This window comes from Pholcus phalangioides, unplaced genomic scaffold (assembly GCF_987345545.1).
Source record: "Pholcus phalangioides strain wild (caught in Gottingen) unplaced genomic scaffold, Ppha-v1.0 ptg000015l_1, whole genome shotgun sequence".
Lineage (NCBI taxonomy): Eukaryota > Metazoa > Arthropoda > Arachnida > Araneae > Pholcidae > Pholcus > Pholcus phalangioides.
The window spans coordinates 93,095,066-93,167,154 of NW_028301608.1; the positions used below are offsets into that span (position 1 = coordinate 93,095,066).

The 72,089-nt window shown below is 36.4% G+C and overlaps 1 protein-coding gene across 1 annotated transcript; it reads right to left on the reverse strand.

Annotated features, from left to right (window-relative positions):
• Nucleotides 1–6,980: 6,980 nt before the first annotated feature.
• Nucleotides 6,981–40,603, reverse strand: LOC149077070 (proton-coupled zinc antiporter SLC30A2-like). Its single transcript, XM_089244803.1, has 10 exons — nucleotides 40,374–40,603; nucleotides 24,684–24,865; nucleotides 22,018–22,174; nucleotides 18,574–18,685; nucleotides 14,609–14,755; nucleotides 12,485–12,638; nucleotides 11,933–12,122; nucleotides 11,002–11,107; nucleotides 9,561–9,695; nucleotides 6,981–7,796 (listed from the first exon to the last, which is right to left on the reverse strand). The coding sequence occupies exons 2-10, from the start codon at nucleotides 24,710–24,712 to the stop codon at nucleotides 7,648–7,650; spliced, it is 1,179 nt and encodes a 392-aa protein (XP_089100929.1). The 5' UTR covers nucleotides 24,713–24,865; nucleotides 40,374–40,603; the 3' UTR covers nucleotides 6,981–7,647.
• Between the last annotated feature and the right edge of the window lie 31,486 nt (nucleotides 40,604–72,089).

Consider the following 72,089-nt stretch of genomic DNA (forward strand, 5'->3'; position numbering starts at 1 on the left):
ACTTCCGGCGGTAGTAATTACATCTTCACTGGTTGTCTCCTTACGCTTTTTTGCCTGTTAGTCTAGCACCGGCGTTCATAATGCTACGGTACCTTTTTAGCTCTATTCATGGTTTAAACAGCGCCTATCACTTTGCAATGCACAGAAGCGGGTGTTTCCAATTCAATTTCTGTGGCCGTAATCTTCTAATATATATGTCGTAAAATCTTCAATCAGTACACTTCCCTCATAGTTAGAAAATTCGATGACAGATGGCAGCAGACTGCACATAACAAGCATTACACAGAAACAACTTTACGTTGGGTTCGCAACACGGGCATGCACATTCCAACATGTACAAATTCGTTGGGAGTTCCGCAGAGGAATATGGACAAGGTGCGTGTGTGGTTTAGTAGTAGGTTAATTGAGCGCTCTGTAACTGAGCCACGTTGATTTGTAAATATGCCGTGGGTCACTTAAGTGATCTGGGAATGCTTCGCGTGTCACTTCCATGCTCTGAAAATGTGCCACGGTGAAGTGCCACAGATCACTTAAGTATACTGAAAATGTGCCATACGATCCACTCAAATGATCTGAAGCTCTGCCGCAAGTCACTCAAGTGGTAGTGTGGATCTGCACCGCGGATCACTTAAGTTATATGATTATTATTTAAATTCGAGAAAGAATCACCGAAAATCATTCCCAATCACTCGGAAAATTTAAAAAGAAAAAAAAGGTAAATATTGACGTTTCCGAACACTGCTAACGTTTCAAGTCAAGATTTCCAAATAAGATCGATCTGCGTCAGAAACCATCTGCAAGCTCAACGGAGAAAAGTCAAATATATTATTCATTTGGCATTTCAACGTGAAGTTAACGGATTCACTCTCTCCTTCGATCTGATTTTAACTCCAAAGGCAAATAACTCCGAACTTGTCAAGTTTTGCTTTCGGGAATTACCGGAAAGAATTCTCCCTTTCCTTTCCACAAAGGGAATCCCGTCCAAGATATTCCTAAGATTAACACCAAGGAGACAGGAAGACGGGATTATATGAGTGCTTAATATATTCCTACGACATTGAGAGAAGATTCGCTTTTCCATCGGAATTTCTGGAGAATTGACGAATTTCGGAGAAATTGCGATAATTGTACGACTCCAATATACGGATTTTTATCGAAATTCGGTTTTCCGGTGTGTGTGCGTATTTGTCATCTCCAACTTAATTTCAGAACTCTCTCAGTATATGTCTATTTATATGTATTTTATTACTTTTTTTTAAATTAAAGTAATGAAAGTTTTCGTATTTATATTCAGTTATAAAATAGCTGAAAATGTGAAATGGAATTTTAGAGATTTTGTTATTTCCGCAATTTTCCTTATGAAAGGAAACATTGATTCTGTGAAGGATTTAAGTGTTATACTTCGCAGTTCTTTTTCGTTCAGCCGACATATTAATTACATCATGTCTAAAGTATCCAGAAGTCTTGATTTTATAATTCGTAATACACTGGTGTACAAAAAGTAAGAACGACACGGTTTTTTTTATGTAACGTCGTGCAAAAAAAAAAACTAAATCGACGCAAATAATACACTGGTGAAATAAATTAAGAGAGTTTGCATATTTTATCGAATTTCATGAAAAGTACTGAACTGAATGTGAAACCACTGCTTCTAGACAAAAATGCAAATCTTGTACGTCAAATACGTAAGCGTACACGTGTGTGTAGGCGGAGCCAGTAGAGAAACAGGCTTTATAAGCGCGCGTAAGTTAAGACGCATTTCGTTCGCTAGCACGCCTCGGCGAATTTCTTGGTGTTATTTTGCAGCAATCGGTTAATTTCAAATTGTAACAGTAAAAATGAGTAACCACCAACGTTTAGATGATGGAATGAGGTGGCGAATTGTGGGGAGGCTAGAAGCAGGCCAATCTCAAGTCCAAATTTGTAGAGAGTTCAATTTAACGCCCAGCGTCGCGTGTAACTTATGGAAACAGTTCCAGGATACCGGATCCATCGAGAGAAAGCCTGGGCAAGGTCGTCCAAGAGCCACGACGGCCAGAGAAGATCGCCATTTGTCGATTATAGCGAGGCGTAACGGGAGTGTGTCACGATTGCATCTTACACACACTCTCTCCCCCTCTCGCCTTCTCATCGAGAAACCACACATCATACATACATACATATTCATACATACATGGGATGCAACACGTGTGCTCTCCTTTCCCTCACCAGGTATTTCTAAGACGCACTTGAGCGCCGAATAAGTACGTATTACATAACACAATCACAACTCTACAGACACACACATTGTGCTTCTGGGCCAATGAAACCCCTTACAGAAATCAGGCGATTGCCTTTGACCAATAGCAGTGGTCTTCACCATCTTGGTTTGGGAACACACGAGGCTTTTGCCAGAGAGGTATTGCTGGAGGTTGGACGACCAACATGTCGCGCTTGAAGAGTCGTGAATTTTCTCTCTCTTCCCTCCTAACCCCGGGTCGAGATCACTCAATGTAGGGGACGCAGGAAAACCTTGCCCGAGATGACGGTGAGTGATTCAAATTATATAAATAATTATTGTGTGTTTAATTTGGTGGAGTGAGAGTGTCCATGTTGAATGTAAATTGTATCGAGTTTAGTGTAATTCACGGTGTCGAAGTATTTTTCTAAGGAATGAATAAAATTAAATGTTAATTTGCTAATTGAAAAGGTTATTATTATCATTTTCGCAATGTCCTGTTTATAATGCCTAGTAATATATAATATGTCGTGCTACGAAACTAGTTCGTTTACATCTCCGGCCGCGTCCGGCGAACTATCTTCAACAAGTGTTACAGCTTCTCAGCTCTCTCGTGACTTGTATGAAGCCACAGGAACCCGTGTATCAAGGGTGACTGTTTCCAAAAGGCTTCATGAGAGAGGGTTGTTTGCAAGAAGACCTGCTGTTTGCGTCCCGCTCACTTCTACGGACAGGAGAATCCGTTTATCACGGTGCAGAGAGCATAGAGATTCGAGTATGGATCAATGGGCGACCGTTCTCTTCACTGATGAGTCCTGGTTCAGCCTAAGCACCGATTCTCGCCGTACGTTCATATGGAGAGAACCAGGGACCCGCTACCTACCCTCCAATGTCCGCGAAATCGACTATTATGGCGGAGGAGGTTTAATGGTCTGGGCAGGCATCATGTTGGATGGCCGCACACCTCTCCATGTCTTTGAAAGAGGCACTGTGACTGGTGTGAGGTATAGGTATGAGGCCTTGGAGCCCTATGTTCGCCTTTTCAGGGGTGCAGTTGGCCCTGAGTTCATTTTAATGGACGATAACGCGAAGCCACATAGAGCTCTTCTACTCGACGATTTTCTAGAGAGTGAGGATATTCGCCGGATGGATTGGCCAGCCAGATCTCCAGACCTTAACCCTATAGAGCATGTCTGGGACGCTCTGGGGAGGGCAATTGTAACTCGCTTAGGATTCCTGTGGCAATTGTAATTGCCACAGGAAATGATAAACTGCCTTATTTCAAGTATGAAATCACGCTGCGAGACCTGTATATCTGTAAGAGGGGACCATACCCCCTATTCACCCATCTATTAACCAATTTTTTTGTTATTCTGCAACCGCTGTTTTATACTTTCCGACTCCAACGAGTGTTACGCACGATCATGCGTGTGTATTAGAATTATTGAATGGTTATTTGTTTTGTATTGTATCAATGTATGTACATATCAAATTTCATTAAAATCGGTACAGTAGTTCTAGAGATAATCGAGCAGGTCTGCAAATTCTCTTAATTTCTTAAACCAGTGTACCATAAGATCCCCAAGACGTAAGAAACATGGGAAAAGTAAACAAAGCTTTCCAAAAATAAATCCGAAGGATAAAAAGGAATTTTATTGAAAAATTAGTTTTGAGCACAATCGGACAGAAGACCGAAACTTCCATGTGTCTGACTAGCAAGGAAAATCCAGCCTTTAGTCTATGTCGGGCACGGCCCAGGGCCTCAAGAGAAGAGGGACCTCACAAAAATGAGATTTGATTGAAATGTTCTAGACTTTACCTGGTAGAGCCTCAATAATACCACTTGGCCGGGGGCCCATGATCCTCTTAAGATGGCCCTGCCTTTAGTAGGGGAAATGATCATCCTTCAGACTGCTACGCAGGATTCACATCGTCTGCCCATGCTGAATACAAGGTTGTCAACGAGCTGTTGAGGCATTGCTATCCATTCCTGTTGTAGCGCCAATCGCAGCTCCGGAATCGTTGCTGGCAGCTGGTGACGTGCTGCCAAGCGTCTGCCTGTAGTGTCCCACACGTGTTCGATTGAATTTGGATCCGGAGGCCTTGACGGTCTATCGATGCGTTAAATATCTGCACTCTCCAACAGCTCTGCGACAGCCATTGTACGATAAAAAGTAGAGTTGTCGTCCATGAAGAGGAACTGAGGACCCATAGACCTCTAAAAAGACGCGCGTGAGGAAAGAGAACCTCAGTACAATAGCGGGCACTAGTGACTGCATGATGACTCCCCAAACGAGAACTTCGCTACCTCCAAAACGGTCCATTTCGATGATGGGTTATTGCGTGTTCCCCGCTTTCTCCATATGTGTATGCTCCCAGAATCGCTGGTCAGACTAAATCTGTTTCATCCGTAAAGAGTACTCGACTTCAATTTTTCAGTTTCGTCCTTAATTTTTGCACACCAGTATAGTAAGCTTTTCCTCAATGTTGAAACTATCTTGTTGCTTTTCAATTCCTATGTTCGTTCTGTTTTTGAAATACTGTAGCATCATTTGGAATCCGTGTTACTTATTTATAAGCTATTGGCAAGAAATTCGGATGATCTTTATGTGATGAATTGGCGATAAATATGGTAACCTTGTCCTAACCTGAACTCACGTTAGAAGAATGGAAAGAAGATTAAGGAAAAAAGTATAAGAAAAGGTAAAAAAAAAACGAAAGGAAAACCGCATAATAGATTACTACAGATAAGAGAGAGTATGGATTTAAGAGAGTATACGAAGTATAAATTTATTTTTTCACCCTTACCCTACCTATTCTCTTTCGCTCTTATGTGGATATAGTAGAAAGATATATCACATGTAAAGCGGGGGAATCATTAATAATTGTATAGAAATAAAAGGAAGGTGAAAAGAACAACTTCGTAGTGTTACAACAAAGCCTCGCAATGATGAGGAGAGAGGAAAGAAAACAGAGACAGCTTGTTTGTTTGAACGCCTCTACAGGCGTTTGGACGAAATATTACGTTCTCGATCATAAAGTGGTTAACCAACAAAGACTTTCAAAACAAGGTTTTAATCAACAATGTCTTCTCAATCAACCAATGCAATCTATAAGATTTATGGCTACTCAAACAACGTTCAGGCTGCTATGGTTTTGTTCAATCATCCGTGATTGGTTTTAAAATAATGCTATAATATCAAAACCGCATATCAGAAAATATTCTAATCAACTTATCACTTCTAATCAAATACAATCAATTCTCTAATTAATAATGGCTCTTAGTACAGTGCTCAAATCATTATCTTTTCAAATAATTTCTTAATAACAACTTCCTTTTCAAAAATGCTCCAGAAGCATCGAATTTCGTGATAATAATTCATTTAACAAAGCTTTTGACGTAATTCTCCACTTCACTGCTGATGGTTAATGAAGATGGAAAATACACTGCTGGCCATCAAAATGCAATACCATAAAGGTAATAGGTGCATGTACGGTTAAGTGGTAGTAGTAAGGTATTCTCATCGTAAATCTTGAATTTACATTATTTAAGCACAAATGCACTGTGTATTTTATTTGAAATGCATATTTTTCATCAAACGTACCTTGAGAATACTTCCAGTAAACAAATCATTTTTTCTCTCTCGTAAATCAATGAAGAGATAACTGAGTTTAGACTAATTTACCTAATAAATAACGTGAAAGCGCGTGATGCGAGAATATACTAGAGTGTATATGTGGAGTATACACGAGGGAGAGAAAACAAAATTAAATCTAAACTGTTTCTCCCTTTCCCTTAAAATTGCCTATTTTTCTTACTTTCTTCTCCAAAATATGCTGTGAATTCAGGGAAAAAAAGTTATGAATATATTTTTTCGGAGATTGTAAATTCTATTTCTACTGTTTATTTATTCAAGTTTGTTTTTGTTATAAAATTATTGTTAAAATAGATTAACTCCGTACGAAACGTATAATCCGATGTTTTACACAAACATTTCCCTTATTTCGAACGAAAACATTCGAATATTAATAAGTTTTATTGAAAATGTTGATGTAAAACAATGGCTTCTTTAACAATACTCTAATCATGAATATGTAATTTTTCCAAACATTACACTGATTAACAATTTCATTTCTATGTTCTGATTTGGGATGATTTTTTTCAGCTATACTCTGATTCTCAGAATGATTTTTTCATTTATGCTCTGATTCCAGATGACTTTTCCTCCCATGTTCCGATTCAGGATGACTTTTTCAACTAAGCTTTGATTCAGGATGATTTTTTTTCCAACTATGCTTTGATTCAAAATAATTTTCAACTTGCTCTGACTCAGGATGACTTTCAAATAATTCTCCAATCAACAATAGCTTTTTGAACAGTGTTCTAACTAACAATGCCTTTTACCAACAAAGACTTTCAAAATAATGTTTTAACCAAGAATGGGTTCTCAATCAAGCAATGCTTCAATGAAAAAATTCATCGCTTCGTAAATCAACCAACTTATACCCATAATCGACGGTTTTGTGCAACCATACGCAATTGATTTTGAAATAATGCAGTAATATCAAAAAGTATTCCAATCAACTAATCACTTCTAATCAAATACAAACAATTCTGTAATTGACGATGTTTTTCTCAAGTCACTGGCCTTTCAAATGATTTCTTGATAATAACTTTTCAGACAATGCTCAAGAAATCACTGAATTTCTTAGCAATGATTCATTCAACAAAGCTTTTGAAGCACTTCTCCAACTACGATGTCGTTTTTAAGAAATGCTTTAATCGACAGTTCTTCAATAATGCTTTAAAAATACATTGTGGTCAAATAATGCATCACACAGACAACACGCACACACATAATCGTCTCCAAACACTAACTTGTGAACAGCGATTTCTCCAAGTAAACAACGCTCTAACAACATTCCATTAAAGATTATTCTCTTATACAATTTCATATGAAAATGTTTTGCGCCGGGCAATGCTGCACATTTATCCCTATTTTCATTGTAATAGTATAAAAGAAAATAAACGTCAAAGAAATCTAACAAACGGTGATTAAATGTCTAGTAAAGGCTAATTTCGCATCACAATATCAATAGATTCAATATGTGAGACATGAGGAAATGTAAAAGGCAACAGCAAAAAAAAAAAAAATTGAAAGATATTAATAAGAGTTTTTATGTGAATATATTATTTTTTAAGTTGTGAATTTCGTGCGTATATCCGAACTAAGTGTCTATTATATTCCAAAATCCATGCAATGCTGATGAACTTTAAAACATTTATTGCACTAATCTATTGCACTAAGAAAGATGAAATTTTTTCATGTTCCACGTCATTATTTTATTGATCTGTTACATAAGTGTACAAATATGTGTCTGACTGCACGATGATAGAACAATGATTTCCGTTACGATACATCCATTATTCAGATAGATGCTTTCTCACAATCACATCTGTTCCGCATCCCGTGTTCCTTGTAATCTTCGATTTGCAATGTGAGGTCAGACACGCCAAAATTTTCTCGTACGACGTTGGAACCTTTCCTCAAAATCTGGAATGGACTTGCATCTTTGGCTGTGAACAATTATGATAATAATTAGGTATTACATTACGATTTTAAGTGAAGTACATGCAAGAAAATTTGCCAAAAAAACATATTTTTCCAATTTTTAAATACTATAACATTTTCTTCGTCAATCTGTGATTAAGTTTTTGTTCTACTTATACAGGGCTGGGAATCGATTAGAATTTAGAACTGGATGGAAAATTAGAATTTAGAATTAGAACTGGTTAATCGAACTTTTTTTAATCGGTTAATCAAATAATAAAATTTTAATTGAATATTTGTCAACGCTAACCATTTATAACAAACGTAGTATTGGTAACTGTTAGGGCTTGGAGATCCGATTACAATTTTTAACTGGTTAATCAAAAAAATTTTTATCGATTAATCGATTTTAAGTCGAATATTTCAAAATGCTAACACTTTATAACAAATTTATTAGGTAACTTTTTTTATTAATTGATGCTAAAAAAAATTAATCATTTCACTCATCCGTTCGCTATATGTGAACAAATACTAGAAGGGATTAAGAAATTAATATTAATTAACTAATTAATATCAAGCTGCACGCTTGAAGCAATGATGAAAATGTTCGTCATTTCCTGGAATTTTTTCACTATGATCCTGCTGTTTTATTAGTCACTGATTTCAGAATTTACTCCTTCTTCCGATATTCATATTACTATTACTTTTCTCCCACAAACGGCTCCCAAATTGTAATTGACGTTTCCGAATTAAAAAAACTGCTGTTCACAGTGGAAACAACAAACTTTGGCCTTCTAAAACTTCCATAAAACCAAATTTAAAACTGAGATTATCACCAGTTTTCGTTGAATCGACTTTTATTTTCCCCCATGTCGAAACTTTTGATCAAAATATTGATTCAAATATTACATAATTTATTTAATTTGAAAATGTTAAAATTTTGATCACTTATTACCTTTTTTTTCTTAAATTAAAAAGCTCCTTATTTGAATTTGTTTTGCATGGAATATAAGTATGCTTAATCTAGTTTTTAGATTATGCATCTATGTAATAAGATTATACGATTGTGCATCTAGATATCATTATATTAAGACAGGCAGACAAAATTTAATTTTTCCTCGTCGCTGCCCAGCCCGAGGGGAGTGCCTGATGACTTACAGACCGCCCTTGCTGGTTATGAAGGGGGTTATAGACAATATGTGCGTGTTTGTGTAGATGTGAAGTGCTCCTAAGATAGAAAGGAAAAAAAAACACACATACAACAAAAGCCACATATATCATATTGCTGTTGTATGAAGCGATATCGTTTGTGCAACTTCAGTTAAGTGTGTATTTTTCGTTAGCGCTCTCTAGGGGCAAAGATTACGATTCACGCATCTAGTCACGGAGAAGTCAATTTCCGTAAGAAGCGGATGTCCATGTGAGACACGGGTCAGCCAGGCAAGTGGTTGTTAAAGGCAGGGGATTTTTGTTTTTTGATGGGGAAGCATGAGATGCCAGGAACGATTCTTTCTCCCCAAAAAGCAGAATTAAATAAAAATTAATATAAAAATTTGTCTCAAACTTTGAACAGCGAAGATTTTTTTCAAATAAATTGAAAAATATATATGAGCAAAAAATAAAATATAAATGATTCACAAAATTTACCAAGTATATTATATTATTGTTTATATTGTTTTATGTTATCAAAATATTAAAAAAATACGAGAACAAATCTGTGACTATACTATTGGGCAAAAAAATGAGTATTTTAACAAGCCAATTTGATAGGAGTAAAATGTATTATTCACCAATGACTAAATGAGCAGAAAGGGCTGTCTTATCCATGCTGAGCGACCATATTCTCAAGTTATGAACTTTTGTCACACCAGGTACCTTTAGCAAGAGATCTGAAACTTTCTTCGTGTCTATGCCAGAGGGCGTTCCTGGAAAAGAAGAGAAATTATTTAGGGCGCTCTCGGATTTCTGTCTTTACATATACATATATTTGCATATTTCGCTATTTTTACGTGATAGAGCATATTTTCAAAATTTTAAGGCATATTTCATGATTTTCGATAAAAAAGTAAATTTTTTCCTCGCTATTCCAATCACACTTCAGACTAGATTTTGCGGTTCCCGCCTCTGCGTTCCTTGCCCCCCGCCCCTCTTGAAATGGTTTTTATTGTCTTTATTATGCAAAACAAATGTAAACTTTTGCTGGGGGTCCCATTCAGCTCGGGGCCCAGGAGCAGTGTCCGATTGCTATAGCCTAGTTACGCCCCTGCTCTCAGGGCTAGGTTCTTTATGTACTAAAAATGGAACGTCATTGCTGATTGACAAAAAATCCTGAAATTCCGGTTTTTCAACCAATCAGCAATAACATTGATTTGGTAGTATAAAAATACTACCCTTTCAACGACACTTGTGTGTGGCTATAAATAGATTAATCATCTGAATAGGTGATGGTAGCTCGTGAGAAAAATTGGTAAATGGGGGAATGTTTTAGCTTTTGTGGGAAATTTTGAGAGTTTTTATCAAATAAAAGAATTATTCATTTGTTTTTGTTTGTTTTTTTTTAATTTTGTGCTCTCTCTTTCTAAAGCTAAATACACTACTTGGCTAGGTATTTTTCCCTATAGGTGACAGCACATTAATTCTGAGTTTGTCGGGAAAAACTTGCTCCAAAGATGAATTTCTGAGGGAAATTTTGGTTCGATGAAGTTAGTTAGTAAAACAAAGAATTTCTTTTCATATAATAAGTAATGGTTCAAACTAGTTTAGACTGCATAAACACTTTTCATTATCATATTATTTTGCTAAAACTAATGGTATTTAAGATAGGAATGAAAAAATTTTAGAACATATTTTTTTCGTTTTATAGGGCATATATAGGATTTTAAGAACATAAATGCATATTTTATAGAGCATTTTTTAGAAATTTTTAGAGTATAAAATTCCTAGCCCCCTAGTAATTACAAAATTCGTCAATTAGAAGCAAACTGCTAGGGGTGGTTGAAAATTTGTATAAGTTTAAAGTTATATTTTGCAAAGAGACGTAGTTTTTCGATCACAGGGAGACAAATTGAATACCCTAATCGAGTATAATATAATTTTATAGTGATAAGATAATAAGAGGTGTTTTTCTTTTCACATTCTTACACTTAAAGTTTTAGTAATACTTGTTTATGGAACGCATTTTCAGTGACACGACGTTCATCGATCATGATGTACAGAACGTTATATACTAACCTTCCATTAAAACGTTCAAAACATCTCTCAGTATAGTTATTGTTGTGATCAGTACGAGTATTGAAAATAAGAATGTGCAGATCGGATCAACAATTGCGTATTCAGGCTGGAAAGTAGAATAAATGATTATTAATGCCGGGCATTTTAAATACGGAGCCTAATAAAATAGTTAATATGTAAACGAATATACTATGCGAATATGCTGTATCGAGCTTGATAATGCTGTCTTGAGATGACAATATTCTATACAGCAGTACACAAGAATAAATTGATTTTCTTATTTTTTGCAATTTTTTTCTTTCTTATCCCTTTCAGACCTGAGCATTTGTTTTTGGAATTTTCAATTTTTTTTGCATTTTTGATACTCAAAGAATGCATTAAAAACATAAATGTCAGCAAATATTTAATTTTTAAATTTTTTTTCTTTAAATTTTAAATTTTTTTGTGAAGAAATAATTCACTTCGTTCACATTTGTTCAGCCTACATGTGATGCAGAGTATATACATCTTCACATACAATTTTTTTCAGAATTTTATTGCAAAATTTTATGTATTGAATCACGCTTTTTCCTGAAGCGCTTTCTCCTGGAAGCCATTTAAAAAATTCCCTGAAAGTCCAACTTTAAGAGCTGGCCTTTGATGAAAGACTCCAAAGTTCATATTCACCATATTCACCATTCTAACTCGAAACTTAACCATCCAAGTCAGGACTTAATGGTTAAAACGTGGGTCTACAGTGAGAAAAAGTAACCCACACATTTGTAGCACCAGGTCTGAAAGGGATAAGCCTCACCACGACGTTGTAGCTGTTGATTAGGTTTTTTTTTCTTCCAAAGTAGTCGAATAGACAAAACTTGGTTTTCAATTTAAATAAATTGATTCAGAATAAGAGCCAGTTATTGAAGATTTTGTCACAAAGAGTCACCCTTACCTTATAATAAATAATAAATGCTGCGGCCAAGACACCAATACTCTGTATCAGGTCTCCAATAACGTGAATGAAAGCTGCTCTAACGTTGATGTTTTGAGTATCTTTTACTGAGTTACCTGCATCAGACAAAATACCTTTCGAATTTTCTTCGACTTTCGGTGCGCATCCAAATTGCAATACGAAACCCATCCTACGAATATCAAAAATATTGTTACCCCGTTAACGTGTATAATCCAATTATTTCATATAATAACTAGTTAAAGTGTGGTGCTGCATATTGTAACACAACACATCCGCACAGTATCAGCAACAACTCGGAGCTGAACAGTTTCATTAAGGAAGAAGTTGAGACACAAGTTTCAGCGCACCTACATCACTTAATAATCAAAGAATGCGATATTAGGCCCGTTTTCCTTAATATTTATCGATATGACAGCGATTAAGCATCATATATCAGGAAAAACTAATGAAATAATTATGATACCAATTTAGTAAATAAGTATTAATGAATGAATTATAGATCAGTTTCACAGAGTTAAGATACAGACTCACACCAGATTGAACGTGACTCCAACAGTAGCCGTTATAAGCATCACAGAGCCATCTACTTCGAAGTTTCTTGTTTGCAGTCTCAACACAGCCAAGTATACGAGAACAGCCGTCACCGCCCATATGAGTAATACGGACGTCAACGCTCCCAGTACCTCTGACAAGAAGAAAAATAATAAGAATGTAATAATATATATAAATTGGAAAATAAGTAAAGTTTTTACACGCAAAAATCATAATTTAAAATTTTCCCACGTTTTCCATAATGCATAATATACAGATAGGTCCCTCAATTTACGCGTTTTCGTTATATCGCGATTTTAGAAAATCTGTGTAAGAAACTATGGCCCGGAGTTTCATTTTAATTCTGAAAATTCGCATACAAAATTAAAGATTCAACATGATTGGATTCTGCTGTAATGACAAAAACTGTTGTATTTGAATCCACAGTAGATGAGACACAAACTTGGATAAAACGCTTAAATCCAACTCATCAGAGCTCGCCAATGAACATCTTTTGGTAACATATTGACAATGCAATCAGAAATTTAAGAAAAATTATCAGGATGATTGTCGTATTTGCGCTGTGGTGATCGAGTTGTCACAGTGACGCGAGGACTATGATCATGACTCGCGAGGATTCGGGTTCGAACCCCACCGGCGCCTCAGTGGTGGTCGGCGGCTGAAATTGGTTTTCTGTGGTTCCCGAATTCAAGTTTCGAGCCGATCTCCCCGTTAAAACGTCTCTCCACAGAGAGTAACAGTGCTAAAACGTTACAAATATTCAATTATTACATTTCACTCGCAACTTGAAGTATAGATGGCAGCACTGAAATATCAGGCACAACACTGGCTACACATTCAGACTGTTAGGTGCACTCACTCTGTTCCAGAGTCTGCCACGAAGCTGGGCTGGAAGAGATCTCGGCAACGGGATAAGTCCGGTGTCAGAGTCCCTGGCGTTCCTTCATTGTCGTATTTACGATCGGAGTAGTTTTTGCACGGACAAAGAGTGCTGTTATTCATCTTAAGCTTTTCAGGAGATAAAGATCCACACTCGCTACAACCAGTCCATCAATTGAGAGCAGTCAGAAGTAAAATTATTAACCCCTCTACGATCACGGACGACATATTCCTTCAAAACACCAGTGGAATAAATTTTCAATCCAGAGTTCTCTGTCTTTTCTTTCCTCTCTCTCTCCTTACTCTCGAAAAGCTTTTATTGTAATCCTACGAACCGAAGTTGTCTTTTTCCTCCTCGTTTTCTCTATACTCCTGTTAGTGATCCTCCCCTCCATATAATCTATTTTTCTACTATATAAAGGCGAATCCCGTTGTAACCCCACCCCCTACCCGATTTAGGGCCAACCCCGCTTAGCGGCAAAATTTTTCAGTGAACAAATCTTCATGTACAGGCATTACACACCTAATGGTTGTTAATCCCTGGTTTACCTAATGGTTTAATGGTTACGTTACGTGGGGTTCGAATGTTCATGTAAGAACGAAAGAGAACACGAGGATGAGGGTGAAAAAATCTTCTGTACACTCTCTTATCTACTTTTCTATTATTTCTTTCCTTTTTCCAGCTTGTGGTTAGGTTAAGAGAAGGTTCATCAAATAGAGATAGTTCAAATTTGTTGCCAGAAGCTTGTACGCAAAGGGGTTAACTCATTTCGTAAATTCGTGGGATTGAGCTGAAAGTTCAGAATAAAAATAAATTTTTGTGAATGAATTGATTATTTAAACTTTCAGCTCAATCCCACGAATTTACGAAATGGGTTAACCCCTTTGCGTACAAGCTTCTGGCAACAAATTTGAACTATCTCTATTTGATGAACCTTCTCTTAAACTAACCAAAGAGTAAAATTTACTTTCTTTATTCTCCTACGAGAAGAAACTTCACTCCCACTCCCATTTCTATCTTACCCATGTTAAATGCAACTCACTACGATTTCGTCTTAAGCGATTATTATTATGGAATCAATTAATTGCAGAAAGTGAGGGATGAATGCACTTTTTGGAGGGATACAAGAACGCAAACATTAAAAATTAAATCTGTAAAAATGCAGAAAATAAAAGCGATTGATGTAGGAAAAAATCTATAGAGACGTGTTTTTCAAAACTCACCAGCCCTGTACCAACCAAAAGACATGCGTTTCGTTGGCGGTCTAGCTGAGATATAGAGAGACGCAAGGCTGATAATAAAACCAGCGAAATCTGTGAGCAAATGAGCAGCATCCGTTGCGATCGCCAAGCTGTTAGCTATAATCCCACCTGCAGATTTGAAAAGAATATGAGAAATTATAGTCATGTAAAATTCATATGGGCATATAAAAAATGAGTAGTACTCAGAGGCGAATTTATGGTTTTGCTGCGGGCGGGCTACGAAAATTTTGCTGCCCTTTTTTCTCCCATTCTAGCTTAATTTTTTCTTCACTACTCATTCCTCGAATCAGGACCGCCCTAAGGGGTGTGCGACAGGTGCGACCCCCACGCTTCTGATAATAAAAAAAAATAGAAATAAATTGTAATTTTTGTAAATATTTCAATAATAAAACAAGGGTGCTGCATTTTGACACAGGAAATGTTAGAAAAATCTAAATAATATAATGAATATATGTGTATTATGTCTTCCAAGATTGTATCAATAAAGGGTGCTTGAGTATTTCCCTAGTGCAGGTGGACTTCTGCTATAGACGGTGTTGGTAGTGTCATATACAGCAGAGAATTTCACCGAACATATTCGATAAATTCATCTTTCATCGTCGAAACGCGAACAAAACGAAAAAAAACCCCAAATGAATAAAAACACGAACAAGAAACACAAAATTGATAAAAACACGAACGAAGCAAAAAGAACGAGGAAAGCAAATATGGCGTCTTCACATGCCATCACACGACTGACGAAAATCTGAAAGGTTTGATTGTTTTTTTTTTGTGACACGTAATAAGGCGTGTTACTTCAGATTTCATTATCCGACACATTCCCACGTCACGCCAGCTATTGTGAACTTACACACAGAAGGGACTCATAGGTGGAATTTATATCGCACTCATTCCTACGTGGTCCCACGTCACGTCAGAGTAGTGTGCACGGATTTTTTGCGTGTTGCGTGAAATTATATCATCACAGACTTTACCACGTCGCGGGTTACCATGTTTTTCAGGATGCTCCTAATATAAGTCCAACCCCGAAAATAAACCCTAATGTATTTTCGAAGCAAAACTTAATATAAGACTGTCTTATTTTACCGGGTAATAGTAGGGCAATATGTATGGTCTATACAATCAAATATTAAACAAATGAATTAAATTTTCTTTCCTCTTTGTGTATTTGCCGAATAAGTGGGTGTTGGGACAATCCGTTTTTACTGAAAAGTAACCCTTGAGAGATGAAACCGGATACGAGTAAATAAATGTGGAATTATTTTGCTCATGATAAGGAAAAGCTAATATTGAGTCTATAGGAGACATTCCGGACAAAATCAAACCAAAACACGGAACTCGATCCGTACTACAAATACTACGGCCCACTTTTGAACGAAAAAGACGGGAGAATGAAAACGGGAGATTTCGGACCAGAAAAAAAAACTAAAGCCCCAAACTAAAGTGTGTTCACCTCCCCCCCCCCTCCCTCTTTATAGAGGTTAAACAATATTTTGACTTTGTGACCATGAAATAAAAACTGTGTGTGAAATTGTTCGGTAAACGTGCAATATGCTGTATAATTAGCGTGTACACCTATTATTATGCTGTACAATTCAAACCCAACAGAAAATAATGGAAACACTATCTTTTGTTTCTATAGCACTAATAGGTAATATGAATCGCAAATATTGATAAATCGTTTCACATACGTGATTCATCTCTTTCTTCAGCTTATCAGTTCCTAAGAAAGGATCATTATTTATTTTGCTCTTATCATGCAAGCCACTTCTGAACACAATCATTCAAGAGCAAAACAAATTGAAATATAAGTCGTTTATCTATAGGTAAATAGTATTTCCATTCATATGTTTCCATTTTTGCCACAGTATTTATTTATTTCGAAATACGTTACATATATAAAAATACTACCGCAGTAGTGAAGTGGGAATTATTTTATAAATACATACGTAGTTACTTTTGTTTTCGTCTGAAATCGAGTTAGAAATGTAACTTATCACAATCAGCTGTATTAAATTGAGTTATTCAAATCAAGACAAGTCTTAAACACGTTGCCACGAGTAAATTTTGATTTTTCTATTAAGATAAGAAGTTATATTGTTATTTCTCAACTTTTTTTGGAAGAAAATAAAATTACTGATGCACGTGTAGACACGTGTCAATGTACAGTTGCGTTCGAATATTTTAATACACATCGGTATATGAGACATATAGATTCGATTCTTATCTACTAATAATCTATATATATAAAATTGATTTTCTGTGTGTGTGTGTGTGTATGTTCTCTATACAAATCTACAATTTTAGATCGATCGTCGCCAAATTTGGCATATATACCAAATGGGACCCGACTTGAACGATAGGCTACTTTAAAATTTCTTCAGAGCAGGGCAAATGCCCCAAATGGGCAAAAAACGGTCGGGCAACAATGGTTTTTGAGCCTCAACAATCACTTTCCGAACGTTTACTTTGGTTACCGTGGTTCCCTAGCAATGCGTTTCAGACGTGTTTTATGCCTTTACAATGGTTTGTCACTTCTCTAATCCTGTTAGCATATGTATATGTATAACAGTTTACGCCTTTTCGTATAATGGTTGGCCACATTTTCAATACTCCCAGTAATAAGGTTTTTTGAATGACGCCATAATCATCACCAGCATCGTTTTGAGGGTCAGGAAAAGTGTAATCCTCATAGAAATCATAGTAATTAGTCGGACCCCCCCCCCCCCCCACACACGCGCACACAGTTTAGATTGTCTTAAAATTAATTATGGGCTCATAAAGTACATCGAAGAATGTATAACAGATGGATAACTAGAACTTCGGGGGGGGGGAATCGAAATACTTGAAAAAGAGTCCCCCGTTGAAAAAGAGTCGTGCAGTAAGTCGCCATATTGGTTCAACTCAAGAAAAAGAGAGGAAGATATCACGTGATCCAAAAAACCTCATTGAAGAAAACCCGGGCAGCGCCGGGTATTATAGCTAGTATAATATATAATCCTACTGTGTGGTAGTAAAAATCACGTACTTTTTTTTATACAAAAATACTCGAACTTATGGTATAAAAAAATCGAACGCTTCACAAAAACATGATTTAAACAACAAATTTTTCAATATTTAGTGGGATACCCCATGGCTTTGATTACTGAAATGCATCTGCGGGGCAATGAGTCCACCATTCTAGAGTTCTCAAATTGTTGGCAGTAAACCATGACTTCACAGTGTTACTGACTGACTGCTGTGTGGTAGTAAGCATCGCCTTGACAACTGTGTGCTTCGTATTGTTGTCTTATTGAAAAATTCATCCTCGGGGCGTTTGGACTATCAGGTTAGAGTGTTCAAATACTTTTTTTTGGTCCATGATGTCTCTTATTATTCACACTGGAATCGCTGATGCCCGATTAAGTGGGACAGACTGTATGAAGAAATGTATGAGATGAATGACTGCTCGCGAAATGTGAATAATGCTTGCTTCCTAGGGTGTGTAACATAAGTTTCTTTTTTCTTCTTTTTTCATAATCGACACCAACATCATCAGGCTCTCCGCAAACCATTCCAAGCTGGTTTCTCTGAGCGGTCAGCGGTCATGTCTGTCTGTCTGCTATTCTCATTAAAGAAGTGGTTCCTAAATTGTGGGTCAAAAGAAATATTTAGGAATTTTATTTTTTTTAATCACTGATTACGGAGATTAAAGCACATTCGTTTAAAAAAAACATGAATGTCCCAGAAAACGGGACATATGGTTACTGAAAACCACTTCTCAGATGATGACCAGCACAAGATGATCCAAAGCAGCCCACACCATCGATTTTCGTAATATGGTTTGCATTTGATTTGAAAGAAAAAAAAACGATCGTTCGATTTTTTTAATTCAATTTTTTTTTAACCAATAATTTTGCTTTCAATTGTAACTAATTACTACTCACCAACGGCTTCAGCGATCATAAAAGTCAAGCAGAAACAGCTGGCGAATATCAAGCGCTTTCTTGCCATAGTGTCCACTTTTTGCTGGTTACAATCATGGCAGTAGAGGCCGCTCTGTGATGGAAACGGTAAAAAAATTACAAATTGTGAGGTAAGCAAAGTCGTAAAAATTTAAAAATGGTATTCAAGGTATGTCTTTTTTCTGAGAAACCCTCAATTCACTTTTATTCCATATTTTTAAACAGAAAACTGTATATCTGAGAATCTCTCTCTCATGTCACTCTCTGCTATTCATACGCGAGAGGACAGGGGTTAGATTCCTCGTAAAGGCAGTTGAATTTTCCTTACCCTGAATTCATCTTCGCATCAGTCAGCTGTTGAAACTTCCGTACGCAGAGTGGAAGAGTCACATCATCATCAGATAAGTCGTCAAATTTGGTTGCAAAAATTCTGACTGGCCATTTGCGATCCCGTTCAGAGCATATAAGAACTAAGGAAAAGAGTTCGTTGCTTCTGTAGCGTAGTGGTCCAGTTCACGTGCCGGGCAATGCGAGAGGATGTGTTTTCCACTTCCCGTTGAAGCAGATGAATGTTTTTTCCTGATGTCATCTTCGCATCAACCAGCTGGTAAAACCCTCGTAAAAACATAATATGCCTAATCAACTTTAGCTAATGAAAAAGCCTTTTCTGTCTATTATTCATATGCAAGACGTTTTATATTGCTGGTAGAGACATGTTTTATTTGTCCCTGATTCGAAACTTAAACAGTAAAAATCTTGATAAGCTAGTTCTTAGAAGTCTAATTCATGATGGGTTCGAACCCCGTTGGCGGCATAATGGTGGTTGGCTGAAGTTGGTTTTCTGTGGTTCCCAACTTCAAGGCGCAAATGCGAGCCGATCTCCCCGTTAAAAAGTCTCGCCACAGAGAGCAACAGTCCTACAACGATAAATCACTCAATCATAACACTTCACTCATAGTTAGAAAAACTGGTGTCAGATGGCGGCACTACACATAACAAGCATTACAGAGAAACAACAAAAACTTCATGTCAGGTTTCACTACACGTACACGCACATTCCCGCATGTACCGATTCGTTGGGGGTTCCCCGGGGGTGAGGGGGTTGTGTGGGCGGGGTGCATGTGTGGTGTAGCAGTAGTAGGCAAAAAATGGCTCGGGGATCCATGATGTTCTTAAGTCAGCCCCCTCGTTGGGCAATTTGCCTGTTGTGGCGTTGTATTTGTATTTGTCTTTAACCACGTAGCTTACAAGCGATATACGCCAAATTCGGATGATCTCTGTTTGACGAATCAGCGATAAATATGGTAATCTTGTCCTAACCTAAGCGCATGTTAGAAAAACGAAGGGAAGAAAAAATAGAAAAATAATAAAAAATTTAGGGAAAATATATATAGTATAATACATAATTATAAGAGAAAGGAACATATGTCTTTATCTATATTATACTCTTATCTCGCTCCCCCCCCCCATCTGTAATACTTACAGATAATACAGTAGGTACGAAGTAGATTTCTTTTTCCACCCTCACCTACCTTTTCTCTTTCGCTCTTAGATGTATATTAGAAGGATACCTCACGGAGGTAAAAATAACTACATTTTTTTTCGTAGGGTTGCAAAGCTTCGCGGTGATGAGGAGAGAGGAAAGAAAACAGATTTTTTTGAATTTATTCCATTAAAAACGTTTGAAAGCAATATTACGTCCTTGGTCGTAAAGTGGTTAACTCCTTTAATAACTTGATAGCAATATAGTAGGCCTATCCAATAGACAATGTATCTTACCTTGATCCATTAGACCAGCGGTTCTCAACCATTGCTCCGCGGAGCCCATGGGCTTCTTGTGCGCTCTCCAGGGACTCCGCGGTTGCTCGAGAGTAAAAAAAGCCAGTAAAATTTAAAAAATAATTATAAATATTTTTAAATAGTAAATTAAATCAGTAACTATTATGAATAATTAAACAATTAGCGTAAGCGCTCCTCCATAGAATTTTTTTACTAAAAAAGGGCTCCGCGAGTCAAAAAGATTGGGAACCGCTGCTAAAATCATGATTTATATAAAAACATAAACAGTATCAAAATCTGTGTAATTTACTTTGATAACTTAGCAAGATTGTTTCCATATAAAGCGTCAGTAGTGCCGCGATTTCGAACTTGACAGGATATGGATATTTTACTCACCTTTTCTTTCATGTACGCCCTGCTTATTCACGTGCAAACAAAAAACAGCTATTTTGCAATACGTAAAAAAATAAAGCGCAATAACAACCTAATGCTTAAAAATTAAACACAGGGTACTTATAGGTAACAGGGTGTAGGGCATTGTATTGACGAACCATTGATCCTAGACGTATACTTTCGATTAGGAAAAGTATCAAAAAAAAAAACTGTGTAGAACTCAGATGTGTCATTCATGTTGCAAGAAGTTGTATAGATATCAAAATGAAATATTACTTTTTATACCTTCCCCGTGTGCCCAAAAACCAAATGAAAAAGTTGCTGCCCTGCCTGTCCTGACGCCAAATAATAAAAATCTCCACGTTTCTGAGTGAAACCACTCACTGAGATATTTGGACGTGAAAAACAGAGGGAAGTTCGGAAAAAACAGCATTAAATGTGGGGAAAACGGTTTATCCGTATTTAACTCTATTTTTTCAGCAAGTTTCCCGATTTCCAGCCAAGAAAGTTTTTTTTAATTTTCTGAAGACCATGTGTTGAGACGTTTTCAACAGTGGTAATGGGTAGAGTAGTCAACGACTTTTTGGGTTGAAGTGCTGAAATATGTATTTCACGTAACTTATGTGGAACAGTGAGGCCGCTCTCTGGACTAAAGAGTCATGTTGGGGCAAGTTGGCATCCTAGCGGAGAAGCATAGAACATGTGTTATATGCCAGCTTACCGATTTGGTGTAACCGCAACAAAACTGTGCGAAAATTAGAACGACCAGTTCAAGTAAGCGATTGACGTACTTTTTTGGTGGACATGGGATCTGTAAATTTGATGACTTTCTTGTTCTTTTGGTCTTTTATAATTACGTGATTATTGGGTGCTTAATATGCACATAAATGTTTTCTGAATTTTTTCACTGAAATGAATGTTTTGTGGTTAATAACTTCCATTTATTCCTCAGGTCCCCCATTAACCGTCATGCTATGTCAACTTACCAGAGAGGTTATGCAAACTTCCCTCATATCTGGGGTAAGTTAGCATAGTTTTAAGAATTTTTAAACAGATTTGATGAAATGAATGTACACTTTTGAGTGATAATTTCGTCCTTAATTTGTAGCCAAAAGTCTGCTATCCGTAGCATTATCATTTGTTGTAAGTAATATAAGAGAAAGAAAAAAATCATAAAGTAAAAACTGTCAAATATATATCCCCGGTCTTTCCTACTAAAATTGTTTAAACTAAATATATTGATGTTGTACTCACAAGTGATCTAGTGATCTTTCCATTCGCAAAATGTTCTTTTTTCTTTTCGGTGTTGACGCTGCAACATTCGTTAGCGATATTTCCATGCATGCAATATACTAACACGTTCTCCTTGTTAAGTGTCGAATCGTACGACCTCGTATAACCGTTGCCGTTCCTGAAACAGTCAAAGTTTATTTACCAAGACGGATATTTGTATATTCGTATATACAAGTACAAATAGAATAAAACTTCTGTCATTCATGGATAATTTATTCACAGGGTGATTCGAAAAGTTCTGGTGAAACTTTGAAGGATGGAGGTGGGGGGTTCTGAAATGCACATTTCTTCTCATTGAATGTATTTCCGAAAATTTCGTATATAGCCAAAAGAAGGCGCTGTTAAATCCAGTTAATAATATTTGTTTATATTAGTTATATTAGTTTCTGCAGAGGAAGGCGTCATTTTCCACTTGGACACTCAATGGCATGCAACGGTACGTGAATTGAGAGCTTGCAGATGCATGGGAATGTATGAGGTTTTTATGCAAAATCTAAGGTTGTGCTCGAAGTTCATCTGCAGAGTTCACCAGTAAAGCAGCGGAAATGAGAGGAAGCTAGATGGCTTTTCTTTCCGAATCCAACTCGGCAAAATATCAAGGAAATTTCTGCTTCCTTGAATGTCATTTACTGCCTAAACCCAGCACCAACGGGCATATAGATTCTGTATTTAGAAAAAAAAACTTATTTTGAGACCGCACACACAAATTTGCACCAGAACCTTTCAAATCTCGTACACAGGGTAAATTTCACATAATCTGCTAAATGAAAAAGGGGCTGATAGACAAACCCTTGCCAAATATAAAACACCGCAGCCACTTTAGTCTATCTCTAACCGTTTTCGAGTTATGGAGGATAGAACAGAAAATAAGGGATAGAATTAACATCGTCTGAAGAAAAAAAACCCGAATTCGGAAGTTCCTGAGAGACGTAAAAGCAAACTAAAGAATATATTTAGAAAGAGCAGAAAACATCCTTCAATCAGTAACAATCAGTTTCATCAGGATATCTGGATCTACTTGTGAGCTACAAGCAGTGCCGTCTTGATGCATGGACTCATCCGGCCACAACCCGAAGAAGCCTCAGAGAGAGACAGAGAGAGAAGAATGAGAAGTAGTTGAACTTTTCGAGAATTTACTCAAAAAAATCACTTGGCCCGTGGGGCCCCCCCCATGATGCTCTTAAGGTGGCCCTTGCTACAAACACTGGGAGATTGGTGAAATGCAAAATCGAATAATCGCCGAAATCGATTAAAATGTCTACTTCGACGAACGTTGATTTCATTGATGCATTGCAAACAAAACCTAAGTGTCTTTTAAACTGGAAAACTGGATTTTTCATTGTATGCTATTTTGAAATCTGGTAGAATGAACAAATGTTTGGCAAATTTGACCGCGGAATTGGAGGTAACAGATTTTGCATTCACCAATCTCTCAGCGCTTGTAGTTCGCCATTAAATCCGGGTATCTTGATGGAGATGGTGTGTGTCACCTTATAGTATTTTTTCTGTTCTTCCCAAATATGTACTCTCTCTCTGATTTTCTCTCATTCTTAGTTTGCGAATAGGTCTTTCACAAATTTGACAAATTCGGGTTTTTCACTTTGGTTTTTACACCTGACATATTTTCCTTCTATCCACTATAACTCAAAAACGGTTAGAGGTAACACACAGTTGCTATGGTTTTTTATGCACCACAGACTCGTCTATCCTCCCCTTTCGTGTAGAAGATCGAGTGAAATTCGCCCTCTATACTGTACATCAATATTTTTCAGTAATATTTCCTGGTTGGTACCATGTGCAACCAATCAGAAATGAACCTTTCTCTAGAGATTATATAGCACATTGTTTCCCAACTGGTACTCCCTGGATCACTCCAGTTCCATAGTATAAAAAGCTGTGAAATATTTTCATTCGTATTTTCTATAAAAATATCAATATGGTAGAAACATCCATGTTTGTTTGGGTTCCGCGGAACAGTCTCATAAGCATCAGGGGTGTATGTGTACTATGATAGTCCTATCTCTTCCATTCAAGGGACTTTTCGCTCTTTTTCAAATCAGCTTCATTTCATAAGGTCCCTGAGGAAAGCGTATGGCGTTCATCCTATCGAAAAATATACTACTTCGGAGCCCAATATAATAATAATAATAATAATAAAAAATAAGATGAAGTTTGTGTGAAAAGGATTTTCTCTCCGAAAAATTCCGTCATGCATTTTGAAGGGAGAAATAAAATAAAAGCGAGAGAGAATATTATCAGCTGCTGTCTCTCCTCGGGGAATCAAACTCATGATCTCTCTCCCGCTTTACGGCTGACAGAGCTTTATGTACTCGAACACATTCAGCGTACGATGCCTAATACGATACCCAATTTTTCCATTAGCTCCTAGAGTTTTTAGGAACTGCATTTTTTCCCCCTTCAAATGATTGATAAAAGTGACTGTAAAACTCCTCATTTTTTTTTTTCTCATCCTCATTTTCTACTCTTTGAATGGAGATAAAATATTCATCTTCGCTTTAGAGCCAGTTGAGACATGAAATGCCATAAATTCTTGGTACTCATACAAATAACACAAATACACTCGTACTAGTTATTAATCAAAATACGAAATGTTACTTTCAACTTACAGAAGCTTTTTTTCGTCACTCAAAACCATGGTGTATTGTTTTTTCTTTTCCTTATTGTTGTATATCTTTATGGAGATCCGGAACAGACGCTCTTTCGGGTTCCCAAAAGTTCACTTTATTATCTGGAACAGACTTTCGTTACAGTGCTGGTCCCAAGAGTTTGCTTTTAATTAATAGGTGCGCTGCAACATAGAATAATCTAAATTAGTAGGAGTTTGTGCTGTTTCAGCGAAAAGTTCAGCATATTTTCTGAATATATTTCTCTCGCTCGTAACTATTTTCCGATGAATTTACACATTGTTTTCCGACGTGTGCATTTGAATTTGAGAATAAATATTTCATAGGAAACTGTAAGAGATTTTCGTATATACTAGGGACAGTGTATAAATACCTTAACCCTCTATAGTTCGCCTACAATAAAATGTTTTCACTCTTTTGCAAAAACGAATGTAAATTGCTGCTGTTAGCGTATTTTTAATTAATACAATACATCAACACAGCAATTTAATTAATTGCGTGAATTAATTAATTGAACAACATGATTGAGTTGAATTTTTTAATTAGGAGGAATAGTTTCTTTTTAATTTTTTTTAATGTTATCTATAAATAGATGAAATTTTGCTTAGAAAAATCTAATACTTTTTACTTTGAATTTTATTTCCAATAATTTAAATTTGGTGCGATTTTGTAAATCTTTGAACATGAGAATTCAGAGAAACTCTCATATAAAAGTATTGTAGTTACATAACTGTACTTTGTACTCTGAAATGACTATAAGATGTGCTTTATAAAATACAGTCCACAATGTGATCACATTCGGGACTCTGTGTTTCTGATGGCAATGATTTCTATAAAAAAAAGTCCCGTTTGCAAAAAAAGTTTGGTTGCACGGGCCGTATGGTAAACGAGTATTAGTAAAGCGAAACAATTTTATTTTTCTTTCCACATAATTTTGGTGGCAAAAAATTTTCAATCTCGTTCCATTATTTTTTTCATTCTGTTCCAAAACGGGACTTTTTCCTTTTAAGCTAAAATCCTGCAATTTCTTTTTCAGCCATCGTATGCCATTAGAATGGAACTTACAAAGGTTTTTAACAGGTGGCTGATGTGAAGAGATATTTTTAGAAAGAGAAAATATTCAATTGCCCCAGCGGAGAATCGAACCCACGTCCTTTCACTTTCCGGGTGAACGCCCTAGACCAGCGGTTCTCAACCAGTGCTCCGCGGAACCCTTGGGGCTCCGTGTGCACTTCTTAGGGGCTCCGCGGTGACTTAAGGAAAATAAAATAAATAAGTAAATTTTATAGATATATATAAAATGAAAAAAAGAGGCCTACAGGGTTCCACCATAAAAATTACATACAAAAAGGGCTCCTCGAGTCAAACAGAGCTCCGATATAATAGTTATGTACTGAAAAGGGCTCCGCGAATCAAAAAAGGTTGAGAACCGCTGATCTATACTATCTAAGTTGTTCCTGAAACGCGGATGTGTATGCCTTTTGAAGCACACGTTACAAAGCATCTTAGGAAAATAGCTTCCATAGAGTAACATGGCTAGAGAATCCATTCAAATGTCATTTCCCACGTTCTTTTTTTTTTTTTTGCGAGGACATTGCACATTTGTGATTCTGGCATGACGTAGCCGATATATTGGTTATTGTACAAGCAGAATTTGACAAAATTACGTTACAAAACAAATTACAGTATGATACATGGTAATTAGCTCAGCTGAATGAAGGCATTCATTAGTTTTGACATATTTTTTAATAAAAATTTCTTATTTGTAAGTTTTTATTTTGGAGAATCTCTCATGACCCCCCACCTCAGATCATTGACACGGCCCACGGTTTTCGCACCACTGTGATTCGCTCTTACCATAGTTGAATAACAATGTGTTTCAACAAATGAATTACTTTCTCGCTCATTATTGAGCAACGGAATCTCCTAAAAATACATTTTGGGAGTGTTGAAACGTCTGTTGAAAATCATTCGTGTTCGAGATTCCATTCCGGTAAGACGTGTTTGCGTCTAACCTCGAAGGAAGGCCTCTGTATGAGGCTTAATCTAGATTCAGGTAAGAATCACAGTTTTTAAGGCTTCGGTCGTGGGCATTGACACGGTTAGGTAGCTCTGGGAAGGGTTCCCAATGTCTTCGTTTGATGTTTTTGTGGTTCGTTGTTCTTTCTCCCCTGTTAGTTTGGCTTAGCTCTGTGGACCAGAGAGGTACCGAGCATCGTGACCCCCGGCAGTTTGAGTGAGCGAACCCTTTGCGTTCGTCCTCTCTGCATTTGGAGGTCAGTTGCTCAGCCACTTACACTGAACATCGTCGTGGCAATGGTATCACTGGCTCGTTGTTTCGAGTCACTGTGCCAATGGTGCCGGGTTTTGAGGTGGTGGGCTAAGGGTTCGCAGAGCTGAGCAGAAACCGTTTCATTCAAGACTACTGCAGTCAAACGTAGGTATGTACACTAAACCACTGTGGTGGTCGAATGCGAGAACCCGGGTTCGAACTCCACCGTCACCACAGCGGTGGTGAAGTTTGTTTTCTGTGGTTCCCGTAAAATTTTCATCGGGATGGATAGGATTGACCACATGAGTTATCACTATCAATACACCGTCAATTGACTGCTTCGACAAGAGGACACTTGTACCGTTTGAATTGTCTAAGCGGAATGGGGTGCTCCACCCCTCTGTCATGTAATCCTTGATCGATCAAACTTTTGATTGCTCCTGTGATATGATTTTACACAACTTTCTATAATTTATTATTGGTGCCCGTTGCACTTTGACTTTCACTTGATTCTTCGATTAACATAATTATTACGATGCACTACATTTAATCTTTGGCATATCAATAAATTCTGGTTTCACCTGAGATACCCGGGGGGGGGGGGGGAGCTGAAGTGCTTACGTTGATTTTTGCGTCAGTCTGGGTGTCTCGCGGTTTCTCCAGTTATAACCGAAGTGACTCCACGATGATCCAAGGAAAGCCGCCCATTAAGTAAAGCCACCCATTTGCTTAGCGTAAGAGATTTGGAAAGTATTAATTTGTTTACTAGTGTAATTAATGAGATGATTAAATACAGTAAAATCTCTCTTTTGCGGTCACTGGTGGGACGAAAATAAAATTCGTCCGTAAAAAATGGGTGACCGTTTATCAAGGATTTCAATGGTATACTTTTATTACACCAAGGGAAAATATTATTTGGCCGTAAAAGAGGGGTGACTCCATCAGTGGAGTGTCCCCGTTAAGAGAGGTTTTACCGTACTACTGAACCGCACATGCATCTCGTAAACATTTCTCTGGGAAATTTCTAAGGAATTTGTGCATGCAGAACGTGTTGTGTGCATATGCGTAACTCCCAACGTACAGTCAAACTCGGTTATAACGACTTCGGTTGTAACGACACATCGGCTGTAATTATTGACTGTTCGTACTCATTCCCATAAAGAATAATGTTAATGAACATTGCTTATAGCGTCGATAAAATGCAACCACCTCGGATACAACGATGAATTAAATTATTAAATTAAATTTGTGATCCTCACGTATTCCCAAGACATCTGCATGATCCTTCCAGGGATTTTGTTCGTAAACATTCATGCCCGAACCCAGACCTGCACAGTGAGAGGCTAGCTTCCTAACGGCTCGACTGCCAGGCGGCAAGCGTCACTTTTGTTTCCATGCTGATGACGTTTTCTCAAGAAATTGTTGAGATTAGAGCTGATTACATCCAGGGGGAATGTTCGTCTGTTTTTTTATACCTAACGTTGGGGAAAAAGATTCATTGCATGTATATCGTAACAATCGTAAAATTTGTCGAACAGGCTTTTGTATATATATATCAAGGTCAGGTTTCAGAATTCGTCAAATATGAGCTAATTATAGGTGTTACTTCGAAGATGTTTGGAAAAATTCGCTAAATCAGAGTTCATTATATCTGATTCCGATAGTCATCTGGATAATAAAATGTTATCACACGGAAATGGGACCGATTTATCCCACTTACCAATACGAAATGTCGATTATGCATAATAACCGGCAAATGTGATGAATTTAGTATGATTCATCCTGTCACGGACGACGCTTGGGTATTATGCATAATCGACGGTAAAAGTGATAAATTTAGGGAAGTTTATCAAACTTACAAAAATGGTAGGTGATTACGCAAAATAAATGGATTTATCACATTTACCGTAACATTATCACCCTAATTATTATAAAGAGCACTGATTAACAGGAAAAAAAACGAGTCGCTATAACCGCGGGGTCGTTGCATTTTCATCGACAATAATGTGGGATGAATATATTTATGTGATTATAATTAATTATAGTCATACTGAGTCATAATTTTCATGATATTATTTATAAGTCATGTAAATAATCTTAATTATTGATTTCAAAACTTCAACTAAGCCTTGTTGAAAATAGAGAAAAATAAAAGGGGCAAGGTTCGTTAACATTATTCTCTATGAGAATTAGTTACAACCGCCACTTATTGACGTTATAACCGAGTTGTCGTAACAACCGTGGTCGTTCTAAGAAGGTCGTAGAGCGAAAATATTGAAGTAATATTGAAAAATTATGCAAATCAGTCATTATTGAAGAATATCTTATATCCTCGATTCGTGGGAAAATTCGCCGACAGCAATTCGTCTCGCCACGCAATTCACCAATATGAAAATTTCACGGACAAACAGTTCGTCACGAGTGAGTGAGTGATTGAGCGATTGAGCAAGTAAGTGAATATGTGAGCCAGTGAATGAATGTGTGAGCGAGTGATTGAGCAAGTGAGGGAATGTGTGAGCGAGTGAGGGACCGAATGAATTGGTGAATCAGCCAGTGAACAAGCTAGTAAGTCACTAAAGTGTTCATGTGCTCACCAGCTCACTCACTCGCTCACCTGCCCACTCACTTGCTCACCTGCTCTTTCACACGCTCATCTATTTACTTACTTGCTTACCCACCCACTAACTCTCACTCATTCACCTACTTATTTTTCCACTCACTTGCTCAGCACTTCTTCACTTATTCTTATTTCTCATTAACCGTCACTCGCTCAACCGTGAGTTTCTGTTATCCGTCATCGTTTTAAAAAAAAAATGCGTGAGTATCAACACAAACAAACAGGCATCTTTAAAATTGTCCACGGATTACTTTTAAACCTAACTGCAGCGGTTCTCAACCGGTGCTCCGCGGAGCCGCTGGGGCTCCTTGTGCGCTCCTCAAGGGCTTCGCGGCCACTCCAGGAAAATATAAAAAAACAGATATTTGAAAAAAAAATTATAATTACTTTAGAATAATAAAAATAAATCAGTAATTTTGCTAAATAAGTAAAAAATAGGTCTACGGGGCTCCACCATAGAAATTATATGCCAAAAAGGGCTCCGCGAGTCAAAAAAGGTTGAGAACCGCTGCCCTAGACCATTAGACAATGAATTTTCTCTCTTTTCAAAAATATATTTTCGCATCAGCCAGCCGTTAAAAACCTTTGTATGGATAGCATAGGGTGGCATCATCCTCGGATCAGAATGGAATTGTCTAATGCACGGGTTTCCAACTGGGTTCCGTGACAGTTTCTCGTGGGCTCCGCATGATCGAACGCCACGGAATCCTTAAAAATCCCGGAACCGAGAGAGCTTAGAAAGAAGAAGATTTTACTGTTACTGATACTTGCAAAGCTATTGTTTCTTTTGAAATAAACGAGTTAGTGCCGTTTAAAAAAAATCCAGACCATTTGAATGACTAACCTAGAAAGTGTGTAAGCGCGTGAGTGACCAAAAGAATAACGAGCTGAGCGAGGGACGAAAACAGTGACTTACAGGGTGTGAAAGCATGTGAACGACCGAAAGAGTGACATAGACACAGAGGCATATTTACGGTGTGAGGGAGAACTAAACGGATAGTCCAAAGCAACTGATTTAAAGGAATGAGTAGTCAAGAAAAAAAAACCCAGACAAGAGAATGGATGGAATTCGACGAAATTTATCTAGCCCACAGGTGACAGAACTATAAATCTGTCTCCGGAGGAGGCCACAGGGCAACGCCTCCATCGGATAGCCCTAAAATTATGTGAGTCTTGTCAATCGCTCGAATTTCCGAATGAAAAATTAGGTATTTGCCAAAGTGGCACGTGCTATCATAGACTTAAGATATAAATAGACCGCGCACGCTATTCATAAAACTTGTCGAACGTGAAGAAAAGATGAGCAGTATTGTCGGGGAAAGAACAGGTTCTGCGCTATTACATTTGGCGCGTTTTCGCAGAAGCTAGGATGTTGCTGTAACGAAATTTGACTCAATTCGATAAAGGTTGATGAAAACTTTCCTTCATTTTTTCAATGAATTTCACTCATTTTTATGTGAAATATTTAGGGAGTATCAGATTTGAAAAAATAAATTCTATAAAATAAACAAATATTGGAAAACGGAACAACGTATATGTTGTAAAGCCTAATTCATTTATATTTTTAAATATTCCCTTCATTCACTTTGTCGCTTTTAATTTCGAAAATTTATTTATACTAGGGGTTATTAAAACAAAAATATATCTTTCCAGAACATTACAATTACTCTATATACTCATAATTAATGTATAATTAATTATAATGCATCATATTATGTTATGTAATGTAACACATTCACACTCATACCATATTCAGTCATGAAATAATATTCAAACAATAAGAAAAAGTTTCATTTCTAACATTCCTGAAAAACCTTTTATAACCTCATCACACAAAACTGTAAACACTTACATAATATTTCAGGATTAAAAAAATAGATTTTACTCAAGAAAATTACAGAATCTCATCATCAATTTCTCTAAATTATAAGAATTAAAATTCCATGTAGAGTATATATGTAATAATTTAAAGTGTGTGTGTATATATATATATATGTATATATATATATATATATATATATATATATAATATTTTAGGATATAATATTTCATATATATAATATAATATTTACACATGTCACATATATATGTGACATATGTAATCTCTTCGCTCCAAAAGTATGCATATGTTAATCTTAATTTAAGGTATTAAATCGTTCTTAGAATGATTCTTCTTCAAGATAACATCTGAGGTACACAATATATGACTTCAGGTCTTAGTACAGATATTGACTCAAAAAATCAATTGAATAATTAATTTTCTTGTTTGAAGCGGCAATTTCACATACAACAAACATAAATTAATGAATAAAAAAATTTCTTTTCTGTAATAGTTTTATCTCAGGTGTGAAGAGGGGTAAAAATGCTATTATTTTTAGAGGTTGTTATGCATTTTTATGCAAAACTGCAATTGTCTAGAGGGGGGGGAAGTTTTCCTCACATTCTATTTAAATAGAATATTTTTCATAAATTTCTCCTTCTGAAAAGCATATTTTCTTCCAAGTTGAGCAAAACTCGAATGAACTCACTAGCTTGCCAAATCTCGCCAAATCTTGCGGAGACGTATATTTCAGTTAAAACTTCATAAAACTCACAATTTCAATCATTTATTGCCAAAAATTCTATTAAAACATTTAATAATGATTCATGACATTTGAATTTTACCAAAACTTGGAACTTAATTGAATTAAATCCAAAATGGAGTCGTTAAAAACTGAGATTACGTCAGAAATCCATTGCATCGTCAATTTAATATTCCAATTTTTAATTTATAAGAAGAGGAATAAGCAAAAACGTATTCCCTTGTGAAAGGATACTGGCCCCCCTTTCCTAAACCGCTCAGAACATCCGAAAGCTGCGCAAGTGTTGGCCATTCTAATCAAAAATAAGACAGCGCGTGTAGATCGTCATACGAGTAGCCATAAGGAAAGCATTGCCAGCGAAATTCCCTGACCAGCCTTTCGACTGGAGTCACGTGACTCCGGATCTTTGCTTCACATTGTAACCCCTCGCGCGCACTCTATAGTATTATTACTCTGTGCGTGCTATTTATTAGGTCACTGGATCCCACTATCGTGGAATGCCCCTATGAAATACAGTGCGGGTCATGCTTGGGGGCCCCATGCATTAGGATGACCCTGGCGTGGTTAATTAGAGAATCAGGCGATATCTTCCTTCTTCAATTCAGAAACAAACAAAATGAGCGAAACTTTGATCATTTTTGTTACACACGGTTATTTTTTGCACACGAGCTCTAATTAAAGCTTGACCTAAAATTTATTGCCGATTCCGAATGGGAGCCTTTTTTATACTGACGGAGAGTTTGGTGCACTAACCACTTGGTGTGGGACTCCCTGCGGGCAGCAATCTTTTTTTTGTGGTCATGCCGCCGTTTTTGTCATACCCCAGCGTCAGAAAAATTTGTTGACGCGGGCGAAGCGGATATCGAACTCGCGATACCTATAAACATCCTTTGGTACTTTAGGCGAGTACCAAAGCATGTGCCAGCTCATTGGTCTGGGCTGCCGTGCTCATGAGCACCAGCAGTCAATGCTTGATAATTAATAAATATCCTCAGTTTAAAAGCACCGCAGTCGTGGTTCTGTTTTCGTTGGAAACAAAATTGTTGGTGTAGTGGCGCCATCTTTTGTAAACATATGTAAGGAACATAGCCAAAGATGCGTACGTATGCATCCTCGTGTCCAAGTTTGAAAATTTCTGGTCACCCAATTCAACGCTTTCTCTACCATATTCAGTACGTAAATGAAAAATAATATTGTTACACGTTGGAACTCCTACTGCCATCTATATACGAAATATAAAAAATACTAAACATATGCCTGCTTAAAAAAATCCTGCTGAGCTGAATAAAAAGTTTAAATTTCGATGGTATTTATATTTTCCAGATAGTGCGCACATTTTCTTTAATTCCACCTACACAGACCTCTTGTTACTCTGCGCACACAATTTCGATATATGTGGAATGAAAAAAATACCGTGCTACCTTATAAAATATGGAGAATTTTTCTCTACGTTGCGAAAACACAGCAACATCCTCAGCATTTAAGGAAACAGTTATTTTCCAGATATTATGCTGAGGTGAGCGATATGCAAGCCCGGTATGCAAGAGGCCTGGGTTCGAGTCCCGGCGGAGACGTGATGACTTTTCTTTCCGAGCTCACCTCAGCATAATATCCGGAAAATAACTGTTTCCTTGATATCTCTGGCTGAGAAAGAAGCCATCTATATCTATCCTCAGCATTGTTCACCAATACGTATCTAGATGCGTGATGGACGCATCAGAATTCAATTTTACTTCTCAAAATTCAGGAGTAAAAATACGCTTTCACATTTTAGGTAACTTTTTTTCGAGTTGTTTTTATTTTTATTTTTTTTTCAGAAAAAAATGGAACCCCTCTTTTCACAAAATTATTCCTTAAAATTTTGGAGGATTGAAAGTACTCTTTAGTCTTTTCAAACAACATTTATCCTCATTCATCCGCAGACTCTAAACGTTCATTATTTTGTAATTTTATTCACCATAAAAAAATGGTGCCTTTCTTAGAGTCCCTTTTGTTCATAACCAACGAACAAGTAAAAAAACATCCAAAACATGCCTTCTAGAAAATAACTACACAGTACGGTATGTACAGTAGAATCCCGACTATCGGGCCTAGTCTCTTGGCGCCATGATATCTCCAAATCATCGGAGGTGTCACCAAACTTCACTAAGTTTGTTGCCAATTTGACACTGTTTACAGAGAAATGCGTTAATTTTCATTTTTGCATAAGATAAAGACTATTTACAAACGAAAAATGGCATATTAAATGATATATTTCTGAATGTTCATGTTGCTAAATGCTAAATTCTATTGCTAAATGATATTTTTATTTAAATTTCTGTCATTTCTGAAAATTTCGACTTAAAGGAAGGAAACGTCCACTTGAAGGAAGAAAACTTCGAGTTAAGGGAAAATTTAAACAGAAAAAGTTTTGGGGCTGACTGAAAACTTCGACTTAAACAGATATTCGACATTATTGGAGTTCGAGTTACCGCGAATTGAATGTATTTATATTAAGTTAAAAAAATTGGTTTTTAAAGGGTTTTTTATATGGTTTTATTAGGATTTCATAACTTTTTTTTTGGTTTTTGGTGTTAGGTTTTTTATTAGTAATTATTTTTGTGTTTGCATTTTTCATGATTATATCATTGTTTTATGATGTCATTATTATTTGTTTTGTTCTTGCTATTGTTTTATTTTCTATTTATGTTACCACATTTAAACATCTTTTCTTTTTTTATCTTCCATGATCATTAAAACATGTGATTTTCCATGTATAGTCATTTCAGTTCATCGTACCCTTGTATCAATAAAAGGCCACCATCTATTCAGCAATTCATTATGAAGCCATCCTATCAATGCGTTATAGTGCTAATGACCAGCTCCTAATGGGTATACATTATGCAAAAGCATGCTCTAAGTGCAATGGAATGGCAATATGAAAAGGCCTGGATACAACACACACACACAGTACATTGGTGTGCATTGCCATTCATTCGCAAGACATCAGGAGCTGCCGACACATTGTTTTCACCTATTCAGTGTTGCATATATGGCGTGATAGATGATAATTACACTGGAGAACATTTTTTTTTTTTTCGTTTTCTGCTGCATAGATTTTGCAACTGATCTAAGTTATTTTCTTATATCACTGATTTCAAATCTGAAATCGATTTCTCTCTGCAAGCTCTAGTGCATAGTTTCCCAACCTTTTTTGTCCCATCGCCCCCTTCTTCAGAAATTATTTTCTCCCACCGCCCCCCAACGCAATCCAACCCATAGGATCCTATGTTATACCCGTAGCTTCTACCGCCCCCCTGGAACATTCCATCGCCCCCCAGGGGTCGTTAACGCCCACGTTGGGAATCACTGCTCTAGTGTTTATACAATTGGATATTATATGCTGATACATGCTGAATGCTGAAGGTTTCCCCCGAGCTATCGACTAATGACCTTCAGTTGCAGATGCGATAAGGAAATGAAATAATCTACTTTCTCTTTTTTTTGTATACAAAAATTGCCACGTTTTCAAGACAAATAAAACTCATTTTATTTGAATTCATTTAAATGAATTTTATTTGTCTTGAAAACGTGGCAATTTCTGTATAAATTAAAACCAAGCAAAGTTTCTAATTTTTGTGATACTTTCTCTTTAGTGTTATTTTCGATGTCAGTTTTGAACTGAGTAGATAGATGCATTTTGTATCTCATTCATGTTTTCTTCCAGTAGATGTCCAAATAGCCCTAATACATTCTGTGATGTACGTGGCTGCTGCATACTTATTCGTCAGAGGCATAATATTTCATTGTTTGTGAAGCGTGCTTAGAAAGCCTTTTTTGAAATTAAGAGAACTTGAGGAACAAGACAAGAAATGGGCCCTTCCTATTGTGTATCATAATTGTGAGGAAATGCTTCGTGACAGGTCAAAAGGAAAACGATACGGTGTGCATTTTGGAATTCCCATGGTTTTGTGGGAACCCACAGATCACATAACTAACAGATATTTTTTGCCTGGTCAATACAAAGAATGTCGGCAAGAGAAATCGGCACAAGATCTCCTACCCTGATATTCCATCCGCTATTCAACCACTCTGAGCAGCTCCCTATTCCTGTGTTTAATGGTTTTTACCCATCTGAGCAAGATCAGCAGTGAACAGATCAAGATCACCACAGTGTGGTGTTTGTGACATACAGCTCCCAGAAAAATGTTTCCAACATCTGAAGATTCTTTATCTTCTTAATAACAAGAATTCGTCAGCTTCTCAGTAGTTGTCAGTCTGTTTGTCATGACAATTAATGAAAAAGATGAAGTCAGCGTGGCTGTCATTTAAGACAGTTATACAAAATTCTCTTGGTAACAGAAAGGCAGATAACTATGAGATTCTGGTTACTAGAATGCTGTTGGATTTTCGTGAGCTCGGGTCAGGGCCAGAACTAGAGCGGGGCAGTGAGGGAGGGAGCACGGACCACGGGTGGAAAAATTTAGGGGCTGTCCGTTTTAGGTGGGAACAAAGAGAGAACACCATTACAAAATTACCAAATTCTAAAGTTGTGGTTATAGTCGCAAATTCTTCCAGGAAAAAACTGAATTCAGATTTGAAATCAGCATACTTGAATTAGGTAAGATCAAGTGCTTGTATAAATTCACCAAAAATTTCGTTTCCCCCCAGTGTTATCACCAAAAAACCTTTCTTATTTGGCGGTCTTATCCCAAGGTCAATTTATTGATAGCGTTTTTGATCAAAACTGTTTTGATGGGCGTCTTCACAAGCATTGTTATTGATGTTTTATTTTCTGATAACATTGTTTTATTATTATTGTGAGAAATGGGTAAGGTGCATGGAATATACCGAGTGGGACTCATCGCCCTCCATCTTTGAACAGAAAACTTTTTTTGCCATTCTTAGTGACGTTTAATGGTTAAAAAAAACGGTATAGAGAGCAGCTGTTGACAGCCAATCCCTAGCTTTCAGGAACTGTAGCCATGGGTCATACACGTATATATGGGATTTTCGGATATTTATGTGGCTTTACTTATCTGATGTTTTTTCTACGACATGCAAACAATCGAAAATCGAATCCCGATGTAGTATGTTTCAACATGAAAAAAACAATTACATTAAAATTAAAATTTTTCCGAGCATGATTTTTTTTTTATTCCTCATCATTTAAAACAAATACAGTATTACGCAGTGTATATGTTACGGTGAGGGTGATAAATCAGGATACCATTCATAACAACCGGTTATTTATGCGTAATGTATTATGCATAATACCCAGGCGTCTTTGGTAAATCAAACTAAATTCATCACATCACATTTGCTTGTTATTATGCATTATTGTCATTTCGTATTGGTAAATATGATATATTAGTCCCATTGTGTCGTGATAAGATTTATCATTTAAATGATCGTGCTTGTCAGTCTTGTCATCTGAACCGTATATAATGAATTCTGATTCAATGAATGTTTCCGAACATCCCGAAATAACTACTATTTGACAAATTCGCAAATCCTAGCCCGATATAACCGAACACTCATTTAATAAATTTTACTATCGTACCCTGATATAATTAGGTAAAAAACTTTTAGTTTTTTTTGTGTATACAATCACACCTCAATATAATAAACTCCCATTTAATGAAGTCTACAATTGGACCTCTATATAATTAACCCTAATTTAACAAATTCCATGATCGTACCCTGATATTACGTATCATTTTATCAAATTATCATCACGCATAATTTTTTTAGCCTATCAAATTCACCATCGGCACTTGGCCATAATACCGGTAAAGTGATAAATTCATCAAACTTACCAAAATTATTGGTGATTATGTGAAATAGCTGGTTATTCTGCATTTATCGCATTTACCGTAACATATACATTACATTGATGCATATTAATTCAGCACTTCCCTGACTAGGACGGATTAGCTCGTCTCAGTCTATTTGGAAGGAATGCATATAATGTTTGTCGTTTGGAAATATAACGGTTGAATTTTTTGTGAATCTCTAACTTGGGGGTGTCTGGTCCTGTAAGTGCTGCTTCATTTGTTTGATGTTACGCTTACCGCCTTGGCGCAGTAGGCGTGGTCTTGGAGCTGTTGTGTGGCGTCACGGCCCTGTTACTTTCTTCTCGAAAAAGACGACATCAGCTTATAAAACGTACTGTATCGAAGACCATTTTAAATTTTAGTTTCTTATTTGACTGTTTTAAGGGGGGTGACCTCTAGATCAGTGGTGCGCAAACCATTAGTCGCGACTCCGCCGGGGGTTGCGTCAATGAACTAGTGGAGTCGCGAGAGATTTTTCCAAAATAAAAATTTCCAAAGAATAAATTCATTTTTTTCTATAAATATGTCAAAACTAAAGAATGCCTTTATTCAGCTCAGCTAATTACCACGTATCAGACAATGTAATTTCAACAAATTCTACTAGTACAATAATCAATATTATTGGCTCCGTCGTGCCGGAATCACGAATGTGCAATGTCCTTGGAAAAAAAAATAACGTGGGAAATGTGACGTTTGAATATTTACACTGTCCATGTTACTCTAAGCAAGTTATTTTCCTAAAATGTTTTGTAACGTGTGTTTCAATAGCGCATTATTGAAACACACTTATGTTACATTCGCGTTTCAGGCCCAACTTAGGTAGCAAAACAAGGTATCTAACCAGCTGATAAAAAAAAAAGAGGAAAATTTGTACATTCGTGCTTCTAGCATGCGACTGACGATATCAAATCTACTTTTACAGCGTGAATTAGAGAGAATCACTCGATTTTAAATTGTACATTTCTTGAAAATTATATATTAAAAGAAATTAAATATCTTTGGAAGTCAATATCGCCTAATCAAAATCGAAACAAGCGTTCCGAATAGTGCTTTGAGGATAACACATTTACTTGCAAAAAATTGGGATGCGCCAGAAAACCGGGACATATGGTTAGCCTATGTATGGGTCGACGATAAACTTTTTGGTCAGAAGGGGGTCGAGCTTCAAAAGTTTGCACACAACTGCTCTAGATCATTAATGTACCAAAAATATTACATGATAATTATTTCATTTTTTTCATAATTTGGTAGTCAAAGGGTCAAGAAACTTAATATTAAGATCATGGGCATTAATGCTGTAAGAGCTCTAAACGGATGTTATAAATCTTGTTCGGAAGCCAAGAAAAAGTATTCATTCTATGGAATGAATGAATTCTTTAGAATCCAGGTTTTCCTCATTTTTTTAAATATTTAATTTTTCGATTGCTTCCAATTTTGAACTTGGGCTTTCAGAATTTTCCGAAATTATTTAGAAAAATTGGAAAAATGCAACCTTTTTTTTTTTCATCCGGATCTGATTTTATTCTGATGGCAATTGTTTGGCAATTAATATGATCTTGAATGAAAAAATTAAAATTAAATTATTGATAATTTTTATAGATTCCGGACATACATAAGTTGATTACTGCTACTAAAAGACTAACATAGCCGATTCCTGACGTCCTTTATAGATCATAAAAAAAGCTGTTGCATGCATCGCCGCCCATTGTGGAATATTTTACGATAATTATAAGCTTGTGCGGTCGTCTTAGTGCCATCTTTTTCTTTTTTTTTATGAGAACTGTAGCTCTAATCAGGTAAGACTACACACAAGTTCTGAGCCAATTTTGAACTCTCACAATGCATATATTGGTTCATCAAACGAGTTTCTTACACACACACAAAACTCGTTAAAATCAAACTTCATTTCTCATCTACATGAGATACTGAACATGTTCTCGGTCATTATTTAACACCCGATACTGTGTTCATAAGAACTTTTTCGATTCAAAACAAAAATTATTAATGACGAATCAGTATTCATGTTAGCTGTTTCGTATCGAAACAGAATTCCATAATCTCTCATACCCCAATGATGTTGCTGCTTTGGAGATTAAGTTAATGCCACGTACAAAAAATAAAAATAACTCTCACGAAACTAATGAGTACAGATTAAAATCCCACAAGTTTTAAAAGCTTTCGATGAGCTAACAATTTCAATAGATTTAATTAGTTTCCGGAAACTTTTGTTATCCTCGTAAAAGCATATTTATCAATAAAGTCTTTAAACGAAAAGATATTCTCTAGTTTTCGGGGCAAAATATGACTCACTAGCATCGAATATCTTATTTTACAGAATTTATGTACAAAAAGTAGAATTCTAAAATAGAATAAATTCCTACTCACGTTGTTTAAGATTCCAATTAGCATGTTAGGTCTCAGATGAGAGCTCACATTCTTAAGATAACCGCCATCTTTGCAGGGCTCAAAGCTATAAGCAAATGCGAGAGTACGAAAATTTTAAATTCGATCTTATCTCTTCACCCCTTTACTTCTTATAGGAAAGGTCTTCATGGTTTTATTATTCAAACTGTCTTATCCGCCTCAAAAGACATACTTCAAAGAAAATATTGTTTTTAAGCGAAAATAACAAAAAAAAAAGATTACGTTAAGATATGTGCCGTATACACAAACGTACGTTACGTTTATCTCTTATTGTCGTTCGCAATATATGATAACAGCAAGAAAACAAAAAAGAATTTCGGGTCATTCTCAAGTGTTAAATATCTCTTCAACCTTCTATTTTCATTTGCAACTCCATTGAGATGATGTAATTAATTTCTGAGATAATTTGTGTTTTAGGAGAAATCAATTTTAATGTTCTTCAGTCTGAAGGGATCACTCATTTTTGTTAATTAACTCTCGAAAGTGTATCTACAACTCGTCTACGAATATTAGTTGTGTAAATCTACTCCTTGAAATGAAACATACTCTAGTTGGATATGTTACTGCCACCACACACACACACACACACACACACAAAGCCCGAAATTGGTCGATTAGCGACGGGGCCGGCTACTTCGCGATTTGACCAATTTTGTTAAATATTTGAGTAATAAAGCCAGTTCAAGAAGTGGCCGGTGATTCCTGGCTAAAGTCCGATAACAAAAGACATGATTCGGGAACATCGTCAAGTTGGCGTACTTTTTCGTGATAATTACGTCCAGTTAGTTATATTCAACCATCATACCGCAGTCACGATGTAGTAATCAATTTAATTTTTTCTCTCCTAAATTTGACCGAAAAACTATATGATGTTTATATAATTGTTTTTTATATTTTTTCCTCTCAAATTTCGTTTTTTTTTTCTCTCGTCGCTATATACAGACATGTATCACACATTGGTGATTTAAAAAAATGGATTTGGCTCCCACCAGGCCGTCTTACATCAGCTTATCGAGATTTGGCCAGGGATCTCCGACCACTTAGCGAAATGACCGGCCAATAACTTCTGCAATTCGGACTTTGGCCAAAATTCTCGGCCAATGCGCGATGTGGTCAGTGCCGTCATGAATTGGCCGCACTTCGATCTTTGGCGCATTGACTAATATAATAACGCGGTGTTCCCTTGTTAATACGAATATTTTCACACTTACTAATATTAAAATTAATTAATTACGTATTTGAGTTTTTCACGTTAAAAGTATCAAACACCTGTTTTTTGGTTCATGTGAAATTCGGTATACGTGAACATTTTTTATGTAGTTTCGACTTCGTCTAAAACATTACCCAAATTGCCAAAAAAAATAATTTACTGCCGTGTTACTCCTTGAAGAGGTGAGTTGTGTCATATAATAATGTGGAAAAGAAAAAACGGGCAAACGAATAAGCATTTTTATCTCTTTAATTGGTAAACATTAAAATACCCACAGGAAAAAAACTTGAGAGGTTATATTAAGTATATGAGGTACCCTGAATGTTGTTACATAACAAAAAAAATATGGTCTATATTTAAGGAAATATAGGATGTCACCTACAGGGATCACATTGGGTTCATATGACTTACATAGATTTTAATACTTTAAAAATTACGATTTTTTCATGTTTCCCAACCTACTTTCCTATCATTGTTGAAGAATCAACACAGCAATATGTCTCCTCCACGCACGATATTTCCCTCCAAAATTCAAGGATCAAAAATTATTCTTGGTTAGCCTGTCAAAATTAGGGGACATGTGTATTTTTATGTGGGTAGTGTATTATATAAAAATTGCAAAACATATCTTTTAGAGCAAGTGTGCGCTCACTTTTGGAGAGTGCAGGCCACTTCATTAGCTTAAAAACTTGTTGCGAGCCACTTGAGTTCTGTAAATGTGCCGCGGACGACTCAAGTGATGTGGAACAACACCGCGGGTGACGTAAGTGAGCTATAAATGTGTCCCATGCCACTTAAGTGATCTGCAACTATTCTGCAAGTCACTTAATTTATTTGGGAATGCGTTGTGGGTCACTTGAGTGGCAATGCACTGCTTAGTTCGTTTATATAAAATTAGGTCGCGGGCCACATTTGGCCCCCGAGAGCCACGGGTTGAGCATGTATGTTTTATAGGTTTTGAAGAACGAAAAACAGCACAATCAGCTGTCCTTTGTCAATTATTCCAGAAATTAAATTGAGCAATGCATTTCATTTGATGTTGTTTTAAATGTTATTTCAATGTATAAGAAATTTCTATGAGTGGTGCCATCAATCGTTTCAAAGCACTTTCTTAATAGATTTACTATTTATATAATAAGTAAATAGTATAGTAGATAAAAGAAGAATCTAACAGATACTTCTTTTATCTGCAATGTGGTAGTGTTTACTTTTCTTTTCTTTCCTCTTATACAAGTGCTCATAACAATGCAGTGTTCTGATAACTCACGTTAATAAATGATAACATTTGTTATTGGGAAATTTCAACATCCATACGTGTGATTTGAACCCATTCCTTACTTTATCTATCAATTGTCTTACTTTTCTAGTATACAGTCAAACTCGGTTATAACGACCTCGGTTGTAACTGTACCTCGGCTATAACGTTGATAATTTGTGGTCCAGAAAGATTCCGATAGAGCAGTAGTTCTGCTAAGAGCCACGACTACTTTGGCCAATTCATGGTTTATGTGCGGCTCCCCAAAATAGTTTGGTAGATATTTCCCCATATGGAAGAACCACTTCAAATTATGAGTGAACAGGCACACAAATCAATATCTCCAGTTAACCGCGATGCCCCTGATATAGGTTTGCAACGCCCCTGACAGCCGGAACGCATACTTCGAGAAACACTGCGGTAGAAAATGATGTTAACGAACCTTGCTTATAACGTCAATGAAAAGTAACCACCTCAAAAAAAAAATTTCGTCACCCTTTGTTTCCGTTTCAATGACGTTTTCCCGAGAAGTACCTAAGATTTGAGCTGATCATATCCAGGGAGAGAGAATGTTCATCTGTTCTATTTACACCTGACTTTGAAAAAAAAAATGAAGATTTATACCATGTTTGACGTTCTGACTTGCTCATTGACATGACCCACTAAAACAAAACATTTCTGTATTTTGCATTTTCTGACTATGAAGAATGTTTTGTTTCCCTGTTGTATTTCTCCAAGACCATGACGTAGTATAAATAGAAAATTATTTTTTTCCCTCCACATAGTTTTTTATTGACTACTCAAAACATTGGCACAAAACGCATTTTTGAACCCTCAAACTAAGCAAAAAATAATAACAAACCAAGTGGTGCACATAAACATGCAAATAACCTTAAAATTTTCTGCTTTGGAAGAATCATTAATCGCAATCTACCACATTTGTATTATTTGGCAATATTTCGATTTTTCCACATGTGATGTATCTTTCTACTATAGCGATTAAAAGAGTGAAAGAGAACAGATAGGGTTGAAGGGAGAAGAAAGATCTACTTTGTGCCTGCTCTTTTATCTTCTTATCTATTATACTGTTTTACTCTTTCATTTCTTTATCTTTCTTCCTTTCCTCTTCTATTTTTTTTTCTCTTTTTTTTATTTTTCTAACGGGAGGTTAGGTTAACATATTTATCGCTTATGTATCAAGTAGAGGTCATCAGAATTTGTCGCCAATCGCTTGTTAAAGAAGGGGGTTAAAAAAGTTACATGCATTTTATTCTCGAGATGTGGTAGAAATAAAAGCATAGGAAAATGAGGATAAAGCCTAGAAAGTAAGACATAGTAGGACATTTTACCAAAAAGTACGAAAAGTAGGACAAGAGGGAGCTCTGAGTTATTTAAGAAAAAATGACGTCATTTAGCAACATGTTTGGTGAGAATCGTGCGATGTCTCGTATAAATTGTCCCTTTTATTTTTCGCCTATTTTTTTTCGATCAAATTAGTTACCCTGTAGAGAAATAAAAACTTCATGCAAAATATTTGATTGCCTCTGACTAACTATTTCGTTAAAAAAGGTCTTGAAAACGTGAACTTCGGTTCTAACGACACCTCGGTTATAACGATAAAATTCCATGCAATATTCAATCTTGTTATAATCAAGTTTGACTGTAATTTTCCCTTTATCTTCAGTTGCGTAGAAATAAACAACTCAGCAATTTACATATTTATCTAGAATTGGCACGTGGAAAAGCATCACTACATACGGGCTATGTGTGTGTATAGAACTATTTATCAACTTAGTAGTGTTAAACTGAAGAAATATTGCATTCTGAGCGATCTTTGTCGGGTAGCCATTCTAGTTGGTACAGTATCTCTTAGTTGGCGGCGCTACCGCAGCTGTGCAACGTAATGTGTTGAATAATAAACTGCAAATCTTTGACCAGTTATGTATACGTACAATGTTCGTATCTCCTGTATTGACGATTCGAGCGTTGGTTTCTACCCACGACGTCGATTTCCAGGTTATCTGTTTGTCGTGAATGAGGATTTGCTGATAATTTCCGGTAGACCTTGCCGATCATTTCCCAATGCACCACTGGTAGTTGAATGAACTAAGGTTGCTAGAACTTCAAGTTGCCAGATTGGCTACCAAGCCCGTATTATGGCAGTTTCCGACGTGACGAAGTGTCTTGAATCACATACCTCAACGAACCGGGCTGCATTTACGAAAAGGTGGCAAAATAAAAGTACGGTGAAAACCTGTCTTAGCGGACACCTCTCGTTCACCCCAGTTTAAAAGCAAATTAATAATTTCCCCGTATATAATAAAACTATGTTTTCCAGACCGTAATGATTGACGGTCACCCCTGTTTTAAGGACGATTTTTTTTTGTCCCACCGGTGTCCGCAAAAGAGAGGTTTTACTGTTCTCATCCAATAAATATAACAGGGGTGCACACAACATAAAGCCAGCAGTCCAATTGGAGAATCTCCGACAGATTGTATCGGCCCGCGAAAGATACCATTACAGAAAGTTCAATAAATGCCTAGGCTGTGTTCACATTTCCTTCATAAAAATACGGGAATTCGGGATCAATATGGGATATTGCCAATAATCACAAAAAAAATGGGAAATGCTAGTAAAATTGCAAATTGTATCCAAAAATTTTTAAAAGGAAGTAAAATAGTCAATTAAAGCCAATAAAATTGTTAAAGTAAGTAAAATTGCCAATTAAAGCCTTAAAAAACTGTCAAGGCAAGTAAAGTTGCCCTCTCATCACTAGATTTGCCTTGGATTTGCCTAGATTTGATCACTTGGAATGGGTAAAACTGTAACTTTACGTATGTATTTACGTATTTTCTGTGCCAGGTGGGGCTTTACCAGGTCGAAAACATGAGACAACGATTAACTTGGCTTGTATGTTCCACAGATACGTGAAATGAATACATTTATATGACATAACTAATTATGGTTGAATCGTAATTGCAATTATATAATTTATAAGCCATGAAGATAATCTTAATTCTTTCTTTCAAAGACTGAAGTGAGACTTGTTGAAAATAAGCGACAACAAGACTTTTCATGTAAAAAGTTTGAACGGCCAAAATTACGGAAATATCCCGTAAAATCCAGGTGATGTTGTCACTCTGTAGATGCAAGTTTCTGGCCCGGGAGTGGCAAAAACACCGCTGCGTCCCCCCCCCCCAACAAACGGCACAGTGGTAGTCAGCTGAAGTTGGAAAAGCAAGTTCCAGACGCAAATGTGAGCTCTCATAAAAATCATATTTCTTCAACGAAAAATCATATATTTGACGAACGGTTGATGAGATAAAGGTCGAATTAAGATTTACAGGACACCCTGAATAAACGCAACCCTTTCCAGGAGAAACCAATTTTCAGTGAGCTGCAGGTAATCTCCAAAGTGCATGTACGATTTAGAGGTAACAGTAGTCATGTCGATGACGAAACTGATCCCCAATTTTTTTTTAACGAAAAATGAAATGGATAAAATCAATCATTCACCACTATCTCTCACATTGTCGGTAAATTGTCGTGTCGGCGAATTTCCCGACGATGAATTTTCCTCACACGGAAAGACCCAGTATGCCTCGAAATCCATCCTCCAATCATGCCACAATCATTCACAAGCTTCAAACAAATACCCTTCAATAAGTTTATGAGAACATCTCTATATAGGTTTTTCTTTCCTCTCATTTCAGTACAGATAGAAGAAATCGGGAAAAATATTTCACCAGAAAGACTACGACTATTGCATCGTCGTCCATCTCCAAAAAAAAAGTTCAATGATTTGATTATTGGGAACACGTATGTCTTTCAATATTTGCACACGATATTCATGCTGGGTGTTGCTTTTTTTATTCGTTTCCGAGACTTTTGTCGGTGTTTCAAATCCCGAGAGAATGCAATCCTCTCGTGCATCTCGTTTTTACCATATTCTTGTAAAAGAAATCGAAGGGAACTCGATCTTTTTTTTTTTCCTTTAGGGCGAAAAAACGAATATGGGGCCAGGAAAAACGAGATATTGTTTGCATGCACGCAAGAAAGTATTGAAGAAAGGATTTCCAATAAACCCGATATGGTGGCTTCCATGCCACCGAAGTGTTCTCTCAGCAAAATGAATCAAAATCCTATGTTCTAGCTTAAGATATGGATTTTCTTTCTTCTATGTCATCGTTGGTATTCAAGAGTTTAAGCTGCCGGACTTTCTTTCTTTTTCTTTGCATTCCTGACAGTAATAAATATTTCCCATGGCCGCCGACGCGTTACTTGTAGTGAAATAAAGAGGATTTTAGTGAGATGAAATCTTTGGGATCACTATTTCTCCGTTATGAAGTGGATTATTATCATTCTTCAATGCTGTATATATTTCGCAAAAATAAATTCTGAATTCGAGCGTTTCGCTGGGTATTGGATTCCCGGGGAAAATTCGAGAGACTTCGTTTTATATACAAAGTATACATAAATCGATGTATTGAATCCCATGGGCCTTCCGATTCGGTTGTGTGTAGAATTTATTTTTATCGATATATTACCATATATGTTAGGGCTGTGAATTATTCTCGAAGAACTACTAGTATATATATATACGAGTTCGTGAACAGTATTTACGATGAGAGAGTGTTTTGAAAATTTTGAATATGTTTATGTGCGTTCTGTGGGAATCCGAATAGGTGGGAAATAGTTGATATTGTGGTTGTGATAGTTGGTGGTTATTTGAACTCTTTTGATACTAGTACGACGGAAGCGGTCATTTTTATCGCAAACCTACTTTGATATACGATTACACCCGAACGGTTAATCTCGGGTGCTTAAAATTTCATGCTTTTTTTCCCCCGTTGATGATGCTCTTGAATTACTAAAGAAAGAATATTCTATATTTCTTAGTTTAGTGGTAAAATAAAGTTCTACCTAGAACGACGGTAGCGGCCATTTTGACCGCTATAGTATATTTAACTAATATGATTGCAAAACATGCTGAAATGGACTGTCTTCTTATGCGAGCATTAATATTGAGAGAACAGATGTTCTATCATGGTGTTTGCTTCTCCCCAGTACCATTTCGTACCCATTTGGTGCCATTCATAGGTACACTTCTGAAAAAGGTCGTTGTCGTAGTTTATTCGATTCATTTAGCATTTTTATGGAATTTTGCGCGTGCTTTTCTACTACATTACATTCACTGGTGCAATGTTGCAGGACGAAAAGAATGTTCGTTTTTCATGACTTCTTTTACCCCACTCCGGGGCTCTTTTATACAGTGAATTTATAGTGATAAGAAACAAAAAAAAAATGTGATGAGAATTGTCTTGGCTTCTGGATTGGAGAACTGTCCATGGATAAAAGAAGTTTTCTCCCAGCCTGGAGGCATTGCTGGATCATATGAGGAGCTATTGTTTTACCAGAAATCACGCTTTCGACTGAGCAAAAAAATACTTCTACAGTTGGTGAACAGAGAAAACCAGAGGGGGCAGGAGCGGCAACTGCCCCGGACAGGTTCATCTTAAGAGCATCATGGGTCCCCTCGGCAAGTGGTTTTTCTAAAGCCCTACTTGGTAAATTCTAGACAATTTCAACCGGATTTAATTTTTGTGAGGTCCCTCTTCTCTTAAGGCCCTCGGGCTGCACCCGGGTTGGTTTATGCGTTAAGACGGCACTGGCACCGGGCGGCAAAATTTAGGGGGCGGCAGCTTTAGGTGGGAACAAAGAGCACCATATATTAAAAAATTATCGAATTTTGAAGTTGTGGGGTGGCTAAATAATGTTTAAATTTCTACAACGTAGCTGGAAATGTAGGGATTATTTATAAGCAACCCAGTCAGCACCGGGTATTGTTGCGTGGCTATATTTAGTAGCTGTATTGGATGAACTCCATGGGACGAGAGGAAGGGGCGCAGTAGCCCAGGTCGATAAGATGCTCGCCTGAAGTTCCAAAGGATGTTTAGAGGTGTCGCGAGTTCGATACCCGGTTGCTTATAAACAATCCTTACATTTCTAGCTACATTGTAGAAATTTAGCACATCGTGAAGTTCCAAACCATTTTAAAGGCATATGAGTATTTGAAACGCATTGCTAGGGAACCATGGTAACCAAAGTAAACATTCTAAAAGTAATTGTTGAGAGTCAGAAATCATTGTTGCCCGACAGATTTCTGCCCATTTCTGGCGTTTTTTCAACTCTGGCAAACTTTTAAAATAGCCTATCGTTCAATTTGGGTCTTGTTTGTTATACGTATAAAATTTGGCGACGATAGATATAAAATTTTAGATTTGTATGCAGAACATTCACACAGATGCACCCAGAAAGTCAATTTTATATGCATAGCCAATCATCACACGTTGACCATGGAAAAAAAGGATTCAGCGCCTACCGGACCGTCTTACATCAGCAACTTTGGCCAAGGATCTCCGGCCAATTCTCGAACTGGCTGAATCATTTCTGATAATCGAACTTTGGCGAAACATCTCAGCCATTACGTGAACTGGCCGTACTTCGGGCTTTGGCAGTAACATGTATATACTGTATACGTCGGCGTCCACAGTCGATAGCATTCCGTGAAATGATCGATCATTTTGCATACTGGGCCTTGCGCATAATTTTGCCGATCAACGCTCCGCGAGATTCTTGGCAATAAGGATCCTGAAAAAATCTGGCATTTCTCCCTCTGATATTCATGAGAAAATTTTCTTATTAATTAATAAAACTCATGTTCATTGTATGATTCTGCCACCTGAAATATCCACAACAACATCGTCTTTCCACAAAACCGAGCTCAATCCGTTGAATTAATCTCTACAAATGCAATTCAAACGAGAACTGAAGGGTCTCTGAATTGTATAATACGCTTATCCCAGTCACTACAACTTGTTACAAGCTAGCAAAGTCTTGAGTTTTCCGTTTCCCCCCCCCCCCCCCGCTTCAAGAATAATAGATGCCTTTGGCGTCGAGAATATCACAAACGAGGTTATGTAAAGTTTAAAAAAAAGTCGATACACACTTCCATAACTGCGCGTGAATTTATGTGGAAAGGAAAGATTGTGTTCAAAGAGTGGAATGAATGCATATAATATGAAGAGAAGCATCACAGACGAAGAGAGTAGCCTCATTTTCCGGTTCGTTATCCCTGAACATTACGGGAAAAACAGATGAAGAGAAATTCGCTGATCTAGTTTGCAGTAGAAGCAAAAAATAAATAATAGAACAGAAACAAAATAACGACTCTGTAGTTTCATTAGCTTTATTTCTTTCAAGAGAACAACTTCACATACAGGTCTAGGGAAGAGAATTGAAAAAAAAAAACTAGAGGAACATACACAAGTGGCGAGAGAGATGTTGATTAGTAGGAACACTCTTTGCACGGGAAATGCTTTCATTATTCTAGAAATAGCCTGACAACGAGGATGTACAACTCTATAGAATTTATAGAAGTTTCCTACCAGCCTTATACAATTTATGTTATACTTATGTGTGTTTCGATTTTTGTAGGTGATGAGGGAATTCTGTAACGATACCGTAGATGTTCTCTAATTTTTATCACTCATATTAGCAATTTTTCTTCGAAAACAATTGGGTTTTTTTAGGATAGGATGATCAAATAAAAAAATGTTTTTCTTTATTTCAATAACTACACAATCCTTTGTATAGTTATGTATAAGTGACGTACATATCTGATGTCTACACGTTATTTGAATTTTTTTTTCAATTGGAAGTATGTGTCTAAAATCAACGGTTCGCCAGTAAATTGCGGCCAAGAAACTCAAGTAATCACCCTCTATAATCACAATACAATGCGTTTTTCATCATCGCTATATCTGTATGGAAACATTTTCCCGACCGAAAAAAATAACTAGTTGTGTAGTAACTTCTATTAAAATTAATTCGCAAAGTCAAAAGGACGTGAATTTCTCTTACATTGCCTGGAATACGTTTTCTGTTTATTTTGTAGCAGAAATATAGTAGAAATGAAACACAAGTTGAGATTGGGACTGAAAAAAAAAAAACATATATATATATATATAAACTCGGGGAGTAATAGAGAATCTCAAACCTCATGGAAGGAAATAAGAAAGTAAAGGAAACATTTCGGAAAATTTGCGGTGTGTTAAGGCACAAACACACTCCCTTTATAAGAAATGAAACACTTTCAAGTTTTTTTCCTTATTTGTGAAGCAGAAAACGAAGCAATATGTCTGCTGAGAGAGAGAGAGAGAAAAGAATGAGAAAAAATATTTACCGAATTCCCAACATTTTCCCTCTCATTTCCAATAAAAGACAAAATGAGACATTTTCTCGAGAACTTTCTCAGCTCGAAATATTTATTTTAGTCGTGAAGTAACGATAGAAAATTTATCTTCCCACGTAGTTTTAATAATGAAAATCCAACAAGTAGTTATTCACATTTACGAGCATCACCTACTAAATTATTGAACAACTACGTAAATCGGCAACGATTGACTTTCGCTCGGAATGTTCTCCGTTGATATGGTCCACATTTACCACAACGTGAGATGAGTGTACTGGCATTCTGGACAATTGCTGCACAGTGGCGGTACTGCGAAATGAATGGATATAATGCAACCGAGTGGGTCCTTACTAAGATGTTAGAGAAGTGCAAATACTGTGATTTGCATTTTACTGCATTATACTCTATTTAGTGAAACGACGACTTTGATGTAAAATGATTGTTGTTGTGGTTCAAACTTAGAGTTCTGATCTCGACCAAATCGATTAGTTTTGGAAATAATTGCCTAAACCAGTGGTTGCCGAAAGGGGGGGGGGGTAAATGGAACGTACCGGTGGTGATAATAATTTAATAATTACAGATACAACATACAACATAGGATCCTTGGGATTGCTCAGAAACGGGGAGGGGGGGGGCGTTGATGAATAAAAACACTTTGGCAACTATGGTCCAGACTTATAGTTTCAAACTCATAAACTTCAAGTACCGTCTGCAAATGCGTGGGAGGCTTATGTATCTCATAGATATGAGTAAGAGTCGTGCATTGCGTACCCCTAGAAATATGTTTAAGACATGCGTGATAGACATGGATACACATTGTGTATCCACTTTACTTACTAACCGAAACGGCAACCCAGTCCATATTCCGAAGAATTTCTAACCTATAGGTCACCGCCGGGGTCAAAAAGAGTAAGACAGAGGCAGGAAGAGTCAAGATGATGTGAATAATCAAAGTACCGAAAAATATACGTACAGTTAAAAGCAACGGCTGCAGGAAAAAAATTTACATTGCTTATAAAATTGCATATGCATGAAATTACATCTGGCACTACTAGAAAGGGGGGAAAGTGCGTGACATACTGCATATAAAAACTACATTGAGAAAAGATGCAATTGTATACCTGCGGAAGGAATTGAAAATTAGCGGCTAGGGGAAGAGTTCACATGTAGGTCCGTTGCATTTCAAATATCAAACAATGCACTATTTCATGAAAATATATGAATAAACAATCCACTTACAAAATATATGAATACGCAAACGACTAGGGGAAGCGTTAGGCACTTCTTAGTTCGTCAGATTATAGAGGAATATGTGGAATGTGAAAAAAATGGTCGCATGATATACAGTTACACGAGGGAATACATGTACGCGAAGCGTCTCAAAATTACACAAAGAAGCAAAATGAGAAACGGGTTTGTTAACAATGTGAATACATCGGGAATATTTTGAAGGAGTTTTGGAGAAAAAATGCAATATATCTTTGAATGTGATAGGACCAAAGTATCGAAAAGTACACGTACAGTTTAAAACAAGGGCTGGAGAAAAGAAATGTATGTGCTTGAAAAATTGGTTATCCATGAAATCACACTTGACACTACTACTATCAATTTTACTCCTAGATGTACGTTCTCTTTGAAATGGGAGATTGGAGTCATCTCCAATCTCCCAATAAGGAACACCTTTTTGACAAAAAATTTGGTTCCGAAAAAGAAGTGGTTTCTTATTTACATGTATTATAGATATTAACAAATTACTTAATGTCTTGAAATTTGCTATAAGAATGAATCTGATGATGATAACGAACTAGATGTAGTTGATTGTGAGTATCAAATAGGAATAATGAGGAAATTGATAGTTTCTCTAATGTGTGTGTGAATAAAAAATATATTTTTTTTATATCTTAAAATAAAGAATATGTTTGACGAAAACTTTTCTTTTTCAAATTTTAAGCCCGAAAAATCAAGGGCTCCTAATACACGTTAAAATGCATTACATATCCATGTCACTAGACGACTTGCTGAACATCCCTCAGCCATACTGAAAATCTGGTTATTTCTGTAGAGATAATGATATTTGGAAAAAATAATGCTGCTATATCGAGACTGAAACGCCGGTCGAGTGCTCTACCAACTAAGCCAAGGGAACAAAGAGTATATATTTTTTCTTTGGAACACATATATATATACTGTATATATGGTGTATGTACATGTAGTGCAATGGGCAGTGGCAAAAATCAGCTAATCACTCGTAAATTACATCAGGCATGGCGACAAGTGGAGGGGGGGGGGGTGCATATTTCTCTATATATCCCTCAGCTGTACGTAAAACGCGTGCGTATAAGGGTTTCGTGTGCCTAGAAATGCATCAGAGGGTAGCATATACCCCCCCCCCCCGGTATTGTGTCATAATTGAATGGTTCGATTATTGTTATTACTTTACTTGTTTTTTCTACTGTCCATGATTATTTATCTTGTGCCTCCTGAATGGCCAGGTATAATACAAATACAAATACAACGCCACAACAGGCAAATTGCCCAACGAGGTGGCTGACTTAAGAACATTATGTATCCCCGAGCCATTTTTGGAGGCCCTACCTACTACGGCTACACCGCACATGCACCCCCCCCCACACCCCCCCCCCCACACCCCCCCCCCTCCGCGGAACCCCAAACGAATCGGTACATGCGGGAATGTGCGTGTACGTGTAGTGAAACCTGACGTGAAGTTATTTGTTTCTCTGTAATGCTTGTTATGTGTAGTGCTGCCATCTGCCACCAGTTTTTCTAACTATGAGTGAAGTGTTATGATTGAATGATTTATCGTTGTAGCACTGTTGCTCTCTGTGGCGAGACTTTTTAACGGGGAGATCGGCTCGCATTTGCGCCTTGAAGTTGGGAATCACAGAAAACCAACTTCAGCTGACCACCACTGTGGGGTAATATACTTATCCCTTACTCCCATCACAATAATAGCTCGGATCCAAACCAGCAATAAACACCCCCAGACCAAAATAACCGCTTCTGGTAAAAGCATTTGCCTGGGCAATTATTAATAGAAAGTACTGCATTGGTGTCGTTTATTACGTCTGATCTCTCAATCGTTATTACTCATAACTAGTAACGGTAAATAAAAAAAAATCAAGTCCACGGATCTTGAATATACTAGATAACCGTTTCCACACTGTAAGTAATTTGCAATATATCTCCGAGACGATAGAAATGGCTCTCATTTCTTGTAAATCTCTTTCTTCTGCTCCATAAAATCATATTAGACCGAAAAAGAAATGAAATCATAATAGATCTTAAATTTTATATATCATATATGTGTGTATATATATAACACTTATGGCTCATAATGCCATATATAAAATAGAGCGATATCTCGTATTATTCTCGTATCCGATGCGGCGTATTTCATCTCGTAACGGGCTCAAATGTCGTTTCTCGTAGAATCCCTCCCGTGTGTTGCCAAGTTGGACACCTAAAATGTAATTCCACTGAATAAAATATAGTAGTCAATTTCTTCCCAAAAGGTTTTGTCATAAAAAAAAATGGAGATGGGATAATATTATACGGATATATTTCCCATGAAAACTTGAGAGGAAATATTAATATCATGCGAATCCGAGAAATTCTCCAATTTTACCCTTTTTTCTTACTTTTGGATATGGTATGAGCGATAACTTTAAGAATGGAACAATGTCTAAAGTTACCTGTTCATCCTGCGTCTTCGATTTAAAATTTGAAATTTTCAAATGCACATTCATTTCTAAATTTTTATTAGGCAGTGTCATTTTCTTATTTATCCCATTAACGCCGGTTTTTAAGAAAATTTGCCATTCGAAATTTTAATTTTTTTTTTCTTTGCCAATAAATGATGGAAGTGGTTTCAACTCAGTATTTTTGTTTTTCAAAAAATCAAAGTCGTCGTTAATGGGTTATGTATACAGGGTGATTTACAAAGGATGGGAAAAACTCTTAAGAGGTAATAGTACACACCAATACAAACAATTGTCAACGTTTGTGGAGGTGGCGTTTGCGTTTCATGTTAGACCATTCATTCTTTGATGGCAATTATTTGTATCCGTGTGTACTATCACCTCTTAAAATTTTTACCATCTCTTCTGAATCACCCTGTATAGAGTGAATTTTCAATGGCAAATAAAGCATTAGAAACGTGTTCAGTTTTTGAAAAGCACCGCTACAAAAAAAATTCTTTTGCAACTATAAATTTGAATACTTCGAAAATCATGTTGCTGATTGCGTGCGATTATTGTTTAAAATTTATAGATTTGGGAGAATTTTTAACAACCGATTTCGACCACCGGGGGAAAAAATGTTGGATGTTTTAAGCATTTAAATTCATATCTATATTGTATATATTTATTTTTGTATTTTTTGCATTGCTTTTATATTTTTTTCACTGATTTTGTATTTTTGTATTTATTCATTGGTTTGTTGTGTATTGTTATGTTGTGTAATATTTTGTGTGTTATGGGTTTTTGTCTATGTATATTTGATTATGTATCATAAAGTGTTCTCCGTCACGGTCCCACCTAAAATAGCCTAAAATCGACAAAGCCTGGACCGTGTTCAGTTTGAAAGAAAGGTGGAAAAAATGGCGCTTTTTTTATTGCATTTTAAATTTTTCCATGTTCCATCGAGCGTATATACCAAGTTTCAATAGAATACGTCCACCAGAATGGGCGCTACATAGGTCTGAGTAGTTTCAATATACTCACTACCCAGACCTATGTAGCTCCCGGTTTGGAGGACATATTCAATGAAAACTTGGTATGTACGCTATATGGCCCATGGGAAAATGGAAAATTCAATTAAAAAACTCTATTTTTCACCAAGTGGTGGAAAATTTAACTTTTTTTTTCATAAATATCTCCCCCATGGTCTCATTAAGATATCCTAAAAATTTGGCTGTATTCGGATAAATAGTTCGAGAAAAAACTACTCAGAGTACGGGAACTTTACTTAAATCACCCTTTATGTAAGAAATTTCTCAAATACATGTGAATAGAGCGAAACTACTCCAGATGAGATGGCAAAAAAAAACCCTCTGAAGATTAAATGTAACAAAATGCGTGAACGTCTCGTTGACAGTCTTTCAACTTGCAGGTGCTTGGAAATCAAACGTCGGCCAATGTTTAGCTTCATCGACATCGAGTGCGGGAGTGAGAAATGAGTTTCAGGAGAGCTAAAGCCACATCGAATCAGAATGTCAAGAGCGGGGCCAAGATTAATCGAGTAAGATACCGAACAAGACTTTGGCAAGAACGTTGACGAAGACAAACAGCCCAGATTCAACTAGTGGGTGACGTCAAAAAATCCTAGCCACGTGGACTGCCAAAACTCGATTAAATCGTTCTTCTACTCACTTATACAGGGTGTCCTGTAAGTCCGAATTCGGCCCTTATCTCATCAACCGTACGTCGTAGAGGTATGGTTTCAATTTGAAAAATACTCAAAATATATTCCGAAATCACTCTGTACCAGTTTTCAGAATGAAAACACAATGTGGCGCAAAATAAAATGTTTATATTTTCATGTCGACACCCAGTTCTGAAAAAAAAATTAATCAGAAAAAATTTTTACCTAGTCTCCTCTGAGTTCTTCAACTCTTAGCCATATCATGGCCCACCGCTCTGCCTGAAGCAAAAGATATAAAAAGAGGTGGTCGAAGAAGACCACCGGGGCCATTCTAAAAGCTGTGTGTGTTGTGAACCTAAGGTGAAGTTTATTTCTGTGTAATGCTTGTTATAGTGTTGTCAACTATAAACTATATTTCGAACTATGAATGAAGTGTAGAGTAGATGAGAGAATGTTTGTACCGATGTAGGAAAGCCGATCTCTGAGGAGAAAACTTTCTAACGGGGAGATCGGCTCACATTCGCACTTGGAGGTCGGTAACCACAGGAAATTCCACTTCCGTCGACCACCAGTGATCTTCTGAGACCTGAGACGAACCAGCTTATATCCCCTAGGGGGACAGAGCGGGGACCATGGTTGGTCTGGAGGTTGGTCTGGAGGAGACCACGAAAGAAATTAAATATTTCCGAGTACAATATTCGCTGAGATATTTGAATATTCTGAGAAAAGTAATGAAAGAACAGCATAAACTAAAGGACAACGTTTCTTTTCCTCGTTTTCCAAACTTTTTTCTTCGATATTTGAATTCGAATATCTCAACGAATATTGCATTTGTAAACGTAGAATTCCATTTGTTGGTCTCAGGAAAGACGGGGCAACAACTATCTGATTAAAAGTTAGAAGACGGGGGACCATATGGAAATGTGGTTTTTTTTTACTTTTTGACACTGTATTTTCACTCTCAAAACTAGTACAGAGTTACTTTTGAGCTCATTATGAGCAGTTTTTAAACTGGAATCATACCTCTACGACGAACGATTGATAAGAAAAAGGACGAATTATGACTGCAGATACAGTTTGAGGTCCTCGATGGATCCTGCTGTGGGCTCTAGGACCCACAGTAGTGACTTAGTGACTTGTCACTTCCTCAAAAAATAATTAGGACTTATGAAACACCCTGTATATTGACTGAATGGTGCGTAATCGCGCGCAAAACTCAAAATTTTCTTTTTCGAGACATCAGCGTTTTAAAGATTCATTTTTCATGAAGCTCAACGGAAGTCGGCTCACTTTAGAAGTTGCAGTGGGGAAGCGTTTAAATAGAGTTTGGAGTTGGTATATCGGAAGACCCCAGACCAGACCAGCATCAAATAGTTGCCTCATGCCCAGCCCGTTTGGCTATTGTGGGAATAAAGACCGGCCCAGATGGGCCTATGAACGCAAGGGGGTATTTAGAAGCGTTTTCGACCGTTCTCATGGTTTGCATAACTCAAAAATATAATTTTTGTTGCATTTTGAACCAGTACGTCGACATGCAGTCAAACCCCTCTTAACGGTCACCTCTGTTTTACGGCCAAATAAAAATATCCCCTGAAAAATCCTATTTAAATAATGTGTTTCGAACCGGTCTGACATTCACCCTCGGATACGGTCATGGACACCATTTTCCTCATTCGTTCCTTTGGACTAAAACCCCTGTTGAGAGACACCAATAGTTGGAATTTTGGATGGAATTATGGTCACTAGATGGCAGCAAAAGTTGAAATATTTGATCAACTTTCATTATCTCCGGGTACGTATCTATCAGAACTTCGTGTTCATTGCGAACAGTCCGTTCTCACGTCGAGCGTCAAATTCACAGAAATATCACCAAGAATGACAGCTTTAAGCACAGGATGTGTGTCAAATGTCCCAAAATGCATTGAAACGTTGTTCAAATTCAGGAAATGCATGCTGACGAGTGTTTTGTGAAAATATTTTTTCAAGGGAAACTACGGTAAAAGTCCGTTTTAACGAAATTTCATAATTACGAGGATTGATGACCGCAAGAAAACTTATATCTTTCGCCAAAAAAAGTAAAACAATTACGAGGAGAACTATCGTTATAACGTCATTCTTGTTATGAGTGAATTCGCAATTTTCGCTCTGTCAGATTATGAAATTGTAGAAAAATGACGTTGCACCTGCATTGAAACCTCTTTTAGATCATTTTGTTCTGATATTAACGAATCAACAGAACCGTAGCGATGAAATTGGTTTTTGTTCTCACATCTGTCAATTCCCAGTTTCGCGTAATTTTGTTATTAACCCTGAAAGCGCTCCCATTTCCCACAGATGATGATTAGATTTTTTTTAAGATAAAATTCTTTAAATGAGAGACGTATAGTTGGCGTAAGCATACATATACGAATTCCTTTATACATTAGAATCCGGCCTAATGTGGCGAAAGGGTGGGCCGGATAACAGAAAAGCTGGATAGGCCGAATTTCTATAAATGCTACTTCCTACCCCCGCCATACCATAAAAAAAAACACCATTTCAATACCAAAAACCGCTCCTATTGATATTTTGTGATCTCTTGGTACAGGTCAATACCGTATACACCCTGTCAAAAACAATTCCCGTGACCTAGTGTTTGCTAACCCTGCAAACCGTTTTTTATTTCGGTTACTTTTCCGATTTTTATACATTTTTAAAGTTTCTACGGACTTTGTGCCCACCTTGTAATTTTTATTTATCATTTTTATTATTTCATTTTTCACCTATAAATAGTCATTATGTTGTGTAAAAATGAAAAAAAAAATTGGCAACAAACTTGGCGAAGTTTGGCAACAGCTCCGATGATTTGGAGACGTCATGGAGCTAAGGCAATAGGTCGGATAGTCGAGACTCTATTGTTTATGTATTTTTTATCATTTCTCTAGCAGATTTGCTTGCACTGTATGGAAAACCACTGTATAAATGAACTGGCATCATCATCACCCTAGAATTTCAAGTCTGAGAGTAAAGCCTATGCTATTAGTAGAAGCTGTAAAATACTCTGAATAGGCCACTTCGTATTTACAGATTTATAATCAGTAATTAGGTTATTCTTTGGCCGTGGAAATATATTTCAAACATAGATCGGTTTTCAGCTAATTAAAGCGATCAGCGATGCTCATTAAAATCCAAATAGATTACCACCAACATCAACTGGGAAATTTCTTAAAATAAACCCCACCACCCGAAACTTTGATCTCCTTGTGAATGAGTCCTATGCATATAATTGGTATTTAAATTGTACAAACACGAAAACAATTCTTTGGGAAGTGCTCATAAAAATGCCAATTACAGAAATGCGAGAATGATTTGAACGTTTTTGTTTCTCTCTTCCTGCTTCAATAATATATCCTTTAACTTCAAGGATCTTCTTTTGCTATCAGTTTCGACAGCGTTCGTTAATGATCTCCAGCGAGCAATTAGTCGATATTCGACAGTTTTGTGCTTCCCGTAAAAAAAAAAAAAGAATAATTAATGAGAATTCGATTCTTTTTCTCCCCTCAAAGTGTGAAAATCATCTTGCGGACTTCCGAAAATATCTGAGATTGTTTCAAGGAGGAATTCCTGTTCCCTTTTCTTTACTAATTGGTGATAATCAAAGACACGTTGGCTATCTTAATTGAAAAGCCTCCATCCTCCTTGAAAGACACGATATATAATGGGTTCGAAATGGGGACTATGAAATGGCGCAACAAAACCATGATGGCGTCTTCACTGTGTGGCAATTTTTACAATAGAAGGTAGAAAATCTTCGAATTTGTTTTAATTACATCACGTGATTTGCATGATGAGACTTGCCTGAATAAAATTTTGTACCAATACACGAAGGGAAAATTCCATTCAACATTTACAATTACATACGCATAAATAGGTGAATATAAATACCCCGGAAATAAAAATAAGGGTGTTTCAGAAAAAGTCTCCCTAATTTTGAAACTGCATAACTTGGAAACAGTGACAGATAGTGTATCACGGTCAACGGACGGTTTTCAAAAATGGGATATCAAGAGAACGGTGGCAGATATTGAAGTCATTCTTGCAATAAATGTGCGAAGTCAGGAATTTCAGCCACGTCATTCATGTTTCAACGGGTTAAACAGTTATTGAAACATAGAAATTGACTTTTTATACGGACACCCTGCCTTCAAAAAACCAAATTAAAATGTTGTTGCCCTGTCTGTCATGAGGCCAACAAAAATATTTTCCCGTTTCTAAGAGCTAAAATCGCTGAGATATTTTAATTCAAAAATCTCGCAGGAAGTTTTGAAAAAACAACAGAAACTAACAGGCAACTTTTTTTTTTCAACATTTCTCTGATTTTGAATTCAGATATCTCAGCGAATTTTGCACTTAGAAACGTGATTTTTTTAGGCATCAATCGAAACAGGGGTAAAACATTCTAATTGGGTTTTTTGGCTCAGAGAGGGTCCGTATAAAAAGGTAATTTTTTTTTATTTAAGCAAACATGAGTCAAATTAATTAATTATTAAAACATGTGCCTAAAATGTTCTTCGTATAGTCACTAAATTGCAGGCTGAGAGCAGCACTAAATGCTTCGGAATTTATATCAGCATATCTGCCAATATGAAAGAGGGTCATTATGACCTAAAAAAGTGAAAAGAAGCGCAATTTCGGACCTTTTTTTCTTCGGGTGCAAATTTTTTTTGGCACCCAAAAAATTGTTCTGGTACCAAGGTCTCTTGCGATTTGTCCAGCTCTGCTATAAGAGTCTATTTCAAATTGTATACGTATCTTGTTGTATTGACATTGTATCGTATTCTTTCAGCATACAAATCACTCTGAAAATCGTTGAGCTGTGTACATAATCATCGATTTCCAAGAACGTCTCGTTCAAGAATAGCTGTGAAAATTCTTCGAAATGCACAAAGTGTGTGCCACACACTACCTCCAGGCAAAATTTTTAGTGCTAGGTATATTTTTTCATCAAAGCCATATTGAGAAAAGTCGAGTTATTCAGTTTTGGAAAAATATTTGCTTACTCTAGGGAATCCGGAAATATCGCCTACAGGAACATCCCTACGGAAAGTAAATAGAGAAGATAAAGCCGGATTCTTTTTTTATATAGCCTATGCAATAAATTCTATGTATAATAATAAAAAAAGGACCTTTTATCTTGAGTTATTCTCAGTTGTAACGAGATCAGCTATTCCTTTTCGTACTAAAAACAGTATTTTTCAATAAAAACTTTTCACAAAAAGTTGCAAGATTTGAGGTTATTGGTAGAGACATCTAATGATCATCAACGGAAACAAATACAGTAAAACCTATCTTTAACGGAACCTGCATTAACCCTCAACTGGCGTTGCGAAAATTCGCTGCGTAACTGGCGTCGTGGTGACATTTTGACCCCAGCAAGTATTAATGCATTTCAAAAATGCAACAAAAGCAATTTTCACAAAGGCAATGGGTTTTTTACGTGACTTCGTCCATCTTCATTCATATCAATTAATTCACTGAATAACTTTTTCGAATTTCTTTGATTATTTTATACCAAAAATGCTCTTTTACGTATTAAGAGACACATTTTCGAAAGAAATGGAGGGATACGAGACGAAATTTCTTTTTAAATTATGTAATAACTTTTTTGAACGCAATTATACTGATTAAATTTTGCTAATTTTGTTGATTTATGATTTTATTTTTTGGTTTGAAACTTTTTCAGTAATGGCGAGATCTTAACGATTCGTTTTCACACCCTTATCATCAAGTTCAATCAGTTATTAGAATTATTATTATTTATTTTATTGGTTTTTTTGTTGTTGTTGTTTTAGTGGGACAATATGAGGTGGCTTTGTATATATATTCCCTTTGAGACAAAGCCACCCTATTATTATACTACAATTTGTTTGCAAATAACACTGATAACTGAACAAGTGCTGCCATCTGGAAAACAGTGAATTTCGGCTAGTTATGTGTCCCACATCGAAGACTTAAATACCCTCTGTTAAATGGTTCCTTTATTAGTTTAATTGCCAACACGTTCAACAGACAATGCTATACCCGGTTCGTCCTTGTCAGAAAACGTTCCTGACAAAGGGGTACAACAGAAACGGCGAAATGACGGCAGAAAAAATTACTACCGCAAAGAGTCCCACATCGAGGGGTTAGCGCACCAACCTCACGATGAGTATGAAAACAAGGGTTCTACAAACAACTGCCGTTCAGATTCGGCAATAAATTATAGGTACCGGTCTAATTAGTCTTCGTGTGCATAAAATGACCGTGGTGCGACAAAAATGATGAAATTAACAAATAATGCTAATTTGAAATTTTTTCCCTCAGACAGGACAAAGTCACCTCGGAGTGAACACTCTCACCCCGGTTGACGGCACCTCTGAAAATACTGCAGCAGTACAGTATATTCCTCTTCACGCCTGAGCCAAAACTGGCTGTTCAAAAAAAAAAAATTCTAATTCATTTGTGTTAGTTGTATGCCAAAATGCCTTTCAAAAAGAAAATTAAATAATTAGTTAATTAACTAATTTGAGTCGATCTCTTTACAATGACCATTTCAGTCAAGTTTTCAAATTTTATATATATAATTTCTAAGTTAAACTTGAAAAAGAGGTTACATGCACGTCACATGATGTCTTTCAACTTGATGTCATCAAACTTAAAACTCTATTTGGAAATTATTCATAATTGCCGGTAAATGTGATAAATGCAAAGAAATTTACCAGAATCATTGGTGATTATGCATAATTACTGGCGATTATGCATATTTATAGATTTATCACGTTTACCGTAACATGTGCATTACATATATGTAGTGTATTTTGTTTCCTGTTTGCGTGTAATATTTAGAAAGTTATTAAAATCTGCTAAAAAGTTGCTTCATGAAATTTTGTTTACATTGACTTCAACGTTTTAGATATTCACGATGATTAAAATTTAAAAACTTAAAAGTCTTGAACTTTTTAAGAATTTTTCCGAATGGAAAATAAAAAAAAAAATGTTTTTTTTTCATTATATGTTTATATTATAGATTTCACTTCTTTGTTTCAAATCTGAGATATATTACAAAAAAAAATGAATGAAATTAATTGAACAAATGAAGAACATTTTTCATCACCTTGATCAAATCAAATCTCGTTACTGCAACATCCTAGCGTTAACACGAGATCACCAGGTTCTGCAAACACGCGCCAGTCGTAATAGCGTAGAACCCGTTTTTCCCCCGACAATACTGTTGATCTTTTCTTCAAGTTCGACAAGTGCTATGAATAGAGCCCGGAAGTTCAGGCAAAATTCCATAAATGCCTTTTTTTTGCATATTTCAAACTTTTTCGGTAAAAATGCCCTTTTTGAAATTTCCGTGTCTTAAATGCCTATTTTAACATACTTTTAAGTTTATTAGTGAATTTCAGAGGTCAGACTCTGTAAAACTTGGATATTATGGGCATTGAAAACTTCAAAAGAATCAGTCTTTTTAACATTTTAGAAGCTCAGTATTACTTATCATAAGAAAGCACCCCCCCCCCTTCCAGTTCCATTTAGACGCAACTAAGTGATCTGAGAGATTGGTGTTGCTTTGAACGGATGGTATCAGACGTGAATGATTTTGTTTCAGATGAACGCAGTGGGCAATGAGCTTATATCACGTAAGCGACAGAGCCTGGTTGTGCTCGGTCCGTTCTGTTCTGCATTTATTCATGATGAATTTGGCTACAAAAGACGACAACACTTCATTCAATTGGTATGAATTAAATAAGTCCAGCGAGACAGAGAGAAAGAGTGACTTCTAGTTCATCCCGCAGCAGTTCCCAACCTTTTTTGACTCACGAAGCCCTTTTTAAAAAAATTCTATGGCGGAGCCCCGTGGACCAATTTTTTAATTATTCATCAAAATTACTGATTTATTTTTAGTATTTAAAAATATTTGTAATAATTTTTTTTCTAAGTTTTACTGTTGTGCACAAGGAACACCGGTTGTGAACCGCTGCTGTAGAATAATCATCTTATAATTAAGACAGTGATTTGATTCCTTCAAATTTTATATTTTAACGCATTAATATATGAGTTTTTTCTTTTCAAAAAGGAACTTTTCCACTTTTTTTTCAATGATGCACTTCGAAATGCATTTTTTTAACGGTTTCTGAATCTTTGGAATGAGCTCCGTTTGGTTACGCAACAGGGTTTATTCAAACGAGAGTATTTTTGGTAGAAATTGCGATGTAAAGTTAGTCGTTTCACCCATAACGCAACATATCCACCTCATTCATTCATTCACTTCGGTATTTTTCATTCAAAAGGGAACATGCAGAGGTTGTCATATTGGTGTTAAGGGATTTTTTTTCAAAACGACATTTTTTTTTTTTTTTCAGAATCGCTTTCAAAGTCGCATTCTACAGGAAAAACCTCTCGATAACAGACACTCATAACACTAAAACTTTGCCCGAAAATGAGGTGTTCGTTAATGGATAGTAAAATAGACCAAGTCCCGTCGATGTGATTCAAAAAAGTGTATGTTAGTGACGGTGTCCGTCAAAGGGAGTGTTCGTTATGTGAGATTTCCCTGCAGAATGACCGTGTTTCTTATGTTACTCACGAGAGGGTAGTAAGGGTACCTTCCTTGGCTAGGTAAAACCTTCTGGAATCAACAGGTGGCATAGAAACTTCCAATTTTCCAGACTTAACTAGCTCCAATTTGAATCAATACGTAACGCATTTCTACTCATTTCGAAACGGAACATTTCCAGAATGTTGATAGCTTCCTTGAATGTTGATCAAGGAACATAATATTTAAATATTTCTATACCACTTCCGTATGGTATCTGGTGAACTATTTCCCACTTTCGTAAAGCAACCCATTACGGAGGAAACAACGTTTTTTAATTCTACTTCAAATTTAGTAATTGTGCAAATGTTCCCTTTTGAAAACATGCTCCACACATACATTCCGTACTATGTACACTTCATAAGTTTAAATTAAATTTCTTTTAGAAAAAAAACCATCATAAAAAGAGTTTTTCAAATTATTTTGAAAATAATCCTTTAAACGTGCCGTGAAATTTTTCGTCGCCAATTAATCAGCAAGGATAAAAAAAAAAGATGGTAGAGAAGAGCCATTGACACTGTTTCACGCTGAATTTCACTCATCAAACAACGAAGAGATTTTCCCAAAAAAAAAAACTATAATAATTAACGAGAAGGGAGAAAAACCGAAAGATTTTCATAACAACTAATTAATATCATGTTTTTCCTCTTTTTTTCCTCCTTTCAGCCGCGTAAGATAATAGGATATCAAGCTCAAATTAACAAGGAAACAAAAAAAGAACGTTAATTAAAGCGGCAAGGTTCGGTTTCCGCTAATTTCTTAAGGATAACGATGAGCTCTCGAGTTATTTAATTTTTTTTAGAAAAATTATAGTTGGTAATATAGCAGATGAGGAAAGACGTGATGGAGCAATTATATTCAGCACACAAAGTATGTTTTCATTATTACCCCTAACTTGCATTTTTCATGAGCTTTATGACTTCTTGTTAATTAGTAAATGATTCAATTATTCGAGATGATTGTACCGTGAGATAGTAACTGGTGTAACTGTTACAGTAAATGTGATAAATCCGGAAATTGTGCATGATAACCGGTTGTTATGCAAAACCGCCGCCCATTTTAGTGAGTTTTGTGAATTTATCCTAAATTTATCACTTCCCCGGTAATTTATCGCTTTTACCGGCATCTATTTCTCTAGAACAGGGGCTGCACAAATTCGGACTCGCGGACCACACGCGGTCCAACAAGGCCTTTCACTGTGAAAAAGCAAAAGTAATCCTTCAAAAATAAATATCAATAGGCTGACTATTTTTCCCGTTAAAATTACGAGAATTTCTAATTAATACGGGACTGCACTGGTTATCATCAAAAATTTTATAAAAGATAAAAGTGGTGAAGTTGCCATTTATCACTGAAAAATCACGATGGGCTAGAAATGAAGTGCTTGCTATTCCTCAAATCGCAATGGATTAAAATGTAATTCACAAAAAAAATAAAATTATTTAATTTGGAATACGTGAGATTAATATACAGTAAAACCCCTCTTAATGGGCACCACTCAGAAGTGATCGTCGCCCCCCCCCCCTTTTGCGGCGGCCAAACAATATATCCCCTCATTAACGATCACCCCTCTTTTACGAACGAATTTTTTTGTCCTACCGATGTGCGCAAAAGAGAGATTTAATGTATTTGTACAACTCAATTATGATAATTATAGTCCTAATTATCTTATCATAATTTATAAGTTATGAAATTATCTCAATCCTTATTTCACTATAGGATAAAAATTCATGTAAACTTCATTGAAGTTATACGAGACGAAAAGGACATTTACACAAAAATGTCAGGACAAACGAAATTGAGATAATGTCTCGTAAAATATTGTGATGTGGTCTCTAATAAAGTTAATTTACAGGGTGATCCAAAAGTCAGTTAACATTTGAAAAGTCAATTATTCACGGAATGATGTAAGATACATAGAGCGATGAAAATTGTGACAAACACACACATGCTGGGAACGACATGGGATTTTATAGAGAACATAAAATAACTACGAAAATGGTCAACAGGTTGTAGCTTCATCTGATAGTAAAAATGTGAATTAGCATTAAAATGCATCTGGTAGCAAAGATTATTTAATATATTAATTAAAGGTAGATTAGAAATCCGTCGAGGCCATCTGTTCGTCATTTTTATAACTAATTTTTTTTTTATTGTTGCAATAAAATCCATGTCGTTTCAACATATATTTGTCTATTTTGATCCCTTTAAATCGCGGGTGCGTAACTTTATCAGTCTCCGGTCCAGATAGATTTGCAGTATTTCTGACGATTGCGGGCCAACTTGTGTTTTAAGGGTAGCCATATGACCTGTATTTTACGTGATATTCCCGTAATTTTGGCCGTCCAACATTTTTCAAAAAAAGTCCCGTTTTACCCCCTTATTTTCAACAAAGCTCAGCTAAATTTTTGAAATCTAGAATTAAGGTTATTTTCATGACTTTTAAACTGTATTATAAAATAGTTATGACTCCATTTATCATAATTAATTATAGTCATATGAATATATTAATCGCGTATTGTTAGACATATACGGGGTTTTTTTGCGTATTACATTGTGACTTGCAGTACCCATCATTTTCCATTATTGACAATTTTTTAAAACTTTTAGCGATATTTTTTACAGCTTTACTTCTCTTTACTTTTCCTGAGCACTTGAAGGATCCGTGAAACATTTAGAGATCACTAAAGTGGCTCTCTCTCTGTGGGATCTTAGGAAATCAAACTTATCAATAGGGAGAATGCTAATTCTGGTGCCCAATAACTATCGAAAGGTTTTTCCGTTTTTGGGGCACTGAATAAGATGTAAATAAGAATATTTTATATCTTCATAAAGGGTGGCTAATGACGTAAGCATCGTCCAAGCCCTTTCTTTCCCCTCCCCCTTGTCATCAAATCGGAAACACTCTCCCCCCCATCGATGCTGACATAATACTTGAATGACCCCTAAATTATATTGCTAATTGCTAAATTTTGTTGCCATATGCTAAATTTTGTTGCCATATGCTGAATTTTGTTGCCATATGCTAAATTGTATTACTGATTGCTGAATTTTGTTGCCATATGCTAAATTGTATTACTGATTGCTGAATTTTGTTGCCATATGCTAAATTGTATTACTGATTGCTGAATTTTGTTGCCATATGCTAAATTATATTGCTAAATACTAAATTATATTGCTAAGTACTAAATTATATTGCTAAATGCTAAATTATATTCCTAAATGTTAATTTTTTTAAATTTCTCCAATTTTCGAAAACTTCGACTTAATGTAAGAAAATTTCGAATTGATGGGTAAAACTTTACCACTGACATACTGAAAAAGTTCTGGGGCTGAGAGCGAAAACTTCGACTAAAATAGATATTCGAGTTACAGGAGTTCGGCTTACCATGAATTGACTGTACATACGAAATATATACAGGACATGCTGATTTCGGATCATCCTGTATATAAGATTCTGTCCCACAAGTGATAGCAATATCGCATATCTAGCCCGCGGACCAGAAAGGTTGGTCACCCCTGCTCCAGGACATTACCAGAGGAATTGGTTACTGCTATTTCTCCCCCCCGAACCTGGTGTCTTGAGAAACCCTGGGATTCCACACGGTTGAAAAGCACTACCTTAACCCTTTATCTTAACTGTGAATATCCAGTTGTTTCTCCGATTTTCCAACAAAATTTCTGATACCTCTACCCAGAAGATAAATAATTAAACCAGATAACTGATAGCGGATTAAAAAAGAAAGAAGAATCTTATTGAAAGGGGAGAAACAAACATACCAAGTTGGAAAGTTTATAACCAATTATTGGTGTTATCAGTGTTTGCAAAGCAATTCTTCTTCAGCGTAAGTAAAACAGGAGGGGAAACCGCCGCTCTCTCACAGAAACCTCGACCAGAGATCTCAAGAGGTTATAAGACAACCAATTAGTTGAGGAAGACGCCAGCAAATACCCTGGAGATGGCAACGCGCCGCTAACTTAGCAATTAGTCCGTACCCAAAGAATGTACGAATCCATTAATTTCGTACGACGTCGGCGATAGATTCTCCTTCCGAGCATTTGTCGATCGTCAACTAAAATTACACGATACAAACAACACACACACAGTGAGCTATAGTAAACGAATAGTTTCGATGTAATTTGAATAAAAGGTCTTCGACACCTATCAGCTCTCGAACACGTACCCAGAATGTACGTACAGTAAAACGCGGTTATAACGACATCGAAGTTTCCACGAATTTTTGTCTCGGTTGTAAGAGAGGTTGACGTTTTTAAGACCTTGTTTTTTGGACGAAATATATAATCAGAAGGGTTATCCGGAAAACTCACCGACAACAGTTCGACACGAGTCAGTGATTGAGTGAATACATGAATGAGTGAATGATTGAGTGAGTAAGTGAATGATTAAGTGAGTAAGTGAATTATTAAGTGAGTAAGTGAATGATTGAGTGAGTAAGTGAATGATTGAGTGAGTAAGTGAATGATTGAGTGAGTGAGGGAGCGAATGAGCGATTGAGTGAGTGATTGAGTGAACGAATGAGTGAATGAATAAGCGAGTGAGTGAATGAAAACAAAAGACTCATTTACTCCCTAGCTCATTCGTAATATCACTCACTTAGTCACTCATTCTATCATCAACTCACTAGGATGCTCACTCTGTTACTCCCTGACTGATGATTGATGAATTTTCCGGCGATAAATTTTCCGTAAATGAATCAGCGATGTTACGGTGAATGTGATAAATCAGGTATTATTCATAATCGCTAATAGTGTCGGTAAGTTTGATGAATTTATTACTTTCATCAGCGATTATGCATAATATCCACGCAACATTGGTAAATTTGATGAACACTAGAAAAAATTATCATTTTTACCGGCCATTATGCATTGTGTGGTATGTAAATTTGATAAATGCGAAATCAATTATATTTCATGATAATTTGATAAAATGACAAGCAGTATCGGTATAAGATCGTAATGTTTGTTAAATGAGAGTTCGTTATATCGAGATACAATCATTAAATTTGTTAAATATGAGTTCGTTATATCGAGATACAATCATTAAATTTGTTAAATATGAGTTCGTTATATCGAGATACAATCATTAAATTTGTTAAATATGAGTTCGTTATATCGAGATACAATCATTAAATTTGTTAAATATGAGTTCGTTATATCGCGGTCCTATTGTAGAATTCGTTAAATAAGAGTCTGTCATTTTGCGGGTCTGATTGTATAAGCACAAGAACTTGTAAGAATTCATTGCATCAGAGAATTTGTTGAATGGGAGTTCGTTATAGCGGAATACAAACGTAAAATTCGTCAAATCGGAGTTCATTGTATATCAGATTACATCATAAAATTTGTTAAAAGATAGATCATTATATCGGGTTGCAATTGTAAAATTTGTTGAATAGGAGTTATTTCGGGAATGTTGGGAAAAACTTCTTAAATCAGAGTTCACACACACATTCTGATTCAGAGCCTGGCTCTCAAAGGTACGTCATTTAAATAATAAATCTTAACCAAGGCAACGGGGCCGATTTATAATATTTATCAATACGAAATGGCAATGTTGCATAATAACCGGCAAATGTAATGAATTTATTATTATGTTTGCCAACGACGCTCGACTATTAATATACATCATCGCCGGTAAAAGTGATAAATTTTCAAGGAAATTTATCAAACTCAGTAAAATGGTCGGCGAGTATGCATAATATAACCGGATTTATCATATATACCCTAACAAGTTCTTTGCGTGAAGTTTTTATTACTTTATAATTGGGATGACCAATTTGATCGTGAAAAATACGGGAAAAAATGCAGATAATTATCGTTGAACATCGCCGGTTCTAGCCTGCCAAGCATGATGTGCCAATATGTGTCAATTGTGAATGAAATTACTAAATACTGTTTATAAGTAACCCTTGGCGAGAAAGAAAATGCTACAGCAAGTCTGTAAAAATGTATCTCACAGGGAGAAAAAATAAACTTGGTATAAATACAGGCATCGCTCGCTTTACGCGATTTCGTAAATTTGATTTTAGAAATTGTAACCTGCTAAATTTAAACTTGAGTTTGACGTTAATTTTGAAAATGGGCGTGCAAATTGAAGATATGACGTAGTTGAAATGACAGAATCCATTAGATTTGATATGATTTAGATGAGGCAGATGTGGGAAAAACGCTCAAATCTAATTTCCTTCACTGATCACACACACAACATATTTTTGATAGGAATGATAATGCCATCAGAATTTTAATTAAGGAAAAAGATCTTAATGAAACTAGAATTGTGTGGTATGAGTGAGAGATGTCCAGAATTCTCTGGCAATCCTCTTGTTAATGAAGATTTGTTAGAGACGAAGAATACAGCTGGTCACCTGACTCTCTACTATCACAAACCCATTTTTGACTGACATTGCGTTTGCACAGTTGTTTTGTTTAAAAATTTTTTTACGTAAATTTCATGCTAATTTTTGCACGAAACGAATATTTTTGGAAATTGAAAGGTCTAAGATAGGGTCGGCCAACCCACGGCACCTTCTATTACATTTTTCAATCAAATAAATTCTCTCAAACTTTTAAACAATAATTTTCCTACGAATGATAGCATTGTAGCCCCGCAAACCTATATTAAATGGTGCTCTTAAAATAATACTATACATAATGCTACAAACCTATGGTAGGTACTCTTAAAAAAATAATTATTATATGATGACTTTCTGTTCAGTATTTCATCTTTGGTTAATTTACGTCCCATTTGTACGAGGCAGGATAGTCCGCATGTGGGATATACATTGTATCCATGAATTATTGGGGGGGGGGGGGGTGCAAGCACCTTGAGTCATCAGGTTCTGGTGTCTATGCCAACATGGTACTAGTAAGATGAACTTCTACAGATATACGTACGTACACAATCTGCATTGCGATTATCGAATTTATGACCCAAAAA

Excerpts from the sequence above, each read along its gene's own strand:
- LOC149077070 (XM_089244803.1), bottom strand. The coding sequence starts at position 24,712 with ATGGTTTTGAGTGACGAAAAAAAGCTTCT. Across the intron at positions 18,686-22,017 it reads GAAAGATCACTAGATCACTT|AGCGGCCTCTACTGCCATGA; the intron begins GTGAGTACAACA and ends TTTCCATCACAG. Across the intron at positions 7,797-9,560 it reads TTCTGCTCATTTAGTCATTG|CCAAAGATGCAAGTCCATTC; the intron begins GTGAATAATACA and ends AATTGTTCACAG.